General features: G+C 33.3%; 4 protein-coding genes and 1 long non-coding RNA gene across 5 annotated transcripts; 4 read left to right on the top strand and 1 right to left on the bottom strand.

Annotated features, from left to right (window-relative positions):
* The first annotated feature begins 2,360 nt into the window (after window positions 1-2,360).
* Window positions 2,361-4,304, top strand: LOC136068784 (uncharacterized). Its single transcript, XR_010630104.1, has 3 exons — window positions 2,361-2,479; window positions 3,065-3,139; window positions 3,910-4,304. It is a non-coding gene; the product is annotated as an uncharacterized LOC136068784 (long non-coding RNA).
* A 7,167-nt stretch (window positions 4,305-11,471) lies between these two features.
* On the top strand, window positions 11,472-13,581 carry LOC112039637 (exopolygalacturonase). Its single transcript, XM_024072521.2, has 4 exons — window positions 11,472-11,591; window positions 11,808-12,116; window positions 12,702-13,217; window positions 13,342-13,581. The coding sequence occupies exons 1-4, from the start codon at window positions 11,472-11,474 to the stop codon at window positions 13,579-13,581; spliced, it is 1,185 nt and encodes a 394-aa protein (XP_023928289.2).
* Window positions 13,582-23,768: 10,187 nt separating this feature from the next.
* LOC112039661 (uncharacterized) lies at window positions 23,769-25,895 on the bottom strand. Its single transcript, XM_024072541.2, has 2 exons — window positions 25,467-25,895; window positions 23,769-23,963 (listed from the first exon to the last, which is right to left on the bottom strand). The coding sequence occupies exons 1-2, from the start codon at window positions 25,821-25,823 to the stop codon at window positions 23,787-23,789; spliced, it is 534 nt and encodes a 177-aa protein (XP_023928309.1). The 5' UTR covers window positions 25,824-25,895; the 3' UTR covers window positions 23,769-23,786.
* Window positions 25,896-39,097: 13,202 nt separating this feature from the next.
* On the top strand, window positions 39,098-45,845 carry LOC112039688 (two-component response regulator ORR21). The gene is made up of 6 exons (XM_024072584.2): window positions 39,098-39,686; window positions 40,772-40,924; window positions 41,003-41,401; window positions 41,592-41,668; window positions 43,407-44,585; window positions 45,453-45,845. Exons 1-5 carry the CDS (start codon window positions 39,431-39,433, stop codon window positions 44,583-44,585), a joined length of 2,064 nt encoding a protein of 687 aa, XP_023928352.1. The 5' UTR covers window positions 39,098-39,430; the 3' UTR covers window positions 45,453-45,845.
* Window positions 45,846-48,632: 2,787 nt separating this feature from the next.
* Window positions 48,633-53,957, top strand: LOC112039703 (CRAL-TRIO domain-containing protein YKL091C). The gene is made up of 6 exons (XM_024072600.2): window positions 48,633-48,933; window positions 49,003-49,258; window positions 51,132-51,168; window positions 52,463-52,580; window positions 53,017-53,127; window positions 53,502-53,957. The coding sequence occupies exons 1-6, from the start codon at window positions 48,862-48,864 to the stop codon at window positions 53,637-53,639; spliced, it is 732 nt and encodes a 243-aa protein (XP_023928368.1). The 5' UTR covers window positions 48,633-48,861; the 3' UTR covers window positions 53,640-53,957.
* Window positions 53,958-60,948: the final 6,991 nt, after the last annotated feature.

Here is a 60,948-nt window from a genome sequence, read left to right as displayed (position 1 = left end):
ATACCCCAGTTTGTCACTCGCATTTGGGGTATACGCATGGTAGTTACTCTGGGTATTGTATCTGAGGTACTACACCTCCTTAGGGTAGCACATCCTGACTACCCTATCTATAAGCGTCTAAGGACAGTGTCCAAAGAGGAACTCTCGTCTCTATTTTGTGAGACACCTTCTTCTTGGGGTGATCGTCAAAACACCTCATGCTTGGCCTTTGCAAAAGGTCTGAGAATCCTAAACATGGGGATGACATTCGCTCTCCATCCTTTGTCTCACTATAACGCTATCATAGAGCCTCGTGCTCGATTTTTGTTATCTCTCATTGAGGATCTTTCCATTGACTTCTTTTCTTACTTTATACCCTCATTTATAGATGTCTATAAGGATATGGTGACCCGCAATAAACTCATTTTTTCTTCGGCTATCACGCGGCTTCTTCACCATTTTTCTGTCTCTTATCCCGAGTCTCCCCACTTCACATTCATGTGTGACATTGACATCGCTACAGTTAAGCGGAGTATTGCACAACTTCGTTCGAGGCAGCCTCGGATCGAGACGGTAGCTCCTCCAACTTCTACTGTTCCATCCACCTCTGCTCCTTCATCTTCAGCGGGTAGAGTGACACTTGAGGCCAGCATGGCATAGCTTGTGCGCATGGATGCTCGCCTTGACACTCTCAGTGATGAGTTGTGTCAGGTGAACACCAGTGTTGATCGTATCACACGACGACAGGTTATCATGGGTGGTTTCACGGTTGCTTCTTCTTCATCTCCAACGACGTTCGAGGATAAAAGTGACGATGGCACCGGTAGTGATGATGCTGATGAGAACGATGATGCTGGCTCGCCTAGTGATGATGAGATGTCTACTTGATGTGCCTACCCCTTTGTCACTCATGACAAAAAAGGGGAGTAGTTTTGAGATGGGGGTAGTCATACTTATACAAGGAGGGTTAGTATAGGAGATAAGGGGAGTGTTTTTGAGAGATGTAGTGAGGATTTTTGTATCTTTTCTTTTCTTTCTCTTTTAGATACATTATATCTTGTACATTAGTCTTGTGACCACTTGACATACATTGTACTTATATTTGGTTTATATATATTTTGATGTATGTTCTTTCATCTATCTCTCCATTGTGTTGTTTCTTTTCTATCTTTATACACATATTTCTTATTTATTGTATGCAATTTATTATTTCTGTTTCACACTAAGATGCCGTGATGAGTTTTGTTTAAAGTATTTTAGAAATACAGGTTGTCAAAGTCTACTTGCCATAAACTCTCTTCTTGCAAAATTTTTCAAGAACTTGTGTTAAGATAGATTTTATTGTATTCAACAAGTAAGTATGAGCTGAGTAATTTATGACTTCTCTCATATGTTCATTTGTTTGCTATGGTTTTGTCACGGATTGCCAAAGGGGGAGATTGTTAGGACATATGTGATTCAATGTTAGGAACATATGTCAATATTTTATGTAATTGGCTAATCCTTTAACAAAACGCACTTTACTCCTAATTGGGTAGATCTATGATGTGTTTAATACTTCAAGGAATAAGGTTTCAAGTTCAAGTGTTAAAGCCATGCAAGTCTATCCAAGAATCAAGTAATGAAGTGCTAGATTTTAAAACTCGACAATTAGCATCTATCGAGGTTTAAAAGCTACTGAAGCCCATGGCTCGACATCTAGCTCAATAGATGGCTATCTATCAAGGTTTATGAAACTCAGTTTTTCAGAGCTGTTTTTCATCCAATCCGTGAGTATGTGTTTAGACTTTCTTTTCTCACAACCCTAAACATATATAAGAATTATTTTAAGGGTTGTCAAAGGTTGCACAGTTGTGCGAGTGTGAAACAAAGTTGTGTTCATGCAAATTATGATCGGAGACAGAATTTGCCCTAGTTCATCTTTCTCTTGAAGAAGCTGCTGTGTTTGAACACCGTAGGGTTTTGTATCCAAAGAGCTTCTTGATTTTCATCGCTTGGATGAACTGAAGAACTTTGCAGGCAACATCTTTCTCAAGTTGGTGATTAAGTTGCGTACTAGGAGCCGTGCTTTAAAAATGAGAGATTGTCACTACAGAAAAAATATGTTGTTGATAAAATCCTAGAAAGAATCACATTGAATATTCATACTGTATAGAAGAAACATAACCTGTAGCCCTAGCAAATAGTTTATGTAACGTCCCAGTAAGTCAAAAAAAAGAAAAAGAAAAAGGTAATGGTCAAATTTTTTTGGGACCACACGTGCTCCACCTAACACACCAACCTCCACCACACATCTCACTCATTGGCTCTTACCCTCTTGGCCGGCCATCCCTCTCTTCTTATTTTCTTTTCTTTCTTTTCTTTTCTTTCATACACTCCTCTCTATCACTTGCTCATCCTCTCCCACCGGTACCTCTATACCACCATCTCCACTATCATTTTTCTGGCAATGTCACTAGAAAATCCTTAGAAACCTCTAAGCATCTTCATATTTTTTGAGGTAAAATTTTCTAATCTTTTTGGTGGGTTTATATGCTTTTGCTTGAGGTTATTTTTATCTAATCTTTAATAATGATACCCATGTGAATTATGAGCATTGGAAGTAATATTTATGTGTTTATATGTATGAGTTTTGTATTGGTGGAATTATTTGATGAGTGGGTTTATGGTTTGTGCTAATGATGACTACCTGAGGTTTATGTATCGTGGAAAATTTGGGGGTTTTGAGTTATAACTTTTGATGGTTGGTAAATCCAATTTTTCCATTGCTATTGGGTTTATTTGGAGTTAGTTTGAAGTTCTAAATTTCTTGTCTTAGAGGATATTTTGATTTTTCTTTCATGGGTCTCTCATTGATGTAGTGTAAATTTTATGGAAGCAAGTCATAATGTTGGAGATGATATTAAATGGGTTAAGTTTATAAATTGGAGTTTATGCCTTGTGAATCAATTTGTTGAGAAACTTTGGAAGTGGAATATGTTATTATTGATGAGGTTAAATACTAGGGTTGCCTAATTAAGTGCGTATTTGGCAATTCCTAAATTGTAGCTAGATACAATTTTAAGCTTTATGCTTATTGTGTTAGGTTTGCTTGATATTGTTGAGGTTCTAGCTAATCTCCTTTGGAGCTTGGAGAATTAGGCTTTTTACGGGTTGCAAGGTAAGTAGTTTTTTAATGGGATTTTTGGAAATTAACCATGTCGCATAAATGTTGTTTTTGGGTTAGGCACACTTTTGGAAACTATCTATGGAAACTATATTTTCCTAAAAACTATTGTGTTGTAACCTTAATATATATATATATATATGAAAATGCGTTATATTTGGTATTACATTTGGGGAAATGCATGAATTGTTGATAAGGGAAAATGGGCATCTTTTATTTAATCTTTGATAGGGAAATCATGGATTTTATGGTATATTAGAAAATTTAAAGATGCTTATCTTGTCTTGTTATGTGGGAAATTGATAGAAATTTTTTTTTGACAAGAATGAAGTTGAAAACCTTACAAACCTTGTGGAAGTTAGGTTATTTAAGGTTTTTTTTGAAACTAACTGAATATAAACTATGTGTTTCAAAGCAATGTATCTTGTGAGCTTTATGTGGTTTTAACACTATGCCATGTGTGATTTCCTAGAGAGGACAATATCATGCCAGTTGTGAATGGGTGGATCCCCTAACCGGTCTATGTGATAGTGTGGTATATTTGTGATAATTTACCTTATATTAGATATTATGACTTTGGAAATTATATTGTTGGTGCTCACATATTATAGTATATAGTTTCAAGGTATTTACTTTGAGAAATTTTGTATTTCATTATTTAATCTTCTTGTCATATTATTATTATTGAAGATGAAACTTGCATTTCTCTCACCCCCATTGATTATGCTACTTACTGGGCATTAGCTCATCCCATCCTCTAATAGTTTTTCAGATTTATTAGCTATAACTTGGGTATGGAGTTTACTTCTTTGGTGATGATTAAAGTGCTATGTTAAATTTGAAGACTTTTGCTGTAAATGGTTGGTGACTCGATCTTGCTATGTTCAACGAGACCTTAATTAATTCTATTGGAGGTGGATTGCTTGAGTTTTGTTAACCTTTGGTGTGGTAGGCCTAGACTCGATGTTAAGGTCCTTATTCTTGATAAGATTGTGACTTTGTGTAATTTAATCAGAGTTTTGTAATATATTCATGTATTATGTGGAGGCACATGATTTTTAGTTATTGTTCGTAAATGTGTTATAGTGCTTTGACTTGTAATGTGGAGATTTTAGTACGGTTGTATATTCTTATCCTTTGGAAAAGAAAGGAAAATAAAGATCTCCTATAGTTTGATTTGTCAAAAAGGAAAAATCTACAAGTACCCTTGGAATGTATTTCTCATGCTTTGGACCCTTTTGGGTTTGGGGCGTGACAATTTAGGCTACCATTAGAGAAAGGAAAATAAAAGGTTTTCTCTCCAAAATTCGTTCTACACAGCCTCCCTTCAAAACCCTAACATCAAAGTGTCCAAAGAAAATAAAACTTTTACTATTTTAATTTTTGTCTAGGTTTACAATAGTAATTTGTGAGTTAATTTCGGCCTTCAGAAATTGTGAATTTTGAAAACCTCAAGACTAGAAAGTTGTAGATATTTAAGTCACGGTTCCAACCCATCTGGCCTTTGTTAATTAGATTTTTGAGGAGAGAGATATGCCCAAAATAATGATCAATGCTCAAATCTGATTTTTCCTTTTCAGATTCTGCCTCTTTGGTTTCTTTTCTTATTTGAAGCTTCCAAACATGGTAGATGACCCAAGCACTCTAGCTGCACCTCCTTAGACATTTAACCATGGTCCTTTAGCTCCTCTTTAATTCTAGTTTGGCCTCCATTCTCTCATAGACTCCTGTAAACTCATCTTTTTCACATGATTTCCTAAAAGTAGAAAATTACACGCAATGAATGACATCTTATTCAAGAAATTATGTAAAGATAAATAATAGGGACTAATGTAAATCATGGCTTAATTATACAAATTAAGCATAGTAATAAGGAGATAACGCCTACATAAATATATAACGAGTGTACATTTTAAGGCGTTATCAAGATGAAAGCATGTTCTTGGAATTAAAATAAATCATGTTATGGAAGTAAGGTTAGTATCATACCTGCATGAACGTAATCCACAAGTGGAGAACTATCCTAAAGATTAAAGAGAATGACTTTATGAGGATTTAAGTGATGCATTTTAATAGAAAAGAAATTCTTAAAGCAAAGCTTCCGAAACTTCTTTAATGTAAGGGAGAGAGAAGTCAGAAAAAGGTCCTGATTTTTTATTTCTGTTCCCTATTTATAGAGGTTGGGTGCTTAAAAAATAAGCTAGATTGGATCAAATACGAATTAGGTTGAATTACTATCCCTAAAAATTCGAAATGGATGTGTTTTATCTTGATTAGAACATTTCTGGTCTAGGCTTCAAAGCTGCGCCAATTGGCACTTAGAAGTGCCGATTGGTACTTGCCATGTGCCGATCGGCCACTCCAAGAGTGTCGATTGGCCCTCTTAAGTGCCAAGCACAATTCCCAACTTTGGTTCGATTTGGACTCTTTTTAGGGACTTTCTGAGTCGGGAATTGTATCTGGACATATTTTTAACTCGTATTCCAAAGTAATTCCATTTTTATTTTGATAATCAGGTCCTTAAAACAATAATTATCTAATAGATAAATATTCTAAAAGGACTTAATTATCAACAACTCCTTTGTTATCTGATTATCCATTTTATTCATATGCAACCAAGCTTATTTCTGATAAAAACCAACAACCAATCACACAATTATTTAATTAATTTTAATTGTTTAACAAATTAGAATTAATTTCAATTAATCATATGTGATCGGCTTCACCCCCATACAATGCATGCAAACCGTGAAAACTTGAACTTATGATATCTTTCAATCTGACGGTTGATTTGAGAATCTGGCATACCATCACGACTATTAGAATCTCAAGATCATTTTTATGATATGCAATAAATGATTTGATGCATGTAATGCAACTATGAATTTTAGGTATTTGAAATAGTCATTTCAGTCATCTTCCAAAACTAAATTGTGGGTGCAAAATTGAGAGTCTACATCTTTAGTACAAACGTAGCGATGTATGACATACAAATTAAAACATATGATGCAAATCTTTTTTTTTTATGTATAAATTCACAATTTACGTGATTATTCAACATAAAAGTCACTATCAATGTATTTTTTGCTTTAAATCTAAAAATATGTAGGATCTTACGATCCACGATCTCACATACCTCCTACGATTCTACATAGGATCTCTATTTTAACAACCTTGCTTCCACAGGTCCCAATTGATTGCTTAAAATTACATTATTATTTTCGCTTCAGAAGGCAATATCACAAAAATTTTATGTTTAATTACACATAAATATATGAGTTTAAAAGATATCCTTTTATGTATTCTTAACGTGTATTTTTCTATTAAGGGAGATTAAAACTAGTCAACTAATCATGCAGACATGCAGCCAAGAGAATCCAAGGGTCAAGAGCAATTGGGGCATGGGTTCTGAAGCATTAAAGAAGTAAAAAAAAAAAAAAGTACTAGAATTAAAAAGGGATGAAAAATATTCATTCAAGCCAAAATTGGAAAAATCCTAATATGGATACATTGCACTGTTTTAGTATTCTTGTCATAACTTATTACACAAATGTCCAAGAGTAGAAAATCTTCAACCTTTTACTTTAACACAAATTCCAAAAAAGAAAAAAAAATCGTTTTGGAGGCCAAAAGTGGGATGGAAGTTGACAATGGATGCAATTCCAAAAATCATGGATTTTACATCCAAAATTTGTGGGATTTTTTTATTTTTTTTAATCCTTTTTCTTCTCCTTTTAGAGGTTTAGCAGTGTTTTTATTGATTTCTTTTGCATAACTATGCATGGCTAAATCTCTAACTAGGGTTAGAAGTGAAATCTAATGTTTTTAACATGTGTTCTTGGGATTATCTATGTGCTTTCTATGGATTGATGATTGAATTTTGAGATTAATTTACTATTTGGAATCATTACATGTTGACAAGTTCTTAAGATTTAATATGATATATATATATATATATATATCAAATACTTAAACTCTCCTATAACATGTCAATTAAATTACTTGTTCAATCACTCATATTCAATTTAGTATACACATTGACACATCATGAATTTAGGAAGCACTGCGTACCAATCAACAACAACCTCGAGAACAACTACCATTATAAATACAGAGATGATGTTTTTTGACTTAAAACTCTTTAGCCCAAATGAGAGTGTGAATTCTCTTTTACATCAAAATATTAGAAACTACACTTTTCTATAGCTATTTTTGGTATGAGAACTTCCATGTTGTTTTTGAAGTGTTTAGTGCAGACCACGATCATCAATTTGATGTTAAAAGTTAAAAAAAGGAAATACAAATTACTGATACTAATATGGAGATGATGTTTTTGGACTTAAAACTCTTTAGCCCAAAAAAGAGTGTGAATTCTATTTTACATCAAAATATTAGAAACTACACTTTTCTATAGTTATTTTTGGTACAAGAACTTCCATGCTACTTTTGAAGTGTTTAGTGTAGACCACGATCATCAATTTGATGTTAAAAGTTAAAAAATGAAAAACAAATTACAGATACCAATATCAAATTCCTTGGTGGGTTTTTGTTTGTTTGTTTTGTTTTTAGTCTCTCTAGAAAGTTAAGATCAGACCACGATCATCAATTTGATGTTAAAAGTTAAGAAAAGAAAAACAAATTACAAATACCAATATCAAATTCCTGGGTGGGTTTTTGTTTGTTTGTTTTGCTTTTAGTCTCCCTTGAAAGTTAAGATCAGCAATGTTAGCTTCAAGAACATTAGAGGCACTTCTTCAACAAAGGAAGCTTTGAAGCTTATTTGTAGTAATAGTGTACCATGCCAACAAGTGATGGTTGTTGACATTGATCTCGTATACAAAGGAGTTGGAGGATCTGCTACTTCAACTTGTGTTAATGTCAAGCCCACCGTTTTAGGCAAGAAGAATCCTCTTGCTTCTACAATCAAACAATAATAAAATGCCTCCCAAGCTATTGTAACTAATGCAGAATGAGGAAATACTATTTGCAAGTAGGTTATAGGAGTTCTATTCTAAGTAGAATTTCATTTACTTTAGTCTATCAAGTTCCCTTTTTCTTTATTTAAATGAATTTATGGAATTGTTGGATAGTTATTTTTGGATTTGTTTGAGTTCAATCTTTTACTAAAAGCTACTATGATCAGGATTGTTGCTGTAGATAGTATTTGTTTTGTTACTGTAGCTGAGAAATTTTAGAACAAAACAAAAATTGTTATTAAATTCTTTTTATACTTTTTTTATTCTTCATTAAATAAATGCTTGTGTTCATGATAGGGTAACATTCAATTCATCTACATGCATGTTTTTAACGCCAACACAATATATTCAAATTTGGAAATATATGAGTTTAAAAGATATCTCTTACATATATATATATATATATATTCTCTTAATGTGTATTTTTCTATTAAGGGAGATTAAAACTAGTCAACTAATCATGTAGACATGCAGCCAAGAGAATCCAAGGGTCAAGATCAATTGAGGCATGGCTTTTGAAGCATTAAAGAAGTAAAAAAAATGTACTAGAATTGAAAAGGGATGAAAAATATTCATTCAACCCAAAATTGGAAAAATCCTGATATGGATACATTCTGCACTGTTTTAGAATTTTTGTCATACCTTGTTACACAAATGTCCAAAAGTAGAAAATCTTCAACTTTTTAGTTTAACACAAATTAAAAAAATATATATATTTCATTTTGGAGGCCAAAAGTGGGATGGAAGTTGACGGCGGATACAATTCTAAAAATCATGGATTTTACATCCTAAATTTGTGGGATTTTCTCTTTTTCTTTTGGAGGAGGCTGATGCAATAGAGGATGAAAAACCCTAGAATTTTTTTTTTTTTAAAATCCTTTTTCTTCTTCTTTTAGAGGTTTGGCATTGTTATTATTGATTTCTTTTGCATAACTATGTGTGGCTAAATCTCCAGCTAGGGTTAGAGGTGAAATCTAATATTTTTAACTTGTGTTCTTGGTATTATCTATGTGCTTTCTATGGATTGATGATTGAATTTTGAGATTAATTTACTGTTTGGAATCATTGCATGTTGACAAGTTCTTAAGATTTAATATGATATATATATATATTATATCGAATGCTTGAACTCTTTGATTCATTGTGATCTGAGAATATATTGAATGCTTAATCTCTCCTATAACATGTCAATTTAATTACTTGTTCAATCACTCATATTCAATCTATTTTACACACTAACACCTTGGGAATTCAGAAAGCACTATGTACAAATCATCAACCACCTAGAGAACAACTACCATTAAAAATTTGGAGATGATTTTTTTGGACTTAGAACTCTTTAGCCCAAAAGAGAGTGTGAATTCTCTTTTATATAAAAATATTAGAATCTCCACCTTTCTACTGCTATTTTTGGTATGAGAACTTCCATGCTGCTTTCGAAGTGTTTTGTGCAGACCATGATCATCAATTGGATTATGGTCAAGCCAATTGCATTTGGACGTTACATGAGGATGGATTCAACTTTTATCAAATAAAATATCAAGAGAATGTGAAGCAGCATGATTGGGAAAAATAAATATGAAGGTGATGAAAGGTTTGCATATCATAATAAATAAAAGGGATGATTTAATGAAGGAAGCTTAACATGTAATTTGTAACCAAGCTGAAATGTTAGTCCCATTGACATCAATATTGGCTTATATTTTCTGTCACTGAAAAAAAAAATGTCTTTTCCTCTCATTTGATGTGAACATCCTATTGTTCAAAATTCATATTTGTTGAAATTCAACCAACATCTAAGTCATATTCATCCAAAGTAAGAATAATTGTGGGTTGGTATGTGAACATCGATATATTTCAGGGCTCGTCATTGTTGATAATCGGTATTTTTATTAAACACTTCAAAAGTTGCGTGGGAGTCCACCTACCAAAAATAGTAATAGAAAAGTGTTGTGTTTCTCAACTTGATGAAAAATGATAATTCCCACTCTCCTTTGGGTTGATGAGTTTTAAGGACAAAATCATCATCTCCATTTGCTAGTTAATTAAAGCCCCTACTTTTAGGCTCGTTCAAAATTTGAATTTCATACGAATTTCATTATTCTTCATTCTCTTTCTCTTGATTATTCACAACTTGAGTTTGTCATCACAAATTTGTCTTTGAACAACACAATTTCATGGAGGTTTATGGTGGTAATATGTGGTCATTGTGGATGGAAATGTGTGGGTAGGGTTTACAGTCTAGGGGGAGAAAGCGAGCAAATTTCATGGTTGGAGAATTAAGGAGGGTAAGTAGGTAGAGCTTTTGTATTCTACATACTTAAAACCCATAGATAGACAATGTTAGTCTCTACTTTAAAAACCAAAAAATGTCTTCAATTTCAAACTTCTAAATTCTAAGAAAGACCATTGAAAGTATTTTTTGATTTCTTTTGTTTATAATTCAATAGTTGCAATAGAGAAGAGGGAATTTAAACCCTAAATATTTTCTTTAAAAATACTCAAAAGGTGACAAAACTACAATATTCTTGGCATTACGATTATAATAAATGTTCGTTGGTTATCATAATTATCAAATTTCTTATTTAGACAAAATGGATTATGTCTAACTTTCTCTTGCTTTGCATTGGTTACCGGGTAGTATATAATAATTGACAAAGATCTGTAAACTAATTATAGTAATATGATAAATATAATAATTGAAAAGGTGAGTTCAGACTCACCTTTATAGTATTTTCTTTATTTTCTATTTTAATTGTAGACGGCATGTTGCCTATGCTAAATTTGGACAGTTTTTAGAAATGATTATTTTTCTAGACTTTTTTCTCTCATTTCTAACGGATGTATTCAATTCTCTTCAAGGAGAAAATGAATAGATTTCAGGTGGATAAGAGCTTGCCATTTAAGGCTATAAAGTTAGGGTGATATATTGTAGTAATAATCTTCTCTTATAGAACAATGGACAAAAAAAAAAGAAAAAAAAAGAAAAAGAAAAAGACATTATAATCCTTTAGAGTTATTAGCATAATTCAATCATAAAGTTGTTAAAAATTTATCCTTCCTTGGTCAATGAAATTGATTAAATCATAGCTGGTCATCAACGGTTTCTTTATAACGATAAACTATTAATTAATTAGTGAAGGAGGAAGCATGAAAGCTAATAATAGTAAAGAAGTTGAAGGGTATATAGGAGAGTTCTTTGCAACTATGCATAAAATTAGTTAATATCAGTTGGATAGCTTTAATGGTGATGAGCTCAAATACTGTATTATAAATAGCTTCAAACCAAACAGGGAAACCATCAAACAATACAACAAATTGGAAATAGCAGGGAAATGTAGAACAATAAAATGAGAAATAATTTGAGCATTGTAAAAATTTCCTTGTTATTGTTGTTGGCATCCACTAGTGCTGGGCAAGTCTTTGACGTTAAATCATATGGGGGACAACCTAATGCTGATATCACCCAGGTATAAATATGTGTAGCACAGTTAACTATACCTAATTAACATGAAAAGTGGGTTCTAGTTAACTTAACTAGTAAAGTCTTTTAATGTCAAAAGAACTTAGGTTCAAACTCTGCTTACACTAAAAACTATTCAATGTCTTGAACAGATGATAAAACATTAACATGAAAAATGATTGTAATATATATTGATTTTGATTTTTCATAATGTGTTTATTAGGCTTTGATGAAAGCTTGGAAAGCTGCGTGTGCAGTAGCAGGAAGTAAAGTTGTGATTTCAGCAGGGACATACAAATTGGGTTCAATGACTTTGTTAGGTCCATGCAAAGGTGCTATTGAGTTTAACGTTCAGGGCACCCTACATGCCCCATCAGACGTTGCCTCCTTCAACGGTAAAGATTTTTGGGTTTCTTTTCAACGTATCGACGGTCTCATTGTGTCAGGTGATGGAGTTTTTGATGGCAAAGGACAAATGGCATGGCAAAAAAATAATTGTGGCAAAAAGTACAACTGCAAAATACTTCCTACCGTAAGTTTTCAATCCTAATAATTAGCATTTAAATTTCCATTATTTTTATGTAGATATATACAGATACTACAACTTTAAGAACTTTAACCATCACAAAATACTAATTCAAGCACCTATTCATTTAATGATGTTAAGGATATTATCATATTATTAATAATTTGATGTAAGCTTTATGTAGTGAGCTGTCATAACTCACCAAAAAAGATAATTCAAAATTTATATATGAGAAAGTCCATATACGGAATGTGGACACAACTTTTGTGCCATGACCCTAACTTGTGCAACTGTGTGTAATGGAGAAAAAGTGGTGGTTAAAGGTGAAAGTGATGGTTCACCAATCATACTTGTATATAATATCAAGTTGTGACAACCTGTTTGGTCTAAAAAGAATTTGTTATATAATATTGTTGAAGTAGTACCAACCACATTCATATATTTGTAATATTTTAAAATATAGTAATTGAAAGAAGCGTTAGCATTTTGCTATAATATATCTAAATGAAAATATTTTTAGGAGAATATTTAAATGAAGCTATGGTGTTCATATTTGGTGTTTTGATTTATCTAACTTGTAAACATGAACAGAATATAAGGTTTGATCTCGTCACAAATTCAATAGTCCATGACATTCAATTGAAGGACAGCAAATTTTTCCACATAAACCTTTTGGGATGCAAGAATTTGCAAATCCAAAATGTTACCATAACTGCACCTGGAGATAGCCCCAACACTGATGGAATCCATATCGGACGTTCATCTAATATCACCATCACCAATGTCAATATTGGAACAGGTGATGATTGCATCTCCATTGGTGATGGAACCCAAGATGTTACTACAAATCAAGTAACTTGTGGACCTGGCCATGGTATTAGCGTTGGAAGTCTTGGAAAGTACGAGAATGAACAACCAGTTTTTGGAATTAGAGTAATTGGTGGCACCCTTAGCAGTACAAAGAATGGTGTTAGAATCAAAACATGGCCTTCTTCCCCTCCTGGGATTGCTTCTGATATGCATTTTGAGAATATAATCATGAACAATGTTGCCAATCCTATCCTCATTGATCAAAGCTACTGCCCAAACAATCAATGCACAAATAAGGTTATTATAAACATCACAAATACATACACTCATTTTGATGTTAAAAATTAAAAAAAGAAAAACAAATTGCAAATACTAATATCAAATTCTTGGGTGGGTTTTTCTTTGTTTGTTTTGCTTTCAGTCTCCCTCAAAAGTTAAGATCAGCAATGTTAGCTTCAAGAACATTAGAGGCACTTCTTCAACAAAGGAAGCTGTGAAGTTTATTTGTAGTCACAGTGTACCATGCCAACAGGTGGTGGTTGCTGACATTGATCTCATATACAAGGGACCTGGAGGATCTGCTACTTCAACTTGTATTAATGTGAAGCCTACCATTATGGGCAAGCAGAATCCTCCTGCTTGTACCATCAAACAATACTAAAATGCCTCCCAAGCTATTATAACTAATGCGGAGTGACGAAATACTATTTGCAAGTAGTGAGGTAGGTTATAGGAGTTCTATTCTAACTAGAATTTCATTTACTTCAGTCTATCATGTTCCCTTTTTCTTTATTTAAATGAAATTGTGGAATGTTGGATAGTTAGTTTTAGAGTTGTTTGAGTTCAGCCTTTTACTAAAAGTTGCTATGATCAAGAGTGTTGCTGTAGATAGTATTTGTTCTATTAGTGTAGCTGGGAAATTTTGGAATAAAACAAAAATTGTTATTAAACTCTTTTTAAAATTATTTCATTCTTCATCAAATAAATGCTTGTGTTCATTATATGGTAACATTCAATTCATCTGCATGCAAGTTTTTAATGCCAAATTAACTTGCTCTCATACTCTTCAACGACGGTAAGATGTAAAACTCATAAAACGGACGCCATATATTCATATTTGTGTCTCTAAATATTGTATATTTTTAATAAAGATTTTTGTAACAACTAAATTTTAATCACTTTTATTTTTAAAACTACAACACATATTATTGAAGTTGATTATACCCCAACGCAAAAATTAAGGGAGGAAATAAAAACCAATTACATAAATATTTTAATTTTCTTACTAAAATGAAGTAATTACGGATGATTATTCTGCATATTCTAACAAATGCTTAGGAACGAAATTAAATGAGTTTACATTAACTATTGTCTTTTATCAATAATTTTGTAGCTCAATGACATAACACGCTGTCATTTATTAAGAGAATTATAGTTCAAATCCTCCTAATATTAACTATCAAATTATAAAAATAAAACTACTACTTTTTTAAAACCTAAATTAAAAATTTTTCATTCAAAATTACAAATATTTAAATTTTCAGTTTTTTTTTTTGGCGTTGGTAAAAGATAATTGAGTACGAATTAATCCTAACTATTAAATCTAGGCCTGTGCATCTGCATAAAGTTTTCTTAAATAAAATTAAAAAATAAGAAAAATATTTTAAATATGATGGTATCCCCATTGATATAATCTCTTGTAGACCCTTTACATTTTAAATAATATTATTTTGATATGCAAAAAACAGTACTATTTTGATACTATTTACATATTATTGAAGTCTATTATTATTATATCAAGTACTGTAAATATGAATGTTACATCATTCCAAGGCAAACGTAACTATTTTTTCAGCTACTACTAATGATTGTGACTGAAAATAACAAAGCTTCAATTTGCAAAATGCAATAGCAACCAACGGGTCACTTCTAACACAATATTAAGAAACAAGGCTAGCTCCTTACAACAGCTTAATAATAATTTTAATTAATTTAATCAAATATTAACTGGATAGTTAAGCAATCAAGATTCAAGTTTGACATTGTTCATGGACAAACATTTTCAATGTAGTGAAGAATATACACACCCACACAGAGACTTTATAGGGCGACAACCCAAACTGTAAAAAACACTATAGGACTAAGCCCAACTCAGTAAGTCTACTATTAAAGGATGCTACAATACATTATATACACATATGATGTTCCCATACTCGTAGCTGGTTTAGGAACCTTAGCTCCTTGCTTTGGCTAGCTATTGCAAATGCTGCTGTAGACATCAAAATTTTATGATGCATTCGCATTTGTCTGATCGATCATGATTAAATATTTGTGATCCAATTAATTTCCATTTGATGATGTATCAACAGCGAACAATCAACAAATGAAATCAAGCCATATGGCAAGCCCATGAGTTACTACGATGCACATAGAAATGACATGTGGCAACGTCAGAATAAACGATGCACATGGAAAGTTCTTATTAAATGCACGGCTAAAATTAAATTCAAATTCAGAATTTGTAATTAAATCTCAATAAATATTGAGTGAAAATTCCAAATCAAAGACCACTAAGTCACCCGTAAATATAGGCTTTTCGTATGAGAAAAAAAAGACAGACACTTAAAGAGAAAAACCCTATCGACACTCTATCAAAATAAAGAGTTCTCTCTAAGTCCAAAAGAGCATCATCGCTCCCTCAAAATCAAGGCTCATTCCTACTTCTTCAAATCAAAGTAAGGATTTTCCATCAAATTCCTTTGATTTAGTATGAGATTAAGCCAACGTCCCTCGCATCAAATCAAGTGCATACATTCAACTACTCATTAAACTCGGAGACAATAACACACGATTCAAGATGACGCTTCATAGCTCTTTGGATTGTAAAGCTTCTTGGAGATTGAATCAGAGGAGTTTATTTTATTCTATCATTTTAAAGAGTTGTATAGATAACTGTACTCAATTCCATATCAATCAATATAAATTGATCATTTGGTACACTATTTTGCGACAATATTATTTATCTCTTATAAAATATATTTTTTTTGTACAAATGTCAAGAATGCTTGGTCGGAGTCCATCCTAGAAGTCTTCATGTCTCCAATCTACCCAGATCAATGGCCTTAAAGAAGTCTAAGATACCCATGAATGCAACGAAAAGAGTTGGAGGGTTAATAAGCAACAATACTTCCATAGGTCCTAGTTGATTACTTAAAATTACACTATTATTTTAGTTTCAGTATGTGATATCACAAAAATTTTATGTTTAATTACATGTAAATATAAGAGTTTAAAAGATATCTCTTATATATATTCTTAACTTGTATTTTTCTATTAAGGGAGATTAAAACTAGTTAACTAATCATGCAGACATGCAGCCAAGAGAATCCAAGGGTCAAGATCAATTGGGGCATGACTTTTGAAGCATTAAAGAAGTTAAAAAAAAAAAAAAAATTTACTGGAATAAAATCTTCAATTGTTTAGTTTAACACAAATTCAATATATATATATATATATATATATCATTTTGGAGGCCAAAAGTGGGATGAAAGTTGACAACGGATACAATTCCAAAAATCATGGATTTTACATTCTAAATTTGTGGGATTTTCTCTTTTTCTTTTGGAGGAGGTTGACGCAATAGAGGAGGAAAAACCCTAGAATTTTTTTTATCCTCTTTCTTCTTCTTTTAGAGGTTTAGCATTATTTTTATTGATTTCTTTTGCAAAACTATGTGTTGCTAAATCTTTGGTAAGGGTTAGAGGAGAAACCTAGTATTTTTAACATGTGTTCTTGGGATTATCTATGTGCTTTCAATGGATTAATGATTGAATTTTGAGATTAATTTACTATTTGGAATCATTGCATATTGACAAGTTCTTAAGATTTAATATGATATATATATATATATCGAATGCTTCAACTCTTTAATTCATTGTGATCTGAGAATATATTGAATGCTTAATCTCTCCTGTAATATGTCAATAAAATTACTTTTTTTAATCATTCATATTCAATCTAGTTTACACATTGACACCTCGGGAATTCAGGAAGCACTATGTACAATTCATCAACAACCTTGAGAACAACTACCATTATAAATATGGAGATGATGTTTTTGGACTTAAAACTCTTTAACCCAAAAGAGAGTGTGAATTCTCTTTTACATCAAAATATTTGAAACTACACTTTTCTACAGCTATTTTTGTTATGAGAATTCCATGCTACTTTTGAAGTGTTTAGTGCAAACCACGATCATCAATTGGATTATGGTCGAGCCCAATTGCATTTGGACGTTACATGAGGATGGATTCAACTTTTATCAAATAAAATATCAAGAGAATGTGAAGCAGCATGATTGGGAAAAATAAATATCATAATCAGGTTCATTATCCTTCTAGGATTGAGAGTCTATGAAATTAGAAGTTGTGAGATTAATCATGCAAGTGATAGTTGTTAATTGAATAATTAATCTCACAGCGGTATAGTTTAATATGTCTTAACACTTAAGACACATCAACACATCAATTAGAAGTCTCCACTTCCATGATCAAGACAAATCATCTTAGTTGATGTGTTATAGTCTTCGCAAATGAAATGTCCAATTTCATCACCGACTACAAACTATAATTTGAGTTTACAAGGAACTTGTGATTTATATCTTCCGTAACTAAATTACATAAATCACATACAATGCATCTTAAGGACTATGATAATGTCTCATTAGTTCATTATAAATAATCTCATATAATTAAACAATTTAATTATTTATGGTATGCCAATAAATTGGATTTTTAGGGCAATAACCCCAACATATGCTTAGATCTACATGTTTATACTTAGATCTACGTGCCTATGCTTATATCTATGAGCTTATGTGCTTCGTGCCATGCTTGTATGCTTAGATCTATATGTTGGTTGCTATGCCATGTGCTTCTATAACCTTTTTGTCCCTTGATATCTCTCTTTCTTGTGTTTTGGCCCTTATTAGTGGGGTGTAGATCTAGATCCCGATGTCTAGGCCTACATCCGCACACCGAGGCCTATATCAAAGGGTTTGGATCATCTCCTTGTGCAACTCTATGATTGCTTGCTTGCTTCTATGCTTCATGACTATGCTTACCTCTCTATATCTAGGCTTTGCCATGCTTTGTACCCCTCGTGGGCTTACTTGTGTGGTTGCATCCATCCCTCCATTGATTAGGTATAGCCGCTTATGAGATACACCTCCGTTATGTTGGTGTGTTTGATACACACCTTTCTCCACTCTATACGATGTTGATATGCTTGTTTTGCTTGCTTTGTGCTACCCGTTTGGCTTTCTTTGCTTATTCGCATCTCTGCTCGCTTGCCTAAATGTTCATACATGAGTTTGTGTGTCATTCATACTCCAATCCAATGGAACTATGAACACTCGATCCAAACCTACATCTGCCCTCCTAAGACACCTTCTTTTGCTTGATAACATGCTTGTTTGCCCTTTCATATGTTGTCCATACCCCATTTGGCTCTCTTTATTAGTATGTTCTTTGCATGCTCTCCTTATCTCCTTTGTTTCTTTCTTTGCTTGTCTGCTGGTTTGTTTCTTTTGTCTTTGCATGTACACATATGGAGAATGGACACTTGGAGTAAGGGTACGACCTTCTAGGTGTAAGCAAAAAGGGCAAGGATACAAGCAAGAGGATGCAAGCTCACAATGGGCAAGTTTTAGTAGATTAGGGGGCCTAGCCCCTCCATAGTGGTTTTCTCTTTCACCCTCTCTCTAAGCCTTTTCTCTAGAGCATGTATCAGAGCTCCCCCTCTCCTTGTACCATTTGATTTTCCTACACCTTACTTGGGCTGTGCTCCCTAGGTATGACAATGTCTATTTTACATTTCCTGTACCTTGCTAGGCCATAACCTTAGAACATTGACAATGTCAATTTTACTTTCCTGTTCTATGTGATAGCATTATGCATGATGTGCGTGTGTGTGTGCACGCATGCGCTTGCGTGTGTGCGGATGATCATGCACTTTGTATGATGGACTTTCGTGGTTACGCGAGTGACCCTTGCTGATCACGAGTGCTCTTGACCTTATAGTGTGGGTATGCACTCAAGGTGATTGCTATAAGTGCATATTCATGCTATATTGTGGGCCGATTATCGCAGTGTAATTGTCTTGATCCATGTCACCTAACTGACATTGGTTTCCCTATGTATGCGACACACATTAACATGCTTGATGCTTTGAAGGGCTTCGGCTCGTCATAGTACGAGCATGTTGATACGCGTCATATACACAGATGCAAAACCTTGCCAATGCGCCATAGCGCACCAAACGTTCAACTCTGCTGGATTTTCTCTGTAAAAATGGGGCATTCCCATTGCTGTATTCTCATGTTGAAAGCTTACTGAGAATAGCATTTGATGTGCTATGATGCACCTGAGGCGAAACACTGTCGAATTTCTACCATAAAAATAAGGCGAAATGTTGCCAGATTTTCGCCGTGGAAATTTGACAACGATTCCATACGCACCAAGAAAGCATCGTCTAGGGCCATACCCATTTCGAAGTCAAACCTCAAAGCCTAATTCATTTTAAGCCTCGTAAGCTAATGTCAATAACTCATTTTCAATTGCCAATGTCTAAAAATTATGAATTTACCAAAACAAAGGATTGTCCATGGATAGGTGCTATAGGGTGCCTAATACCTTCCCTACACATAGTCAGACTTTGGAACTCAAAAATCGAGATTTTTTATCCATCTATATTAGATTAGGAAAAATGACATTTTTCTTAGCCTCAAATTAGTAATAAAATCAAATAGAGTCAAGTAACCAATCACACTTTAAAAAAAAAACCCAATGATTGGTGGTAACTTCACTTACCCTTGGTAATTTCCTTAAAATCGACTCATATTCCAGTCACACATGGGGTATAACACACCTCCACAGCACCCGAGCTCCAAGCTTCGTGTGCATGTGCATGCTTACAACCCCTTTCTTCACGAAAGGAGGGAGAAACGAACAAGCGTCGCTGCAATGGGTGGTCGAGCTGCCGCAAGGCGTTGACATTATGGATAATAATTGTGAAAATATTTTCTCTACTTTTGAGGTTGATTTGAGTTTAAAGCACCTTGACACATGAAAACACTTTGCAAGGCCAACCCTAGGCCTAGGCCAATTAGGTCCTAGGACCCCCTAACTAGAGAAAGACCCCAAATTTATGGGGCAATTTTTTTTTTTTAATATTTTTGTGAGATATTAAAAAAATTAGTTTTTTTTTTCACAATTAAGAATGCCCAAAGAATTAAATAATGCTAGAGATAAAGATAAGACAAATTTAAATAAATAGGTCTTACAAAGAAGAAAATGTTAAAAATACTATAAATTTTACTACATAACTTTTATTCTTTTTTTTATTATATACAAGATAAAAATTCTACTCTACCCTAATCTAAGTGTATATATGTGTGAAGTTCCCTCCTAGACGCTTGAACCCCGGTCCTTACCCCTCACACCCCACAAGCACTTATATTTGTAGAGCAACCACTGCGCCAAGGGTGCGCAGTGGTTTATATAACTTTTATAATTTGATGTAACAATAAAATAATAGGTAAACTTCAACAAACTATTGAATACATTTTTAAATGAATTTTTGTGATTGATGATATATCTTTATAATTCTCATGTTGTAAATTTTATAATATCTTTCTAGTATTTTTGTAAACGTCACTAATCACATCTATTACAAAATTAGTATGTAGTAAAATTTGTTATAACTTTAGCATTTTCTCAAAAAAAATCATATTAAAAAGTAAAAAGAATGGATATTTAAAAAAAAAAATTACTATATAAAATCCTAATTGAATATTATTTAAGTGATAACATGAAGGCCCTATTTGAAGATTTTGCCTTAGGCCTCCGAAACGTTTGAGCCGGCCCTAACACTATGCATGCTGAATTTTATATTATTGAGATTTATTTTATATAGTCTAAACTAATTGTATCTAGAAGTTTTTGCATGAATCTGTTTATGAGTAACATAGTGTTAAGTTTGCATATATTGAAAAAGAGAATATTTGTATTCATGTGTATCCTTACTTATTTTTTGTAGTTTGGTTTGTGTTGCTTTATTTTTCCCTACCTCCAAAATTTTCCCCTAATTTTTTCCCAAAATTTGTTTTTTTTTTTCCTATATTCTTTAGGGGGAGAAATATGTTTCTAAAACCAATGCTATTCATAGAGGGAGTTGTTGCTCTTCATAGAGGGAGTTGCCTCTATTTTCTATAGAGCTTTTTTTTTTTTTTTTTGGGTTACTCAATTTTCTATTTTCTCTTGACCTCTGTTGTGTATGTTTATTATTTGCTCTTTGTTTTAGTTGTCTTTGTCAATACGTGACAAAAAGGGAGAGAAAGGTTTTTAATTGTTTTTATTTAGAGGGAGATGAAATTGTTTTTGAAAGTGGAAGAAAAGAAAAGCAAAATTTTTTATGTATCTAACTCAGGGGGAGAGTTAGTTAGATTTATTGTTGCATATTTGCTATTTTAATAGCTTTTTCATGTTTATGTTAAAGCATTGTGATTCATATTGTTTTTCATTTTTTATTTCAATACATGCGTTGATGTGCTCTTTTGAGAATTTCAGGAAAGATATGTAAATTCTAATTAAGATTTTCTGCCTCTTCTTGCAACTTCTAAGTTAGATGTCTTAGATTGGAATTTGTGATGTATTTGGGATTTTTAATTGTAATAGAGTTGTTCTCGTATTTGAGCATTTCGTTTTGTATGTAAGTTTCGTCACAAATTTCCAAAGGGAGAGATTGTTAGGTTCTAAAAGTTCAGGACAATTAGCCAAGCGTGAGTACAAACTTGTCTAGATATAGATCTTAGAGTCTATAGGATATATTAGACAATCCTCAAGATACTGCAAGTCAGAATACAAGAACAAGGAAGCTACAAGTTCAAGAAATCAAAACTTACTAGGTTCGACCGATCGAGAAGAAGGCTTGACCGATCAAGGCATGAATTTGTAGAATTTTAATTAAGGTCCAATAGCTCATTAAGTTCATTAAATGATTATGATTTCAAATCTAATTCATGTAGTATTTAAAGGAAACCTTAAGACATGTTTTAAAAAGAGAGAGAATAGTTCTTCTTACGCCTTCTATTGTAGATTAAGGTTTTTGTACCCAAAGCTTTCTCAAATCTTCTGCTAGAGTTATTCTTTGAAGAAATTCAAGATCCAGTATTGTATAAATTGCTACCATCACTAGTTATCAAAGGTGCTAGAAATCTAAACTTTCAAGGGTGGTCTTGAAATCATAGACTGGAGGTCTATGTGGTAGATCTAAAGCGTGAGCTGAAGGGTCATGTGAGAGAAGATCCGGATCAAAGAAGTCCAAGGAGTTTAAAGCTCAGTTTGGTAACTATAGTTAGATTTACTATGAGTTGGTATTCTTAACTGTAAATCTCAATTTGATATAGTGGATTGTTCTTTTGGGATCGTTCCCCCAGGTTTTAAACCTTGAAACAAGTTGTTTTATTGGTTTTCCTAGATCATCACATATTATGTTATTAAGTTTTCTATTGTACATGTTGATTGTGATGAATGTTTAACCTAAATCTGGATAATTAACTTAAATAAGAACTTGGCTAATAAATTAGGTTAAACATATTGTGTTTATCAGGGGTCTAAAACTTTACACTTTCCTTAGCTAAGTATTTTGCACTAGTATGGTGAGACTGATGCGTGGGTTTTTTTTTTTTTTTTTTTTTTTGGAGTTTTTAGCTATAAATTTACTAAAATATTAAAATGGCTACACTGATGTGAATGCTCTTAATATATTCTCATTCGATAGCTTACTCCTCCCCCATCCTCTACATCCAATTACCTTTACCGTATACATCTACATACTCTTTTCAATATCCTCATTTGATTATTAGTGCTCTAAAGTTTAATATCTTTAATTGAAACTCCCTTTTTTTTAATCTTTTATGGTGTGAGCAATTTTGAGCATTAATGTCAAGATTTTGTAACTTAGTGGTATAATATGTTTTCCTTTACCATAAAAATCAGAATTTGAATATTTTTTACTCCATTATTATAATTATCGAATTATTTAAGAAAAAATATATATGAGAAGTTAACAATGTTATCATTTTAAACTGCCTCAAGTCTTTAGGTAGTTGTCATTGACTCAGTTTTTAGATATTTTAAATTTGACTAATTTATTGTTGGATCTGATTAGTAAGTGCTCTTAGGTATTAGCGAAGCATTTTAGAAAAATTTTAATACAATTTTGATGAGAAATATAAAAAACTAATAAAATTTTTTGTTTTCTATCCTATAAAAACTTTCTAAAAGTATATCCTAAACATATTTCCTTACAGAATCCATTAATAAAATCCATATCACTAGTTAGAATTAGACCAATTAAATCAACTAGACATGAGTATCTCTGTCAGAACTCAACAAACATTATCTCCTAATGCGATTTTGTGATGTCCTGTGATGTTTGCTAACCCAGCCAGCTGAAGAACTGACAAACTCTATTTCAACCGACCATTTGGTCGACATTGAGTCAAAAATCCATTCACTCAAACAAGGTGGGTCGAGTGGTGGGTTAACTGAATCGACCTGTGGACAGCCTTAATTGTTACAAGCTAGTTTTTAATCCTGTTAATCAAACTAAAATTTTATAATTTAATTACTATTACAATCAAATCCTATATAATTGCATAATTACCTTTCTGATGACCAATTAAACATGTCAAAATGAGTGTCTACACCAAGCAAACAAGCAGAATTACTACACCAACAACACCCCCCCCCCCCCCTAAAAAAAAAAAAATCTGTAACTGCTAGCCTAGTGATAGTGTAATTTTTAAGCGGAAAGGAACTCTTTAAATGCTTCCCATGTTAGACCTTTCTGAAAGTACTCAATATTAGAAGGGTCGAAAGGTCCTTTAATTCTGTCTATGAATTTTATCACTGCCCTAGCAGGAAGAATACTTCTTGATGGATCCGGTGAAGTTCTATAGCTCAAAGACGAAGAAAATCCCTGAAACATCATTTAACAAACGTAGTTTTGAGCTAGCAATAAGTAAATCGTGTGGAACGATAAACACAAACATGTAGGAGAAAGTGCAAAATGTGCATTGATGTGAACTAGAATCTAGTTCAATTTTTTCTTATGAAAAGTTCTTCAAGGCAATGTTTTTCTAATCATCATAAGAGCTAAAATATTATAGTCAAGAATACTTTCGCCAATATTTACCATAGGTACATACTCATGTATAATGTACTTTATAAACGCTAGGCTAAAGCCTATAAAGGTAATGATAAACATACCTACAACATAAATGCAGAGCAATTCCGAAAGAAAAGACAAGAAGAAAATTTTGGAATCTCAGAGCAACAAATAACACAAGTGCGTGTTAACAAAACTGTCTTCTCATTTTTTATTGTTTTTCAACTAGGAGACTGGAATAATAAAGCAACAAAGCACTTATAGCTTGAGCATGGACTGCTTATTCTATTCTAAGAGAAGGAAATAATGTTATACACTTATACTACAAGTTAGCTAGTCCCACAAATCCCAAAGCTTGGAAGATTTTTTTTTTTTTTTTTTGGAAAAATGAGAGTATCCAAACTTTTTTGAATATCTGACTATTTCTTTAAGTATTTACAGTCCTCCCGTCCCATACACACCAAATTATTACTGGGAGAAATCCCTTAAAGGTCGCTTCAAAATATTCACAAAAGATTTCAAAACCAAGATCTCATAAATATCATGAGGCCCTAGAATTTAGGAATCATTAGGCTAACCAGGTTGATGAGCTTTGAATTTTAACTTTCAAGTAATCACAATTAAACATGGATATATCTATTGTCTTCGGACATTCCATTGATGTAGCTCATAAGTTGTTTCCGATGTTATTGTTCACAAATAATTTGAACATTAGCCAACAAAATGGAATTTACTTTTTATGTTAAATCGGGAGATCCCAAATTCCCATAATTTTCACTCATAAAGCTATATTGTGCTATACCATTATCTTAGGAAATGCAAAAGGTGAGCTAAACTACAGAAAACTATCAATGTACTTCAAAAATACAGTTCTATCATACTCTATACCAATAAAAACAAAATGTTTATTATATAAATTAACTTATTCACAAGAATTTTTTTAATTATATCATTTTTTTTATAGGTAATTTGCTTTTACTAGTATTTTTAAGCAAATAAAGTCACCGTATTGCGTAATATTTCTATTATAAAGTACTATCACATGCATAATCCTTCTTTTATGTTTTTAGTTGAGCTATTCTAGAATTACAACCAATTCTACACTCATTTTCACAACTATTTTAAATGGCTAATTGCCTGTCACTCGGCCACTTTTTTTCACCCCATTTTTATTGTGAGAGGTGAACCATCCTAAGGTTAACAATTCTGGGTTAAACTAGTTGTTAACAAAATGCAACCAATCCACATGGGACACATGCTTTTCCCCTTCGCCTGAAACCCAAGAGAAACGAAATTTGATCTAAATCAACTCACCTTGAAGATAAGCACCTCAACTTCCTCCTCGTCCACTATTGCATGAACAATAAGCGCTTCTCCCTTGGCAGACTGGCTATACACTTCCAACATCGCAATTTCCTCATTGTACCCATATTCTTCATCACCTTCATCTTCATCTCCATCCTCTTCTTCATCATATCTCACTCTCCTCCTCACAGCACACGATACCCAACTCCCCAAAACTCTTTTGTTGCTCAATTTCACAGCTTTAATGCCAAACCATACGCTATCTTTGCAGGTATAGGTGTTTCCCGGAAGAGAAGATGGTAACATGGGTGGTGAGGATAGCATTGCCCATCCACCTGAATGCTTTAACATTGTCATAGGGCCCATTGTAAGTGCTTCTAGGGGTCTCAACACAAGAGCCTTTCACTATAAAGATAAGGTCACACGTGTGCAACTATGTTAGAGATTCAGCAAAAAGAAAAAAGAAAAGAAAAAAAAAATCTATGCTGTAGAGATTCTCGAATCTGAACACAGTAACTCTTTCTCACTTTTTTGCCGTCAGAATTCAGAAGGGGCTGGGCTCAAATAGTAACAGTCTGATCGGACTGGGACACAGGCTTCTGAATAAAAACCGTGGCATGCATGTCATATGATAATTGATAAGGGGGTGGCATGCGTGGTTCTTATCTTTCTGCAATTTCCATTACACATGTTTCACTTGTCATTTGTCAATTTATGGATGTCAATTGGATCCATTTCTTGTTATACACCAACAGGGAAAAGACAATAAAAAGTGACGATTTTTTTTAATAAAAATTAATCAACCAAATTGACTGCCATAACGTAAAATGACTTGAATTTTTTTAAAATCAAATTAAATTATAATTTTATTCATTAACTTTTATACTATGTGTCAATTTAGTTTCTTACATTTCAAATATGTCAATTTAATCCTTAATATTTTACTTTTATGTCAAAATAGTTCATGTAGTTAAGCGGTGGATAAAAAAAATGCTAAACAAAACTTCCCCTCTAATAAAAACTCACATTTTGAACAAAGAGAGACAATGATGAATTTTTCTTTGCAAGGAAATCTTGCTGATTTCAGCAAGATCCTTCACCTATCTACACTTTTTAAAACTCTTTTCTTCACCTTCTTCATCAAGTTATATATCGTTCTTCAAGCTAAAATCTCATCACAACCCCTCTTTTTGTTATTACTCTTAATCGGTGGAAACAATTTGCAAACATTGAGGGGCTGTTTGGTTTTTAAAAACCATCACTCATCATTCCTCATTCAATTTTTGTCACTCATCACTCATCACTTAAAATATCCCAATTTCCCAAATCCCACCTATTGGGCACCTAACTCAATTCTTTTTTTCAACCTCAAAAACTTAAAAATGTGGAACCCATTTTTATAACTTAAAAAACCTAAAAGTCAAAAGTTACGGCTAAACCATTCCAAAACATAAAAAATCAACTCGGTTTTCACAAAAAAAAAAAAAAAAAAATCAGTTCGGTTAGTTAAAAGTTGCAGCTGGACCAATGACTTTGGGCCCCTCAATGTGTGTTTAATGAAAACACATCCAAATACACTACTCAACCATGGGACCCATCAATTTTGAGTTATAGGTGATGGAAATAGAGTTGTGGGCGATGAAAATTGAAAATCCAAACAGCCACTGACTTACCGACTTTGTTTCCTCACATTCTCTTCCTAGTGAAGTGGCCTAATCAATCACTCACTCACTCTGTACTTAGCCTTGGCCATTTCCTTCAATTTTGTGGCACTTTGCCTCATACAATGTCGTCACTTAAATGACACCTTCTTTTGCTTCTCTTTTGTAGAATTTTTCCACAACTTATCATTCCCTAGGCTTAGATCTCTTCCTATAAATTTGGAACACTTTTCCACAAATTAAGAACCTAAAGTTTTGTCAATGTTGGAATTAATAAATTGTTGTCATAAGTTGGGTTAGAAATACTGAATGATTATTATTGTATTTCACCCATAATAAAATATACATGAGTATCTTTATATAAGAGCCAGAGTGTGCAATACAAGTATGTGTATAGTACAAGTATATGTGTTATACAAGTAAACAAGGTGGGCCTATGGCCCACAGCCTATTACACATTAACAACCCCCCCCCCCCCAAAACTTAAGATAGGTGTAAAACCAACTTGAGGTTGTCAACAAAAGCATGAAAGTGTCCTTAGGATGTGACTTGGTGAAGATATCTATAAGTTGATATATAGAAGAGGCTGAGATCAACTTGAGAGCATCATGAACAAGATGATAACAGATAAAATAACAATCAATCTTGATATATTTAGTCTGTTCATGGAAGATATCATTGTGAGCAATATGAATGACACTATTTGGTTGTTACAATAAAGAGGAGTAGCAGAGGATGTAAACATGCCTAAATTCTTAAGAAGCAATCGAAGTCAAAGGAGCTCAAATGTGGTATCAGCAAGGGCACGATATTCCACTTCAATGTTGGAGCGGGCCATAACGGTTTGTTTCTTACTTCACCAAGAAATCAGAGAAGAACTAAGAGGAAAGCAATAATCAGTGGTTGACTTTCGATTAGTGGGATCTTCTATCCAATCAGCATTAAAGAATGCACGGAGAACAAGAAGAGCCTAAGTAAATTAGAAAAGGCTATGAAAGAAAGTGCCCTTCAGGTATCGAAATATGAGCAAGACAACAACATAGTGAGTCGATCATGTAGTAGTCGGAAACTGGCTCACCTAGTGAATAACATAAGAAATGTCTGGACAAGTGACAGTGAGATAAACTAGGCGACCAACCAATCGTCTATAAAGAGAGAGATTAGGCAATGGTTTCCTTCTAAGGGTGTCAGATACGCATTGAGTTCAACTGGAGTGTCAACAATCTAACTGGCAATGAGTCTAGCTGGAGACAAAAGTTCAGAAGCATACTTAGCTCGAGTAATATAAAGTCCATCAGTGGAATGAGTGATTTCAAGACTCAAGAAGTAGTTGAGATAGATCTTTCATCTCAAACTGCTAATTGAGAAAATCCTTAAGTTCTTGAATGTAACTGAGGTTATCACTAATTATGATCACATCATCCGCATACAAGAGAAGCAAAATAGTGGTCTTGGTGGGGATTCAACCTTGAGGACCTCTGACTACGGCGAAGTAGTTAAGAGAGGACACCAAAAATTTTTACTAACTGGAGAAGTTATGGCAACGGAAAATACCAACAAAGACCAAACTACAAGATTCAAGAAAGTTAAAGCAATGGCTTTGATACTATGTTATAAATATTGAATTAGTATTATTGTATTTCACCTATAATAAAAGTATATATGAGTGCCTTTATCCCCCCCCCCCCCCCAAAACTTAAGATAGGTGTAAAACCAACTTGAGGTTGTCAACAAAAGCATGAAAGTGTCCTTAGGATGTGACTTGGTGAAGATATCTATAAGTTGATATATAGAAGAGGCTGAGATCAACTTGAGAGCACCATGAACAAGATGATAACAGATAAAATAACAATCAATCTTAATATATTTAGTCTGTTCATGGAAGATATCATTGTGAGCAATATGAATGACACTATTTGGTTGTTACAATAAAGAGGAGTAGCAGAGGATGTAAACATGCCTAAATTCTTAAGAAGCAATCGAAATCAAAGGAGCTCAAATGTGGTATCAGCAAGGGCACGATATTCCACTTCAATGTTGGAGCGGGCCATAACGGTTTGTTTCTTACTTCACCAAGAAATCAGAGAAGAACTAAGAAGAAAGCAATAATCAGTGGTTGACCTTCGATTAGTGGGATCTTCTATCCAATCAGCATTAAAGAATGCACGGAGAACAAGAAGAGCCTAAGTAAAGTAGAAAAGGCTATGAAAGAAAGTGCCCTTCAGGTATCGAAAAATGAGCAAGACAACAACATAGTGAGTCGATCATGTAGTAGTCGGAAACTGGCTCACCTAGTGAATAACATAAGAAATGTCTGGACAAGTGACAGTGAGATAAACTAGGCGACCAACCAATCGTCTATAAAGAGAGAGATTAGGCAATGGTTTCCTTCTAAGGGTGTCAGATACGCATTGAGTTCAACTGGAGTGTCAACAATCTAACTAGCAATGAGTCTAGCTGGAGACAAAAGTTCAGAAGCATACTTAGCTCGAGTAATATAAAGTCCATCAGTGGAATGAGTGATTTCAAGACTCAAGAAGTAGTTGAGATGTCTAAGATCTTTCATCTCAAACTGCTAATTGAGAAAATCCTTAAGTTCTTGAATGTAACTGAGGTTATCACTAATTATGATCACATCATCCGCATACAAGAGAAGCAAAATAGTGGTCTTGGTGGGGATTCAACCTTGAGGACCTCTGACTACGGCGAAGTAGTTAAGAGAGGACACCAAAAATTTTTACTAACTGGAGAAGTTATGGCAACGGAAAATACCAACAAAGACCAAACTACAAGATTCAAGAAAGTTAAAGCAATGGCTTTGATACTATGTTATAAATATTGAATTAGTATTATTGTATTTCACCTATAATAAAAGTATATATGAGTGCCTTTATATAGGAGGTAGAATGTGTAGTACAAATATGTGTGCTATACAAGTAAATAAGGTGGGCCTAAGGCTTATAGCCTATTACATGTTAACAAGTTGAATAGGTTTAAAGGATACTCATGAATTATTTAAACACTACCCCTAATTGGATCTCAACTTGTGAATCTATTCTCTTGTGATTGCACGAATGTGTGCATTTTGAGATTTTGAGATCCCAATTGTGTCTCATGTGTAAGAATGTGAGGTGGGCATAAACTGACACATTTGAAACATTTGAGTGAGAGAAAAAAATACAAAAATAAAAAACCCTTAAATGTCAACCTCACATGGATTGAATTACAAAGTTTTCATTTTTCTATTCATTTTCCTTTGTTGATTATACTGCAAATCAAATCAAAATGAAGGATGGAAACGGGAAACACATGAATTAATTAGCAAGTCATGCCACCATTTCTTAGCTAATAGCAATAGGTATGAGCTTATATTTATTTATTTTTGATAATATGAATGAGCTTTTAAATATAACGGATGTTTGGCAAACTAAAAGTATTCGGTATATGTTGGATATTTTTTTTTTCTTTTCAATAAATTATCAATTAAAACTACTTTTGATTATATGCAAAACTTTGTCTAAACTATTTTTACTTTTCAATTTTATTTTTTGCATTTAAAAACTATGACCAATACTGGAAAGAAAAAGAACGAAGTGAAAATCACATTTATACTTTAAGAGTTCTATAATTTAAAATCAATCACACTATTTAAGACTTTTTTTTTTTTTTTTTGGATAGCACTATTTTAGACTTCTTTAGTTTTGTGATATTTCAAGAACTCCCTTAATATATGCTAGCTTGCTTAATTTTTTTTTTTTTTTTTAAATTCCTATGTTAAAATATATTTGGTTGACTAGATTTGAAAATATTTTTCATAAATATAATAAATGGAAAATGCAATAAAAATTAGAAAGTGAAGGTGATAAAAACCCGGGGAGGGGGAGATAACACTAATCCTCCTTATGGTTTCCTCATAAAACCCAAAACACCCTTGAGGTTTTGAGTGTAACCTTTAAGTAGCATTAACTGTTAGTTGTGGAACACCGAACCCTTTGAAGTTTTTTTTACAATAACACAAAAAATTCTTGTGATACTATTTGTAAAATTAAATATGGACACGTTCATCACATCATGAGCAACTTACCAATTATTTTTACAGTTGTTTAACAATTTATGTATAAAATAATATTAAATGAGATAAATATTACACTCATAATTTTAAATGGTTTAAACGTGTGTTTTATGGAAAAAAAAATTCCAAAAAATAATAAAAGATCGTGCTTTTCATTATTTTTAGTGGACCATAGAGCAAAAAACATTGTTAATAATAAAATGTTGTCTTTTTTTTTTTTTTTTACTAAGCTAAGCAATAAAATGTTGTCTTAACATCGAAGCTTGTCTCATAGAAATAATAACATCACATAGTATTATATATATATATATATATATGCGCGCGCACATACTAGCCTCGTCACACATATTTTGTGTGTGCAATGAGGCTTTTTTTTTGGTCTACAATCATAATTTTCCTATCTTTAAAAAAAAATTTGGATAAGTTTTTTTTTTGAAGACATGGATTAGTAGGAGTGTCTTATTTTGTAGGCATTTTAAATGAAGTTGAAGATATATTTGTATGGGTTGTCATCAAATTTTTTTTCCCTATTATACGTAAGGTTTAGGGATATTTCTGAATCACATAAAAGTTTAGTCCAAAAAGGGAAATCCCTTAATTATAAATAGTATAGATAGATAATAATAAAGAAAAGAAAAGAAATATATGGCACTAACATCTAAGCACGTGCGTTGCGCATGTTCAAAGGCTTTTCTATTTTTTTGGATAAAGGTTTATAATTTACATCTATTATAATTTGAAAATATACTTTTTTTTATTATTCAAACAAATAAAAATGATAAACATTAGAGATAAGCAGTAACTGCAATTTCTTTTTTGAACGTGTGTTTGGAAGTGGTGTAGTGATATAGAGATTTTTTTTTTTTTTTTTTTTTTTTTGAGAAGCAAAAATTGGGGTCTTTATGGTCATATTACACCCCTGGGCAGGGAGCCAGTGGCCTCGGTCAGGGAGTCCGTAGTCGGTACCCGTTCTGTACCCTCTGTGTGGGAGTCACCTCACATTTTGTGAGTACACCTCACCACTAAGTTTACCCACCAACGAAAGTCTGCGGGCAGTGAGATTCAAACCTAGGTGTGTTGCACGAAGCGTCCGAACCTTACCCACTCAACCAAGCCCTCATTGCTGATATAGAGAAAATTTTGGTTAGGACAAATAAGATAAACCACGTGAGGGGAAAGAAGACTAAATTTTAGGAGTTTTCTTAGTTTTTTTATTTTTTATTTGAAATTGGGGATGTTTCACTTTATTCGAATGAAAATAGAATTAAAAAAATGTTAAATTTTAGGGAATAAAAAGATGAATGTGAAGGGAAATTTTTTTTTTAAATTTTAGGAGTTCTCTTTTTGAATTTAAAATGAAATTTGTTATTTAAAAATTATGACCTTATTTCTAAGAGAAGTTATCCTTCATTAATGAGAGTATTTTTAATCACATAAAAGTCTAGTTCAAAGAGGAGAATCCTCTTATATATAGTGTATATATAAATATACAGTGTAAGGACCAGTTTTGAACTTATAGCCCATTATATGGAATGACTTCAACCCAAAAAGGCTAAAAACAATGAATTTGTAGAGAATGAGTTGGAGAACTGGGCTTTAGTTGATCAAACAAATATTGGAATCAATCAAACGATTAGAGAATGAAACAAAATAGGATTATATTGAAGAAAAAGGGTCATCGACAAGTTCCGAGGTGTACTCTTCTCTTATATTATCTTCTAATTTGTATACAAGTTTTGTTCCTAAATATTATACAGTTTTCTTTTAGATTTTTTTGATTCCCCTCCCCCTTTCTTTGCTCTTTCTCCTTCCTTTTATACTCTTTTTTCCTTGTCATCACTATCTTCCACGTGCATGCCAAATGGTGAATCTTGATACTTGTCCCATCAGAACCTCCCGTAAGTCTTCATGTAGTAGCTGTAAGGCTGAAACCCACTGTTCAGACATCATCTCCACATTAATGCAGCCAGGAAGTTAGCTACAGAGCATTTAATGCGGAAGTAGCAGCTTTTTCCCTGGATATTTTATGATCATTCTATGTCTTGAGCTTTCGTAGTGCTTATTTGTATCAATTAAGTACTTCTATGATGTTTCTTTGAATAGCAGGTCATCTCTTTGGGCTATGGCTTCGGTCAGCCGAGGTGACTCTTATTCTTGGCACAAACCTTTAAGTCATCATGATCTAAATTGACTTCTTTGTTTGTTAATATGGTCCATTCGAATAACGTTTACCCCTTCTCGGACATATTTTGTCCTCCGCGTGGGCCTTAGGTCCATTATACAACATGTGTAATGGATCCCCAGGCCTAATACCACTACATATATATATATATATATATACACATACACATATGGACAAAACATAAGTAAAGTACTTAAATACTGTTTTTTACATTCCCCTCTTAAAATTCAATCATTTGACTTTTTTTTCATGGGATGGATGTATATTTTTAGTTAAGTGCTACCACATAACTGAATTTTAAGAGGAGAACCTAAAAAACAATATATAAGTATTATACCTAAGTTTTGGCCTCTCTCTCTCTCTCTCTCTCTCTCTCTATATATATATATATATATTCACTTCAAACTTGAAAATTTTATCTTTGTAACTAAATATGTTCTACATTTCTACATTATGAGCTAACTTAAAATAAATGAAAGTGGGAGAGTCTTCCATCCAAGTAACAAAGTTCTGGGTGTTTCTTGAATTCTCAATAATATCTTATATGAGAATAATATTATAGATAATAAATTTTATAATTTTATTTTTCTCAAATTTTTTTATTTATAATTTACTTAAATCAATTCTAAACTTATAAATTACTTTTCTATTTTGTGAATATAAACTATTTATGAGTTTTAGAAATGGTTATTTTCTCCTTTTCGCTTAAAAAATCTATTTCATAAATATTAAATTTGGTGATTATAAAAATTCACAACATCAAATTTACCAACACCTCACATATGAGTCATTAAAAGAAAATTATAGATTATGGTAGCTCCAAGAATTAGATGATAGACAAATAAGGGAGTATTGTAAAACTATTGCAAATTTTTGTTTTGTTAAGAGTTTTATTGTTTCTTATATCACACGAATAATTTTACTATAAAATAACTATGGTATAAATTATTTATAAAATAAGTCCTTAAAAATAAGCATATTTCAACTTGCAATAAAATCTTTAAGTTGGTAAAAGGATTGAATCATTGATGATGTTTGCAGGAAAAGAAAACCACAAAAGTATTGCAAAATATATTAAAAATAAATAATAATAATAATAATAATAATAATAATAAAATTTTAAAAGTTTAAAAACTTACTGCTGGCGACTGTCGACGGACCAGACCACACTCCATAAAGTCAGTAACTCCAACCTCCAATCATTTGCTTTTTTTATTTTAATTATTTCCTCTTCTTTATTTTAAGTATTACATTATCCAGAAATACCAATTATAAGGACATTGCAAATAAGGACAATAATTAATTAATTAATTAATAAATTTTTTTTTTTGTTTTTTTTGTTAAGGAAGTGGACTTTTGCTTAGGCTATTCTAATTACAACCCATAAGAAAAATCTCATGAACCAAGCAATGTTGTGAATGGAAGTAAGGACCTCCAAGCTTATGTCTTTGAGCACATTGAACTCACCACCCTGATTGTTTTTTTATAAAGATTTTTTTTTTCATACCACTAAAGGGAGAAACAAAGTACATAGTAGCTTTACAAAAAACCAACTGGAGAACTATTACAATAGTGGAGTGGCAAACGTGTTGCCTCTTTAGCTACAGACCAAATATCTTTCACTATAATATGAGGAACACAAACAAGATCACAAAACAAGCCATACTGATTCAGGAAGTAGTAGTCCGCAAGTCTAGTGCTGTCCATCCAATCCTTGGTACATTTCTTCCTAACTATCTGCATAAGTCCTTTGCTATCACTGAGGAACAAAACATTGTGAAAACCTTGGTCTTTGGCTACCAAACCAGCTTCAATAACAGCCTCCAAAAGAGCTCCAGTGGAAGTTGTAGCAGAAGTACTTGCTACTCCAAAAAACACCTTATCTCCCAGCAGAGTTAGAGCTTCATATGCAATACCATATCTACATTGCCTCCTCTTTCTAGCCGCTGCAATTTTGATGATTAGGTTCCAGTTCCTGGCTGTAGGTTGCTACCAAGTGTTGGAACAGCTTCTATCTCTTCTTCTTGGGGTTCGATAACTTGAGAGGGAGGCCTTATACCTTCTTTGGAGAAAGACCCACACAGCAGTTTCTGCCTAATGTTCCTCCTAATCCTGCCCAGCTCAATACCAAATCTCTTTTTGGAATGACCACAAATGCCAGGATCAGTTCTAGCCGAAGAAGAAGAAGAAAGATTGGAAGCAGTGTCTGAGACCTCTGAATTCCTAATAACATCCAGTCCTGTATCAAGACTGACTGAGTGGTTCAAGTTGGGTAAAGTGTGAAGTTCATGCATATTCTGAGTTGGGTTTTGATATTGGGCCGAGCCACTGGCAGAAATAGAAGAAGGCCCACTTTGCACATTTCCAACTACAGCCTGTAATCTGTCCCTTTCCTCTCTATTAACCATAGGATTGTTAAGTCTATCAGGAGATTCTGGAATTTGACCCCTTTCCCATGCATTCCCACATAACCATTCTGGATGATTATCATTGAGTCGATCTAGATTAAACAGTACAACCATCTCCGAATCACTTTCAGTAGTTGAGGAAGACCCTGTGGCCTCCCTTAATTCCCCATTCGTAAAAAACGGACCTATACCATTGACCCACATCTCATGCAGAGAATTATTATTCTGATTCTCCTGGGTTGCATGCAAGCTAGTATTTGAATTCAGACTTGGGTTAGGCTCTAAAAGAGGGTCTGCATGTAGGTTTAGGTTCAAGTTTTGATTGTGTGAGGTATCAGAAGGTGAAGTTGGAGAGTTTACAGGAGTTGGTGGAACATTACCTCTGTTGATAGACAAGGAACGAATGGTTGTATGAAGAGAAGCATGCCCAAAGTCATGATGATGAGATGAGGGGTATGGTGTGGGGGCTGTAGAGTTACTCTGATTGGGGTTAGGAGCAGGGGCCGACTATGGTTCAGGGTCCATAGTAACATGCGAGGGATGCTCCTGAGAGAGATTATCAACATCTACAAACCCATATCTAGCTCTTGTAGTCCAGCACCTCCTTTTATTAAAATAAGCTTTCAATTCATTATGAAAATGAGGTTCCAGAGAATCATAAGCATAAGGAACCTGATGTAGCCTTTGAATCCTCTGCCTCTGACGAATAAGCATACGCTCCACTTCATCCATGCTCTCACTACACTGACTTCTAGTATGTCCTATGAGTCCACATTTAGTACAAAGTTTATGCACTCTCTCATATTTGCATTGTACCCAAGTCTCAATGCCATCATCCAATCGAAGCATAAAACCCGAGATTAGAGGCATCTATGGATTCAATCTCACTTTTATCCTCATGAACCTTAAGTTCCTAGGAAGCCTATCTTCCCAATCAATTTTCTCAAAAGCTCCTATCATTTGACCCATTCGTTCAGCTAACTCTGGATAATGATATTCTAAAGGTAAACCATGAAGCTGAACCAAGATTGACACAAAATTTAAATGCAATTTACTCATTACCAGATTTGGACGCCATTTTTCCAGAACCAGCAACGCACCATCTATAGACCAAGGCCCCTCTAAACACATATACTCCAGGTCTTCCATACTCTCAAAATGGACCACATAAAAGAAAGAATCCCTTCCTACTACAATCACTGCTCCTCTGAGTCGCCATGCAGAATGGATTAGGTGCTGAAGATAAGCTATAGAAAACTTCCTATAGTCCAAGACAAACCCCAAAGTGCACTGAGACCAAAAAAGGCGTTGCATGTGGATGGATTCAGGATCCCCTTCTAGCAAAGGCCATGCTGTGCGAAAGGAGTTTCAAGACCATCACTACTCTGTGAATCCAAGTTAGAGTCATCAGCAAAAGGATTAGCACTAACATCTGACCCACTACTCTTGCCCAAGCAAAGTCATGATTAACAGATGGATCCCCATAAAAGAAAACCTGACAAAGCTAAACTCAAAAAAGAGAAAAAAAGAAAAAAACAGAGACCAATGACACGCAAAAGGACCAAACACAGAAAAACAGAGAAAAAAAGGACAACAACAGAGTAAAAGAAAGAAGGCTGAAGAGAAAGATAAGTCAACAGCAAGGGTAAGAAAAAAGAAAAGACTAAGCATAAGCATAGAGAAGAGACAAAAAAGAAAAGGCTGAACGTGAAGCTAGATGTGACAAGACAGCTGAAGGAAGCAAAGAGGAGGCGGAAATAAAGTTGAAAGAAAAGAAACTCTCAAGTAGAGAGAGAAGCTCTCGTTAGAGAGAGAGAAGCACATCTAGCTTACTCATACAATGATGACACATATCCAATAGTATGGGTCTGTTTGGATATCGCTTATTGCTGAAATTGAAAACTGAAAACTAAAACAATGTAGGAAAATAATTTTTAAATGTGTGAATAGTGCTGTGAAACTTAGTTTTAATGAAAATTTTGCTGAAAAGAGTACTTGTAAGTCCTGAACAATGCACGAGATCGACTGACAGAGACGCAAACGCACTGAAAAACGTTTTCAGCGCAATCCAAACTAACACTATATACAATCACATGGTATTATCTAGATGAATCCAGTGCAATTTGTCACTAGACCCAATTCTTAATCCTTTTACAACAATTGAGTTTGCAATTTTTACTGATTCTCATAATGTCTTACATAACAATTGAGTTTACAACTTTTGCTAATTCTCATTTAGGAGTACTAATTCAGTACTTTAGGAGCACAATAAATATATGTTCCCCTTCTCACATAATAATGAAAGACTGAATGTCACTAATTAAATTTTAAATTTACAGTAAAATTTATCATTCATATAAGGAGTTACCATTTATGTAAGAAGGAGAGCACACATTTATTGTTCTCTTAAAGCACTAAATAATTAGGAACACCTTGTCTCCTATTGATGAAAACTGAAAACAATGTAGCAAAATAATTTTTAAATGTGTGAATAGTGCCGTGGGACCTAGTTTTAATGAAAGTTTTGTTGAAAATAGTACTTGTGGGTCCCATGAATAGTGCACGAGATCGACTGATAGAGACACAAACGCACTGAAAAACGTTTTCAGCGCAATCCAAACTAATGCTATATACAATCACATGGTATTATCTAGACAAATCCAGTGCAATTTGTTACTAGACCCAATTCTTAATCATTTTACAACAATTGAGTTTGCAATTTTTACTGATTCTCATAATGTCTTAACAATTGAGTTTACAACTTTTGCTAATTCTCACTTGGGAGTACTAATTTAGTACTTTAGGAGCACAATAAATATATGTTCCTCTCTCTCACATAATAATGAAAGACTGAACGTCACTAATTAAAATTTAAATTTATAGTAAAATTTACCATTCATATAAGGAGTTACCATTTATGTAAGAAGGAGAGCACACATTTATTATTCTCCTAAAGCACTAAATAATTAGGTACACCTTGTCTAGACTTACTCTTAACGTCATATTTTTGTCACTCAATAATAACTTCTTGCCTCTCCTATATTTGTTAAAAAAAAAAATTCCTTAAGGGTTGGTTTGAAATCCATTTATTTTGCTGAAATTAAATTTTTTTTACAAAAAGTACTATAAATAAAGATAAAAATTAGCTAAAATAGTATAATAAGATTCATAAATAATACCAAATAATACAATATACCCATAAATAGTAAAAAAATAAACTGAATATTAAAATAAACTAATGTTTTAATTTTTCCAAACACATGCTAAAGGTGGGTTATAAATTTGTAATATATGCCAGTACCCTCTTTGCCCTATCACTATTTAAGAGCCCGATTTTCAATATTTCCCTATTATTTATTTATTTATTTTTCTCTCTCTCTTTCTCTGTCTCTTCGGGGCTTCACTTCAATTCGACGTTGTATTATATTTTCCTGTAAAACTAAATCCTCTGATTTATTCAATTCTCACACGGATCTATTCTCTGTTTTCTTCAATTCCCGCAGATTCTAGTAACTATATTTACCAGATCTGACTCCATTAGAGCCTCAACATGTTGAATTCGACAACGTAGTAGAACCAAAGTAGGAGAGTAGTAGGGTTTTAGTTTAATCCTTTGACTGTGCCTCTGGTTGTGCTTTCTAGCTTCTACTATGGCGGCTATGCAGAGAGTAGTGGCTGCGGCTCAGTCCAGCGCCAGCACCAGCGGAGGTGGAGGAGGAGGAGGAGGAGCAACCAGCTACGCCTCAAGCAAAGGCGTCGCCGCTTCTGGTGCTTCCGGTACCGCCGCAACTGAACTAGTCGTAATTTCCGATCAATTTCCGGTCGGACTTAGGGTTTTGGTGGTCGACGACGACGTCACTTGCCTCCGGATTCTCGAGCAGATGCTCCGCCGGTGCCGGTATCAAGGTCCGTCCGTCCGTCCATCTGTAGTCGTTTTTTTACTTACTTTACCGATGGTCAATTAGGGTTTCTTTGATTTTTTGGTTGGTGTAATTCGGCAAATTTGGCTTGTTTGATTGGTCAGTGATGTAATTAATGCGTTTGGATTGTAGTTGTAGTTGAATTCTTTTGTCGTGAAGTTTATTTTGACTCTTCGATTAATTTTGTTTGGGGCTTTTATGCACTTTTCGTCGTTTTACTGCTTAAAGATTTGAATTTTGGTTGCTGTGTGTGTTAAATTGTTTTTTGTTTTTTGTTTTTGATGTGATGTGTTAAATTGTTTTGATAAATAGGAATCACTGTTTTTTCTTCATGTTGAAGATTTGGGTGAAATGGGTTACTTCTGCACTGCTTAAGGCTTTTTATGGGTTTGTTTTTAGTTTGCAATTGGGGAAGTGTTTTAATTTGAAATAGTAGATAATGAAGTTTACTTGCCATCTATTATGTACTGCTAAGTGTGAAATGAGAGGCAAAAAAGTGAGGATAAGCGATGATGAGTTCGATCAAAGTGCCAAAGTTACTAAACTCTCTTTGATGCTTGAAATTATGACCTTGCTAAGGAGTCGACATGGCTGATTTACCGTGAGCGTGAGGGACAGATCATTTGAGTTAGATAACATTTCATTGTATCTATTCTCTCGTGGTAGAAAGCTAAGAATTTTTGGAAGACAATTCTTTTACGTCACTTTCATGAAGTTTAATATGGTTAATGTAAGAAGTCATGTCCTTGATATATGGAGACTATATCTGCTTGATGTTGTAGCTCATTTGACCTTGAAATGCTATGAAGCAGCTAAAAATACTCGACTTGGCTTGATTAGAGCCCCATTCCTGATAGGCAATAGTACATGTTTAAAGTTATTGACTACCTTTTGTGTTTGGCGCTAACCAGAATGGTTGGGAAATGGATGTATGATATGCTTCACAATTAATTAATAGAGCATGCTTGTGAGAATATTATGAAATTGTGTGTATGACTAACATGATTGTCAGTGATGTGATGTTTTGTGATTATTATTGTCTTATGCCTCCTTTTTTTTCATTGGTTGCAGTTACTACTTGCTCTCAGGCTACTGTTGCCTTGAATCTTCTACGAGAGAGGAAAGGGTGTTTTGATGTGGTGCTTAGTGACGTTCATATGCCTGATATGGATGGTTTTAAACTTCTAGAGCTTGTTGGGCTAGAAATGGATCTTCCTGTTATTAGTGAGTATCAGATTTCCTGCTGAACAATGTGATCATTTTTTTTTATTAAATACATTAACATGTCAATATATTATGTAGTGATGTCTGCTGATGGTAGAACAAGTGCTGTGATGAGAGGAATTAGACATGGGGCTTGTGATTATTTGATTAAGCCTATACGTGAAGAAGAGCTCAAGAATATATGGCAGCATGTTGTTAGGAAAAAATGGAATGAGAATAAAGAAGTTGAACATTCTGGTAGCGTGGAAGAGAATGACCGGCATAAACGGGGGAATGATGATTCAGAATATGCTTCTTCTGCTAATGAAGGAACAGATGGAATATTGAAAGCTCAGAAAAAACGGAGCAACGTTAAAGATGAAGATGATGGTGAACTGGAAAATGATGATCCGTCCACGTCAAAGAAACCACGTGTAGTCTGGTCGGTAGAACTCCATCAGCAATTTGTTAGCGCCGTGAACCAACTCGGACTTGATAGTATGATTTTCAACTAAATTCTTTTAGATTTTTTGTTATTTTATTTTTATAATTTAAATTCTATTGATGTTGTATATTGTGGGATGGGGTAGTGACTGCAGTTCAATAGAGTATGTTCGGATATTTGATTTTATGTGCTTATTTCTCCATTCGATCCTTGTTGATTAGAACTTTGTGATTTCCATTTCAGAAGCTGTGCCAAAGCGGATTTTGGAATTAATGAATGTACCTGGTTTAACTAGAGAGAATGTTGCAAGCCATCTACAGGTTTGGTTCAGTCCTACTTGTTTTTTTTTGATAGGTAATAAGGTAAAAAAAAAAAAGTAAAGTCCTACTTATACATATACATATACATACATACATACATACATATATATATATATATATATTTTGGTAAACTGAAATTTCATTAAGAACCAAAAGAAGTAGCAATAAGATCCCTCTTCTACAATTCCTTGACAAAATGAGGAAGAGTAAAAATATTGCATATCTGTCTTCTATGCTTGCATGTGTTATCTTTTTGTTAAAGACGAGAGTAAAATAATATAGAGAAGTGGAAGCAAGAAAGAGAGAAGAACACAAGGGATTACATGGTTTGTCCAGCAGCCTACATCCACATAATAAAGCCCTAGCGGCTACATCTTTATTGTATACTCAAGTTGACAATTGTAGTGAACCCTTAATAGGGCTACAACTTTATTGTATACTCAAGTCGACAATTGCAGTGAACCCTTAATAGGGTTATATATAGAGACTAGATGCTAGGTTTAGCCCAACATGGGCTTACAACATAACTAGGCCTTTTGGGCCATTACATCAAGTTGTCAATTGTGTGTTACAAGCTGGAGCATATAGTCATATAGTTCCAGCTTGTAACACACAATTGACAACTTGCTTGAAGAGGCTGAAAACGATGTGAACCAGCCGAAACTTGAGGGAACTGACCATAAAATGAGATGAACCAGCTGAAGTTCTTCAATACCAAACAAAGGTTATAGAGGGGTTAGGTTATCCTTATCATGGATAAGGGACAGCCAATACATATACCCAAAAAGCCAAAAAAAAAAAAAAAAAAACCAAACAATATTTGGATAGGGAATAGCCAAAACTTGTACCCGAACAACTCCTTATCCACCAAACAAGTTTTATACATATCCAGGATTAAGTTATCCTTATCTTGGAAAGGGAATAGCTCACACTGAACCAAACAGGGGTATTCCCTGTCAACTCTGACCAACAGCAAAACTAGTTGCTCCAGAACACGCTGGAAACCACTGAAAGGCGCTGGATCCTCCAAAAACAACTGAGCGCCATATCTGCCAAGACAAGCCGAAATCCACCAAAAAAACAACCCAACAACAAACACCAGATTTGACACCCACCATCAAGAACAACCAAGATTGAGAAAGGCAAGTGGATCCAACATTGATATTAATAATCTAAAATTTATGTTAAAACCAGTTTATAAGAGAAAAAGAATACAAAACACCACTAATGGTTAAACATTTGTAAAGTGTATGATTTTTGCTTTTTTTTTTTTTTTTTTTTAAATTTATTTATTGGTAAGTTGCCCACACATCTGGTGGGTCTTTAACCCAAGATTTCACCGTCCACTCTTGCAAGGGAAGCAAGTGCCATTTGAGCTAAAGCTTATTGGTAGTAAAATTGTATGATTTTTGTCCTAGTTTAAACTGAATCCACATAATTTCAAGTCTGATTGATTTATGTTGGATCTTTTAATTGAAACTTGAATTTCAATTTGTAGGTTTGTGTTGATTCCTTAATAATATCTTTATAAATTTGAAATCTGACTGGATTGGTCATGATCTGAATTATTTACTTCCTTACTTACTTTTCCTTTATGTAAAAAGACGTGCACCTTGTAATGTGAGGGGTATATTGCAGCTATAACATTGTGTTTTAACATGCATATGATTTGCAAGTGGATCCTACTCATTAAATGTTAATATTCATAATCCTGTATTACTATGTTGTCAATTTGCAGAAATTTAGGCTATATTTGAAAAGATTAAGTGGGGTAGCTCAACAACAAAGTGGAGTTTCTAATACCATGTGTGGACCTGTGGACCCAAATGTGAAACTGGGTTCACTTGGGCGATTTGACATCCAAGCTTTGGCTGCTTCTGGCCAAATTCCTCCCCAAACGCTAGCAGCCCTGCATGCTGAGCTTTTAGGTCGACCAACTGCCAACTTAATTCCAGGAATGGACCAGCCTACTCTTCTACAAGCATCTGTACAAGGACCAAAGCGTATCCCCATTGAACATGGTGTGGCATTTGGTCAGCCTTTAGTAAAATGCCCATCCAATGTTTCAAAACACTTTCCACAATCGGTGATTTCTTCTGTTGAGGATGTTTCCTCTGGATTTGGAGTGTGGCCATCTAATAACCTCAATACAGTTGTGCCTAGTAGCAATCTTAGTGGGCTGAGTACTCAGAATAGCAACATGTTAATGGATATATTGCAGCAGCAGCAACGACAACAGCAACAGTCACAGCAGCAGTCCATGCCCCCTGAACCTAGCCGAACAATCAATGTGCAGCCGTCTTGCCTAGTGGTTCCTTCTCAGTCTGCCAGTTTTCAGGCAGGAAATAGTCCTGCTTCAGTCAGTCAGAATTGCAGCTTTAACCGGAATTCTGTTATTGATTACAGTCTTCTCTCGTCCCAGTCAAATAATTCCTTAGTTAATATTGGACACTTCTCTAATGGGGATCTGAAAACTACAGGTGCTCTTAGTGGCTACTCAGGCCCAGGTTCTATTTCTCCTTCTGTATCATCTTGCTCTGGAAATGCTGACACTAGCATGGGTCGGCGAGTTCAAAGCTCGACCATTACATTTGGTAATGCTAGACAGCCTGGATTTGTTCATAATATGCATGATATTCAGGGTTCCTATGGTTCAAAAACAGGTGAAGTGCTTGATCAAGGACCTCTTCAAAATCTTGGATTTGTTGGTAAAGGGACATGTATTCCAAGTCGTTTTGCAGTAGATGAATTTGAATCACCAATGAGCAACATGAGCCATGGAAAATTATTTATGGAGAACAATGGTATCAGAGTGAAGCAGGAGCCAAGTGTTGGTTTTATGGATAACACAAAAGTTGGCATACCAGTATTACAACAATTTTCGTCAAATGATATCATGAGTGTTTTTACAGAATAGGTAAATTGGTTTTTTACCTGGGGATTATCAACTTTTTTAATACTCTATGCCTCCATTTGGGAAGCACGTTTTGCGCGTTTTCTAGTGAAAATGTTTTTTTTCTGTGGGTCACGTGCACTGTTCATGAGACCCACAAGTATGGAATTCAGCAACTTTTTCTTTAAAACTGAGTTTCACGGTATTATTCACACATTTAAAAATTATTTTGCTACAGTGTTTTCAATTTTCAGCAATAAGCAGTATCCAAATAGACCCTATATATGCTTACTAAATTTCACTAAGTTTTATGCTTTTAAATAATCATTCTAATACCACCGCACACCCTTGGTGCGATGGTCGCTTTACAACTATAGTGCTTGTAAGGTGTAGGAGACAAGAGTTAGGGTTAAAGTTTCCAGGAGGAAGCTTTACACACATATACACTTAGATTAGGCTATAATAGAATTTCTATCTTATATCAAAAAAAAAATAAATAATCAGTCTAATATGCGGGCCTCTTATTTTTTAAGCTGCCCAATTCCTTTTCTTTGATAGTCCTACATATTGTTTATTTCTTTCTATAGTTGCACGTGATGGGAGGACCATAATATGGCTTTTTAGTAGTTGCATTTGACTGCTTGTTTTCTATGTAAGTAGAAGTTACTTTATGAGAAACACGCCCAAGACAAATTTATTGATTAATCTAATTTCTATAGATTGTCATGAATAGTTATATATGTGCATGTTCTATAACATGCATTGACAATGTTTTCTTATATTGATCATTGCATATGATATGAACTCATCAAGAAGCTGCACACCCCTGCTTGTAGATTTGATCTTTACCAATGTTGGTCTAATGTCTCAATTTTTATTTTGTTTCAACAGGGTTACATTGTATGGGTAGCTAGCGTCTTAACTCCCAAGGAGGTCCAATTGCTTCTTATCATCAAATGATCAGATGGATTCCTGTTAAAGTCTGTAATATGTTAGTATAGATCTGATTGCCACTGCCTGAACCAAACTTGGCTTGCTGTGGAGCCTCTTCAAAGGGATTCTTTATTTGGAAGGTTTCTCTGATGTGCTGGGGGCAGGTTTGCATGCATTTAGGAAAGTTTGATTACCTTTTAATTAGTCTCTAGGAATAATAAGTTGTGTCAGACAACAGCTTGAATTGGTGTCCAACACGGTGGCATCTTGCCAGCATAATTGTGTAGTTATTCGGGTTAAAATGTTAAATTCTCATTTATTTATTACACGTCAATCTGGTAGTTGTAAATATGTCTCTATTTTAAGTTGATGAACTTCACCTTACTAAACCTGATTTGGCCAAAAACCTCAAAACTGAGAATTCTGTTGGGCAGTTTGCATTTGCAACCTGTTCAACCTATCTGGTCAGCCTTGAAGCTGGCATCAGTGGATCAAGTTGGAGTCCTCAACTGTGTTGTTCCAACAGCATGGTTTGTATTGGCGGATTGCTATTGTTAACATTGCTCATAACTCACCAAATTGGTCGACCAATTTATATTTGAAGTTGAATTGAGAGTGATCATTCTTGCGTGAGATGGTTCAAATACTTATTAGGTGTTTGAAGATATATTTAAGATAAGTGATTTTGTGGTATTTAACTGAGATCATTCTCATCTGCTTTCAGCTGTTTTATCTCTCAGCTTATGACCTTGAAAAATGAAAAATACAATTTTGCTTTGATAAAAGGCTTTCCTCCATGGCTTCTTATTTCTTCTCTCCCCTTCAGCAAGTCTATTGGTTGAAGTTCTCAACTTGCAGATGAATATACTATTGTTCTTTTAATTATATATACAGGGGAAATTCTCTCTTACTCTAAAATATAATGTCAATGGATCAATGCTCTTCAGGTTTAAATAGTACTGAGGCTCCGTTTGATTGGAGAGATAGAAAACGTTGGGAGGATTTTTTTTTTTTTTTTTTTACTGTGTGTTTGGTTTGGATGAAGGAAAAATGAGAGAATGGTAAATTCATTTGTTTGGTTATAAGTATAATAATTTTTTTTTAACTACACATTATTTCTCATATAAAAAAAAAAAAAAAAATCTTGGATGTCAATGAAATAGGGAAGCTAATCTTGACTCACTTGACTTGGATGGCCATTTTGAAGGGTAAATGTGAAATTCCAGAGTTAGAGCCTCTCTTTTTCTTATTTTTTCAAAATTTGTGGGTCCATGAGATTTTTTCCCGCTCTATTCTCTCTTGAATCAAATAAGGGAAAACAATATTTTCTTCCTATTTTCCTCTCTCCTTTCCCTCCCTCCGCCAAATAGAGTGCTTGCCATTTCTATTGAGATTCATACTCACGCTCTTGTTAAATGACTTAGTAAGCCTCTAGATCACCCCCTTTGAGCCTCAACTACAAAGTCACAACTCATTTGATTCCATACTCAATGAGCTACGTCCGATTACACAGTGTGAATGTTGATTCTGATTCCAAATATTAGGAATCCATAGGTAGAGTTCACTCTTGAAAACTGGCTTTCAATGAGAGGGTGCTCAAGAGTTTAGGAACACATGATTAAATTTACCCTTAATCCATACAAGACACTAAGATCATAATTCTCTTTTATATATATATATATATATGAATGTATGTATGTATGTTTAGGTGAATAAATGATAGTACATTAACAACACAATGTAAAGATCCAAATGGTTTCGTTTTTGTGTTTCAGTAATAAAGGCCAGTATTATTCAGGTAAAAAAGATTAAATAAAGCCACATTTTTTTTTTTGTTAATAATTATTATAATATAAAGCCAATTACCTTGGGATTTAATGGCATTTTCATCTTCTAAAATACAGGATGGTTAGGACTTAGGAGACTTTTATTCTTGAGAAATTATGTGAAAGCTATATAATATTAAAAGGACTACTAAAAGTTTTTATAACGTAGAAGATAATTGCGGGGGACGTGATTCCTTGTTGATTTAAACCGCAAAACAAAAGATTCCTTGTTGACCCGTTATAACTAGCTAAGAACTAAGATTAGGACAAAATATTACCACCAAACATTTGGATTTTGGAGTTCATTAATAAGCAAAAGAATTCAAGCTACAAAAAAAAAAAAAATGCTAATAGAATTATTATTATTATTTATAAATGATAAAAATTATACATGTGGACTAATTTTTGGGTGGTCGATGTGCAAGTTGTTGTCTACACTGCACTCTAATCCAATCCCCAACTTGTGTGTTTCCGAACTCTTCCTATTTTCTTTGAGTAAGAGAGAAAAAGAAATGCTTAATGTTGCTTTCACAAGACATTTAAAAATTAAGGGTTTGGTTACCACTATAGGACAATTGTTAATAGAAAAATTTATGAAAGTTTTGAAAGCACTTTTACTAGAAATATAAAAAGTTTTAAAAAATTCAGTTATTATTTTTCCCATTAAAAAATTCTAATAATAGTTTCTAAACCAATTCTTTTAGAGCGTTTATTGACTTAAATGACATCTTTCAATGCACAAAGTATTTGAGGGTTTAGAGAAAAAAATGTTTAAATTATAATGTTAACAGTGTTCGTTGACTTTTATCAAAAATCAAAATACCGTGAACTCTTATAAAAATGAGTGACGATTCTTACACACTGAATACAAGATTGTATTCACACTGTATACTTGCACATTGTATACAAGATAGTATATACAATTACACACTTACATACTCTATACATAGTTGAAATTGTGTCTTGAAAATAATATTTTAGTTATAATTGTGAAATTGTTTTTTGGAAAACACAATTTCAACTAAAGTGTGTAACTTAATTGACATCTTTCAATACACAAAATACTTAAGGGTTTAGAGAAAAAATGTTTAAATTATAATATTAACAGCTTGCGGTGATTATCTTAAAAAAAAATACTATAGTGTGTATAACGTGAGGAACAATAATTATAGTTTAAAAAAAAATACCAACTAACCATGTGCCAAATCTTAGTCCAACTTACCTTGCGGACTTGTTTGTTGGTCCATATCAGTCCAACTTTTGACTTTTCCAATCCAATATTTCATGAGGCTCTACCATTGCCATGCCTTTCTTCGTCTTTTTAGTACTTCTGTAACGAAAGTTCCGTTCTGTCAACGCAACTCTCACTTCCCCTTCATTCTTCATCATAGCCATCATCCATCTATCCTGAAAAACCCAAATTTTGAAGTTTTGAAACTATCAAGTTAATATTTTTAAATTGAGTTTTGAGTCAAAAAGTGATTTTTATTCCCACTTTCAAAACAAGGCAAAAATAAAATTATCTTTTCCTTGAACCCCACATGGAGAAAAACCAAGAAATGGCACTGACCCAGTTGAGGAAGTCAGTTGAGAAGCTTGGCTCTTCCACTGAGGTAAACCAATCTGTTCCTTTCTTAAACCATGCAAGCTTCAATTTTTAATGTTGGGTTTGTCTTTGACAGGGGTTTGGGGACCCAACACTTATGAGGTTCTTGATTGCAAGGTCAATGGACCAAGACAAAGCAGCCAAGATGTTTGTCCAGTGGCAAAACTGGAGGGCTGCAATAGCGCCCAATGGGGCCATTTCTGAATCTGAAATTCAAGATGAATTGGAACCCAGAAAAATTTATCTACAAGGTTTATCAAAGGATAAATACCCAGTGATGATTGTCAAAGCAAGCAAGCATTTCCCTTCTAAGGATAATGTCCAATTTAAGAGTAATTATTTTAGTTTTACTCTTTTTTATTTTTTGGTTAAATTTATAGTTGAATCAGTTTATATTTTATCTTGACATAGTTATAATTAATTCTTCTTCCTTTTTTTTTGATTAATTGCGATTCTTGTATAGTCAGTGCATTGATGCCTTTTAGTCCAATTTGTCCCATCTAGGGACCATAATGTATAGCATATGTACCGTAAGAGAAAAGTTCCAGCATAGAATATTAATGTGGGTGTTGGCCAGATTGTGCTGTGCCACTTGGTTTGATGTCCTAGACTCATGGGACCATATAGTTGGTTTTTTTTTTTTTGGGAAGGTGTCATTGGCCTTTCATTATTTGATTATTTATAAGTGAGGTAGTTACCAGTTACCCTGTTTCATGGGCTTAGTATATGTACCACCAAAAGGCAATTATGTTGTTATGGTCGCAATCATGAAGTCATCAGAGCCTCTCCCCAACGATTGTTTGTGCTTGGAAAAGGTTAGGAACGTGGAATCCATCAATATAAAAATGAGTCAGATGGCCACTTACAAGAAAAAGTTCCGATAGTTAGAAACCAATAATTAGATAAAATTTCGTGTTGAAGATTGATCAAAAGATGGGACCACTTATTTAGAGGTGTGGTGCCATGTCACCAAAAGGGATCTCTTATTGGCAGCTCACCTTGTAGCATGCGTTGCTCTCTTTTTTCTTTTTTATATTATTACACCCCCCCCCCCCCCCCCCCCCAAAAAAAAAAAAAAAAAAAAAAACTAAATATTTATGTGACCTGAGTGACCTTGTTTATGTGTATGTGTACTGTGTACATGTGTTGTTTTTGGTAAGTTACATGCACATTTGGTGTGTCTTGAACCCACTTATTCATATATTTATTTTTTAAAAGATATTTATAACATAATCTAGAGTTTGCAACATCATGCCTTCTTTTAGTTCTTGATTTTGGTAACCTGTATGGGTATAACAGTTGACTGAGGCTCTGGCTTCAGTTCAGAACCAGAGGTCTTTGCTCAACTCTCTTAGACTGCTAATGCATGTGGGTTACAAATGATTGTGTGCATGGAGCATGGTATAATAATAAAAATGGAAAAGAATCCTGATTTTTGTAATGCAAAGGGAAGGCAACTCCAATATCTGATTTTGGTGCATGAAAAATCATGTTTCTACTTTGTTCTGGCAATGCCTCTTGTTTTCCATTGAACAACCATCTTAAACAATTATCGTTTTGCAACTAGTTTGCTTGTTTAATTTAATTTCCCTGATGTTGGTCAGATTCCTCCCCCGCATTATTTGAGGTTAGGTAAACTGGGAATGTACCATGTCTCACACTTGAAATAGTTTTTGAAGCTGCGATGCTGCATCCTATATTGTTTCCTATTGTAACTACTTGGGCACATTGATCTCAAAGTTCTCATGTCAACTCTAGATATCATGAATTAGGATAACTATGGTCTTGTATGGTCTTCTAATGATGGCCAGTCATTCAGTGGTTGATTAAATTTCAGAAGCAAGCCACATGGAACAAAGTCATGAACATAGGAAACAATTTTTTTATTTTTATTTTTTATTTTTTATTTTTTATTTTTTTATTTATGTGTTTACTTTATTTTGAAGATTTGTCATCTCCCCCACCCCCTTCTCTAAATAATAATTTTAGTTCAAGATTGCTATCAACTGGATATTGGGGGACTTATGGTTTGAATCCCCAAATTACAGCCTTGATAAACCAGTCATTGTGTACTGACAAGCAAATGACAAACATGAATAGATTATCAATAATCAAATAATTGGATTTCCTTGGAGGAGTCTGTCCTTTAATTGAAACTGTTGGATAATAAATACTTTGTTAACTTTGTTTTGCCTATTGGTGCAGAATTCGTGGTTCATCTGCTAGACAAAACTATTGCAAGGTACACCCCCATTTTCTCTAACATTGATATGTGCTTACAAATAAGTAGAAAGGGTAACATTTGAAGTGAAGCTGTTTGGAGGCATGATTCCAAGGATTTTCTTTGGCCAAAATGCAATTTTGATCCCTAAATTATGTGTCAAACACCAATTTGGTCCTTAAACTATCAATTGCTTCAATTTAGTCCTTCAAGTTAACCAACTCAATTTAAACCTCTATCACGTCTTACCATCACTATGTGAAAGGCAATTGCTGATGTAACAAAATTTTTTTATGCGCATGTTTGTTGATGTGGCATATTAGGCCTCATGGTCTTACAAAATCAAAATATATGGAGATGTTAATTAACTATTTAAAAAACATTAAAATAGATAGAAAACATTATGGTACCTACTGTGCATGTCTTTCGTCTCCATATGTTCTGCTTTTGTGATACCAGCATATGATTTAACATGGTGTGTCAGCATTATAAGAAATGTATACAAAAGAAGTCAGCCACATTAGCAGTCGTCATTTGCATAGTGAGTCAGTGATGATAATTTAAGGTAAAAATAAAATTGAGGCATGTTTAATACTTCAGGGACTAAATTGAAACATGCACTCTATGGGTTTTGAACTCTTGAGTGACCCTCTATACTGTTCCTAGGAAGAGCAAGAGCTCATTAGCAATAGTGGAGGTAATTGTTTTGAGCAGGATTGCAATTAAAGGCCAGTACATCTTTGAAACTGCTCGTTGATTTTATTATCAATGTAAAGATTGGATTGAAAATAATTGTAACAAGTGTAGAGATAAAATCCATGCTTGGTGTAAATGTTCCTAGAAACATGGTGTATATTTATGTGCGAGAGCAGAGGGAAAGATCCATATTCTGCAAAGTAGCATGTGCTGCTAAAGGGGTCTTGTAAGTGTGCTATATGTGCTAGATTGCCTGAAAGAACTCCAGAATGGGCAGGTAAACTTAAAATTTTAATTTCATTCATTGGCAAGTGTAGGACATAATGTGCCCTTTTTCATGTAGAACAGTAGAAATGAGTTTATATTATCTAAAATGAGAATCTATAAGTATAGCAGTTAGATTAAGTTGTTAAAAGTTTGTCTCTGCCCTAGAAGTGATCCTTGTTTTACAGATATTTAGCATTGGCATGTCAAGCAGTGCCAAAGTTCATATTGTATAATTGTATCCATGACCTTACCCTCCATCACATACTGCACTTTAATATGCCTTTTTCCCCCCTATAATTTTACTATTTCTGGAGATAGTGATTCATGTGGTGTTTTGGTTTGTCTATTTCAGTGCTTTCAAAGGAAGAGAAATTGGTAATGAAAAGTTGATTGGCATTCTTGACCTACAGAATATTGGATATAAGAACATTGATGCGAGAGGATTGATCACCGGATTTCAATTCCTACAGGTGATTGTAATCTCCTTTCTGCATCAGCATATTGGCAGATCCTGTTCGTTTTCTCCAGATTTTGCCCTTCTCATGCCTTTTATTTTCTTATTCCCTTATTTCATTTACTACCTCTAGACAGTAGACTATATCTAGGCCAAACTTTTTTACAATTTACACCCACCTTGGGCTTGGTCATGTACTGCCCCAATTTTTAAGCCTATGCTGGAATGAACAAAGGCTTGCAGCTTTCAAAATTATTTTATACCCATCTAAATGTTAAGGGTTTCATAATTAATGGAAAGAAGCTTTCCCTAAATGCCTGTGGTCCATTAAAGGCACCACTTGACCAAAGATTAAATCTTGTTTGATGCTGTGTGATGCAACATCAATGCTTTTTTCCCCCCCTTTTGTTGTTGATATTTGTGTTTGCATTATCCTAAACTTCTTTGTGTAGGCTTACTACCCTGAACGTTTAGCAAAGTGCTTCATTCTACACATGCCACGATTCTTTGTGAGCGTTTGGAGAATGGTTTCTCGTTTCCTTGAGAAGGCTACATTGGAAAAGGTATGTGATACATGTTAACAACTAAGTCGCATAAACTCAATGACTTGTATGCTTGAAAATAGAAACTGTTGGCTAATATGCCTTATTCAGAAATAAAGTCAGTGTGTTGGTATGCCCACAAAGAATGTACCAACATTATATGTATAATGCGTTTAAGAGTTAAATATTCTGAATAAGTACATTTACTTTTGCATAATGCTAGCTATGTGCACAATTATCTCAAAACTTTGATGCAATTTCCTTTTGTGAAAAATTTGATACATTGCTGGAGTCTGCATATTCCAAAATTTTCAAAAAGGTGGGATATTGTTGACCAAATTCTATGTTTATATTAAAATTCTAGATAAAATTGGCTGTGTTTGGGATGATTGCAGATTGTGATTGTTACCAATGAGGATGAAAGACAGGATTTCATAAAGGAAGTTGGTGAGGAAGTCCTGCCAGAAGAATATGGGGGGCGAGCAAAGCTTGTAGCTATTCAGGATGTTGTACTTGCCCCATTGGAGGGTTGATTCCACAGATAGATGTAGGTGGCTGCTATTGCAATAACAACTCACTAATATCACGTAAAATGATACTATTGTTGAAATAACAGGTGGTGGCCACTTTCAACCTAATCTCTTTTTGCTATAAGCAGCAATTAGTAGTTATATGAGGCCTCAATGTCTTAAAGTTTACCAAACATTCCATTAATACTGTATTCAAGCAGCAAAATGGTTTCAGCTTGATATTGTGCTTCATTACATCTGGTTAAAGGGCTGATTTTCTGCTTAAAATTGATTTGGCTAAACCATATAAATAATGCAACCATCAGTTTTATTTCCTCACAACTTGTAAATGTTTTCAACTTGTGTGTTTTACTTGTTTTTAGCCTCTCTTTTGAATTTTGTATTGGTTCTCTGTTTCTGCATGGTTTCTTTCTTATTGTAAAGTGATTAAGCAAATGCTGGGGAATGGGAAGTGGTGTCATGCTTGGTTGAAAATTTGTTTTAATTTTCTTTGATACACGAGGTCCATAGGGTAATTGAGTAGATAGAATTTGACTGTATTTAAGTGCATTAGTGTTTTAATAATGTGTAGAGACTTTGCCTCTAGTAATTTCCAAATGTAATCCGAAGGCTAAAATTTTAGACATTTGCAAAAATGGTGGTTGAGAGAGTGAACATTTCATTGTTGCGAATCAAAATTATTTCAATGTTGATAGTCATATATTCTCTTACATTTTTATAATTTTTTTTTCTTCTTGATCGCTTCATTTTTATTAGTTTTCTTAACAAAATATTGTTCTTTGCATTGCAAGATTGTTTTAGGAATTTTGCACCAAAATGTGTCATGATCTGTGGATCATCTTTCTTGTATATAAATGGACAATCGGCAACATGTACAAGAATGTTAAGAATTCCATTAGTAAATTTAAATTTAATAGAATAATTTTACTTAAAAAAAAAAAATTTAACAATAGGAATAATTTAAATATTATCAATTAATCAGAAGAGAGTTATGGACTCAATAATTTAGAGAAAGTGAACCAATAATTTAGCTGGCCATGTTGTTAACACTCTCAAGTTTTAAGTCTTTAACATATGCTCAATCTGCAGTTTATTCTCAAAAAAGTCTTAAACATTGCTGAGGTCAACTCTTCGGCTCGAACCACACAACTGTTCACTTTATCAGTTTAGGGCTCTTGCTTCTTATAAATTTCCTTATTTTTAGGAATAAATAAGGAAATTTATATTATTTGCAGTATGTTGTGATATAATATCTGGATAACAAGAAGTCCTATCCTAATGCAATTTGAAAGGAAAGTAATAAATCTATTACACTTTTTTTTTTTTTTTTTTTTGAGAAATAGTAAATCCATTATACTTAATTGATCAAATAAATAAAACAGATTTGGATCATCTAATATCTTGGGATTTACCGGTGAAATGGTTAAGAGAAGTAATAAATCCTATGATGTAGCCATCAACAATGAGAAACACGTATTTTTTCATCCCCAAAAAAAAAAAAAAAACAGTTTTTTTTTTCTTTTTCTTTTCTTTTTTGTGGACAGGGATAATAGAAGGCATAGGACCACTTTATAGTGGAAGCCTAGACATCACATCTAGTAGCAAAATATTATGCATGTAAATTGTGAAAGAGATGGTCTTAATGTCATCAACCACTACAAACTTCAAATCAAAATGAGTGACTTTCCCTCATTTCTCATCAGTCCATTCACCAAAATGATAAAAAATTGTCCTCACAAAACCACAAAACGGACATCTCCAGCTTTTGAAAAAGCATATGTACCTCAGTTGATAAATATGAATCCAGAATAGTTCAGGCTAATAACGGTATCTTCTCACCCACTTTCTACGACATCAATCAGCAACCAGATTATGATATGTATTTCATAGAAAGCCCACACCAATAAGAGTGTTACCAAATATTGTACAAGACAAGAGATGCAATGGAAGTATCAACCCTTACTGAGTGAACCAGAATTTATAGTCCTCTTGAAACCAAAGCCTAGAAAAGCAGTTACGGGTCAAGTATTAGAATGAATTAAAACAAGCAGAAAACTATCCCCGCAATTCTTCTTTAAAATAACAAAAAAAAGAAGTTTATCGCTAAATCAATCTCTGTCAGTGGGTTTTAGTTAGTTCAACTAGTAAAGTCTCTAATGAATGTATAAAAGATCTGGGGTTCAATCACTGCTTATACCAAAAACTGATTAGTATCTTAGTTTGACGATAAAGAGCCAGTGGCGGCTCTAAGAATTTTGTTCAAGGTGTTCTTTATGAAGCATAAATTACATAATCTTATTTTTTTTTTTCTAAACTTTAGGTAATTATATTTGATTCAATGTTATCAATTTCATTCCGTTCCAGCTGTAACGGCTGGAAAATACCATACTGGTAAACAAATTGGAACAGTAACCCATCCTATTCCACTTTGAAAAAAAATTTCGGGTTATTCCGGTCTATTTCAAGTGTTTCGGTAAATACTGGCCGAAATTCAAGATTTAGCCGGCATGAAGTTTGTACTTAAAAAAAAAAAAAAAAAATCTTAAAACCAAAACAAATTTGCATTCTATGAACCAAAAAACCTCAAAAGGAAAAAAAAAAAAATTTTGAAAAGAAAAGAAATGAACAAGGGTACCTATACAGCTAAAAAAAAAAATCGTATTGAGAAATTTGAGACTCAAAACTTGAGAAGAGGCATTGCCACACTGGTATTGGTAGAAGACACAGAAGTTAAGAACAAGGAGGAAGTCAAAACGTAGACAAAGTGTAGATGAAGATGTGATAAAATTTAAAAGTATGAAGTATAAAAATCGAGGAGACATGAGACATGTGTGGTTAAGAACAAATAAGAAAAAATAATTAAAAATGAGAAGTAAGTAATATATGTCTAGTGAGGAAAAATAATACTGTAATAAAAAAATAATAAAATGTTGAAAATTGTGTTGTATTGGGTAGTATGCTAAGTCGAAGGAATCAAGTTACTGCCTAACTTGTAGTAGTTTTATTATATATATATATATATATATATTTTTCCAGATTTTAGTTTTTTTTTTTTTTGGAACTCAAAACGATGGAAAACTTTATTGAAACGAAATAGAATACAAGTAAAAGATTGAGGCATTAAGCTCAGCTAGGGGGAATAGTAAACCATTAAAACATGTCCTTAGGGAAAGGACCAAAACAAATAGTAGCCTATAGGCATTACACCCCTGTCCACTACGAACCTATGCCATCATCCATTGAAAGATCCCAATATATTGTTAAGTTGCTCAAATTATGGATTAAAATTTAATTTTATTGGCATAAAAAAAAAATTCAGAGTGGTCCTAAATTATATATATATATATATATATATATATATATTTTCAGGTCAGGGTGGTCCTGGGACCACTTGGCCATAAGGTGGCGCCACCACTGTAAAGAGCTATTACTAGGAATAGACGCTATAAGTTAAAATTTTTTCCAAAAAAAAAATAAATAAATAAAACCCTGTCACGGACACAGAAAATTCTTGGAGTTTAGTTGCGATAGAAGATAAATCNAGGGGTATTTTGGTCATTTTTTGGGTTCCAGGGATATTTTGGTAATTTTTAGGTTTCGGGGGTATTTTCGTCATTTTTTGGTTTTGGGGATATTTTGGTAATTTTATGGGTTTTGGGGGTATTTTAGTAATTTTTAGGTTTCAGGAGTATTTTGGTCATTTTTTGGGTTCTAGGGGTATTTTGGTCATTTTTTAGGTTCTCGGGGGTATTTTGGTCATTTTTTGGGTTTTGGGGATGTTTTGGTCATTTTTTGGGTTTCAGGGGTATTTTGGTTATTTTTTAGGTTTTGGAGGGTATTTTGGTCATTTTAAGGTTTTGGGGATATTTTGGTCATTTTTTAGGTTCTAGGGGGTATTTTGGTAATTTTTGGCTTTCAGGGGTATTTTGGTCATTTTTTGGATTTTTGGGGTATTTTGGTCATCTTCTGGATTTTGGAGGTATTTTGGTCATTTTTTTGGGTTTTGGAGGTATTTTGGTAATTTTCAGGTTTTGGGGGTATTTTGGTCATTTTTTAAGATTTAAGAGTACTTTGGTCATTTTCACTTTAGTGGCATTTTGGTAATTTTGATAATTGGGTAATTGGGTGGGTTGGGGTTTACCCATAATAATTGGGTTGGGTTGGATTTGGGTTATAAGGAATTAGTTAAATGGGTTTTAAATGGGTAAATGAGTTTTATATACCCAACCCAATTATGCCTACCCCAAACCCGCCCATTTGCCACCCCTAGTTTTACTTTTACCTTCATTCACTTCTTTGACCCTCCCTGTTCTTCTTGATCATTGTAATATGGGTGACAAATTTCTGCCACTATAGTACATTTCCAGTGTACTTGGCTATTCCATATTTGGGCTCCGAATAAAGAGGATCAAATTGATCTTAGATCCTCATATAAAAATTGAAGACTTCTATGCACTTTGCTGCCTAACTAAATCACATTTCCCGTGCTATAGAAACATCAAGATTGTAAATCACAATTTCCCCCTCTTAAGTCCTCTTCACTCTCCATACCAAGTAGAGATACCATACCTATAGAGTAGGTATAAGGAAGCACAGACCTAAACTTCCCTTGTATTTAGAGAATGGCTATTTTTAGGGCATCCAGATCTTATCTTACCAATGAATTAGATATAAGCTTGCCAAAATAGAATGACTAAAGTCGAACTAGAAAGCAGGACAAAAGGACAAGAATTTCAATGAAACTTTTGAACCCTCATTGAGTGAGACTAAAATTTATAGTCCTAAAGGAAACCAAATCCTAAAAAAAAAGCATATATTGCTTAATACTAGAAAACAATAGGGAAAATATCCTTATAATTCATATGAATGAAGGAGAGAATAAAGAAAACAAGGGGGAAAGAAAAGATTGCTTATCGCCAAACTAAACTCCATCACTTAAGCTGCCAACAACAAGAAGCCTTAAGCAAGTCCATTGTATATACTATTGATAGGATTAAGTTTATTTTGAAATACTTTGTTGATTGGGTTGTAGTTCATGCATTTAGGAAAACAGACGTCACACATAACATATCAAGATGGGCTCTATTTGAATAATTGCGTTGGAAAGATCCCCATCTCCTTTATACCTGATTTTTTGTTAGGGTTTCAAGAGTTGGATGAGCCCAATTCCACTGTATAAATATTGAATAGGTTAAAATTCTCATGTGAGTTAGAAATAAGGAGTTTCTTTTTAAAAAAGAAGGGGCGGGGGGGTGTGGGGGGGAAGAGTTACATTATTTTGCCTATATTTGTAATCCATTATTTACAATTTTTGAAATTCAAGAAAAAATGCTATTTGAATCTATTAATTCCAATAAACTCTAAAATGTACGTTTATATATGAATTTACTTAAATAATTTTGATTTATATATTAATTAATACAATTACATTAAAATATTCAATTGAAAAATAATATTCTATAAATTTCTGTGAAGGATTTAGATTGGATCCAAAGCTCCAATACGTTGTTGTGGATTTCATCCCATTCTAGGCGAAAGAAAGAAAACCATTCTAGTCAAATTCTATTTTTTAATGTTTAAAATAAAATTATAAATGAAAACTATTTTGTTTTGTTTTGATATAATTCTTATAATTTCATTGATTATTAATATAGACTAATCGCAGACCCGTGCATTGCGCATGATAATTTTTTAGATAAAATATTATTTTAGTCCCTAGACTTTATAAAGAGTTTAAAAAAAAAATAGTTTTATCATATTTTTCATAATCTTGTCTATAACATTTTTTACCATTATCATATATTTATTAATTGATGATTTGCATAACATAGACATTAAATAAGAGGTATTCATTAAAATTTTTTATGTCATGGTGTATGAAGATTATGATTATATATATATATATATAATTTTCCTAGTTATAATTTGATTAGTTTTAAGATTAAATTTTGTATTATAATATTTAATTGTAGATTTTATTGTACTATAAAGTTTTCAATGTCTTCTGTATAGCCATCTTTATTTTATTTTTTACTCTTCTTGACCACCTTTTTATTTTCCAAATAATGGTTATTAATTGACGTTTGATTTCATTTCTTTTTTTCTTTCTTCATTTATTCTTTATTACTTTTTATGTTCCCTTGCTAGTTGTAAATTTTATGGTTATCAATAAGAAATAGATATCATGGATGGCTTAAATAGTTATAGAAGTAGTTACGTAAGTGGTATGTAAAAGGGTTTTTTTTTTTTTTTTTTTTTTTTGAATTTTCAAGGAAAAATGAATGGCATTTCTCTGGTTTGGTCTCAATTAATTAAGATATCCATAATATATTAATGGAAGTAATAATGAGCCTTAAATTTTTTTTAATTTATGAAGTGGTTAGGTTAGTGGTATGTCAAAGGTTTTATAAAAAATTTTAAAAATAATTCCAAGGAAATGTAAAAAGTCTTTTTTTTGAAAAAAGAAATTGTGACTTTATGAATTGTAGAAATATGATTGTTTTAATTATCTTATTTACAGATTTCATTATTAAGTTATAAACATCTAAATTAAAGCAGATGAATATATAAATGCAAAATTATATGTAATGTTACAACCACACAAGATAAATATGTATACAAAATTTTTTTTTGTCTTTGATTATTCATGATTTATTATTTCATTATTTACTTATAAATATCTAAATTAAAGTTTTTTTTTTTTTTGAAAAAAAAAATCTAAACTAAAATAGATGAATATGTAAAAGTAAAATTATATGAAAAGTTAAAACTACCCAAGATGAACATTTAATCACTTGTAGATGTGTATTTTTTGAAGACTAAAAGTATACACAATTGCTTTAGCTAGAACTATATAACTATGCAAATATTGTTGCGAGTGGTTCCATCATTTGCAAATTATCAAGTTTGGTGGCCTTACAAAACATATATTTCATTTTGCAAAAAACTTTACATGAACTCCTTTTTTGTGACAACTTTTTTTTTTTTCCTTCTTTTTGCTGAAACAACTTAAGAATATTAAGACTTAAGTTAACACATGTGGTAGTTACAAAACACATCAGTGATATGAAAAATAGAAATGTTTAAATATTTAAAAAATATTTTTAGTAGATTGTAATATAAAACATTTTTTTTTCTGAATATTTTATGTAACTTTTCCAATAAGATCAGTATTGTTGGCATCCTTTAAAGATGATACATAATATTTTTGAGAAGAAGAAAAAGAAGCAAAGACGATGCTAACACATAATATAAAATTATTAAGTTTGCGTGATTTAAATTTGTGGCAAAAAAAAATTAATGTATCTATTAT

The sequence above is a fragment of the Quercus suber genome, unplaced genomic scaffold (genome assembly GCF_002906115.3).
Source record: "Quercus suber isolate HL8 unplaced genomic scaffold, Cork oak 2.0 scaffold_133, whole genome shotgun sequence".
Taxonomy (NCBI): Eukaryota; Viridiplantae; Streptophyta; class Magnoliopsida; order Fagales; family Fagaceae; genus Quercus; species Quercus suber.
This window is presented reverse-complemented; position numbering and strand designations above follow the sequence as displayed.

Coding starts and splice junctions, on each gene's coding strand:
- LOC112039688 (XM_024072584.2), top strand. CDS start 39,431: ATGGCGGCTATGCAGAGAGTAGTGGCTGCGGCTCAGTCCAGCGCCAGC. Junction 39,687..40,771: donor CCGCCGGTGCCGGTATCAAG/GTCCGTCCGTCC, acceptor CATTGGTTGCAG/TTACTACTTGCTCTCAGGCT. Junction 40,925..41,002: donor AATGGATCTTCCTGTTATTA/GTGAGTATCAGA, acceptor TATATTATGTAG/TGATGTCTGCTGATGGTAGA.
- LOC112039637 (XM_024072521.2), top strand. CDS start 11,472: ATGAGAAATAATTTGAGCATTGTAAAAATTTCCTTGTTATTGTTGTTG. Junction 11,592..11,807: donor CTAATGCTGATATCACCCAG/GTATAAATATGT, acceptor TGTGTTTATTAG/GCTTTGATGAAAGCTTGGAA. Junction 13,218..13,341: donor ACAATCAATGCACAAATAAG/GTTATTATAAAC, acceptor TTTTGCTTTCAG/TCTCCCTCAAAAGTTAAGAT.
- LOC112039661 (XM_024072541.2), bottom strand. CDS start 25,823: ATGGGCCCTATGACAATGTTAAAGCATTCAGGTGGATGGGCAATGCTA. Junction 23,964..25,466: donor TTGAGGTGCTTATCTTCAAG/GTGAGTTGATTT, acceptor ATGATGTTTCAG/GGATTTTCTTCGTCTTTGAG.
- LOC112039703 (XM_024072600.2), top strand. CDS start 48,862: ATGGAGAAAAACCAAGAAATGGCACTGACCCAGTTGAGGAAGTCAGTT. Junction 52,581..53,016: donor CCGGATTTCAATTCCTACAG/GTGATTGTAATC, acceptor TTCTTTGTGTAG/GCTTACTACCCTGAACGTTT. Junction 53,128..53,501: donor AGAAGGCTACATTGGAAAAG/GTATGTGATACA, acceptor GGATGATTGCAG/ATTGTGATTGTTACCAATGA.